This window comes from Hemiscyllium ocellatum, chromosome 13, assembly GCF_020745735.1.
Source record: "Hemiscyllium ocellatum isolate sHemOce1 chromosome 13, sHemOce1.pat.X.cur, whole genome shotgun sequence".
Classification (NCBI taxonomy): domain Eukaryota; kingdom Metazoa; phylum Chordata; class Chondrichthyes; order Orectolobiformes; family Hemiscylliidae; genus Hemiscyllium; species Hemiscyllium ocellatum.
Window position 1 is genome coordinate 19153740 of NC_083413.1, and position 72089 is coordinate 19225828.

The 72089-nt window shown below is 40.5% G+C and overlaps 1 protein-coding gene and 1 pseudogene across 1 annotated transcript; both read left to right on the top strand.

Moving 5' to 3' along the window:
- Positions 1-434: 434 nt before the first annotated feature.
- Positions 435-25093, top strand: LOC132821686 (extracellular calcium-sensing receptor-like; annotated as a pseudogene).
- Positions 25094-56434: 31341 nt separating this feature from the next.
- Positions 56435-63704, top strand: LOC132821687 (extracellular calcium-sensing receptor-like). The gene is made up of 6 exons (XM_060834393.1): positions 56435-56556; positions 56950-57241; positions 59804-60637; positions 60762-60989; positions 62543-62666; positions 62773-63704. The coding sequence occupies exons 1-6, from the start codon at positions 56486-56488 to the stop codon at positions 63702-63704; spliced, it is 2481 nt and encodes an 826-aa protein (XP_060690376.1). The 5' UTR covers positions 56435-56485.
- Positions 63705-72089: the final 8385 nt, after the last annotated feature.

Below are 72089 nucleotides of genomic sequence, written 5' to 3' on the forward strand. Positions count from 1 at the left end.
ATCAAAAATTAGGTGGCCACATAAATGGTAACACTTGCATGCTTAATAGAGAAGTGGCATGCAATGGAAAGAACTAAGAGAGCCAGATGAAAGATATTCAGTGGTGTTACATACCAAGTGGACAATTAACAATTAAAGGGTGGGGAAGACTCCACAAGAATCCAGCGCATCAATTTCCAAATGTCACTCCAAACGTGTATTGCCAGCAAAGGGATGGAAAGCGTTGTCGATTCTATTATCAACTGACATTTACTTAGCAATAACCTACTCATGAAAGCTCAGTTTGGTGACTAAGCTCCTGGCTTCAGTAAAGCCTTGGTCCAAATATGGACACAATAGCTAAATTCCAGAGGTAGGATGAATGTAATTGACCTTAATGTGAGACCAGCAATATCCATATGTGACAACAAGGAGTTCTATTGAAATTAGGATCAATGGGTGGAAAAGGTTCCATGATTGAAGTCTTACGCAGTATAAAGAAAGATGATTTCAGTGTTGGATATCAATCATCTCAATGCCATGATATCACTGCAGAAATCATACTGGATATTGTCCTCAGGCCAACTATCTTCATCTACTTTATCACTAACGTTTGCTCAGTCACAAGTCCAGAAGGGGGAGTGCTCTGCGATGAGTCCACAATACGTGGCATCATTCACAGCTAGTTAGACATTGAAATAGCTGAAGTTGAATTGCAGCAATAACTGGAAATATGAAGGCTTGGGCTGATAAGTGTCAGTAACATTTCTGCCATAACAGCTGTCTCGAACGTGAAAGAATTGAATTAACTTCCCTGACATTCAATGGCTTTACCATTGCTGAATCTATCCTCCACTATCAATACCCTGTGGCAGCCCATTGACAAGAAACTGGAATGAGGTTGGCATGTCAGTATTGTGACCATGCAAGCAGGTGTCAGGCTGAGAATTCTACATTAAGTAACCCACCTAGGTGGCACGGTGGCTCAGTGGTTAGCACTGCTGTCTCACAGCACCAGGGATCCAGATTCAATTCCTGCCTCGGGCGACTGTGTGGAGTTTGCACATTCTCCCCATGTCTGTGTGGATTTCCTCTGGGTGCTCCTGTTTCCTCCCACAGTCAAAAGATGGGCAGGTCAGGTGAATTGGCCATGCTCAATTGCGTATAGTGTTAGGTGCATTAGTCAGAGGGAAATGGGCCTGGGTGGGTTACTCTTCGGTGGGTCGGTGTGGACTTGTTAGACTGAAAGGCCTGTTTCCACAATGTAGGGGAATCTAATAAAAAAAAACCCTCTTCTGAACACCAACTGTCAGGTATCTACAAGTCACACATCAGGAATGTAATGTCATGTTTTTCACTTGCTTGGGTGATTGCAGCTCCGGGAAAACGTAAAAGTATTGACACTATCCAGGACAAAGCACCCTGTTTGAACTGAGTTGATAAGAATACAGCTGGAACCATTTGGGGATATTTTCTACAACTGAAGTACCTATTTACAAGCTAAAATAAGAGTTGCAATTAATTACAATGGGTTAGAGACAATAAAAACTTCAGTCCTGGTTGTTTTTGATGCAACAATACTTTGCTTAACAGTTGCACATTGCTTACTTTTGTAGTGCAACAATACTGTGGATGTAAAAGGTATGTTTTCTCCTGGATTCTTTCAGAGAGACTTTGACAGACAGGTGGCGAGCAGTCCATGCTAAGATAAACAATGTGTGGGACCTCTTTTTTTAAGTTGAAATGATGGAAGCAACCTGTGTGAGTGTGATCAAGTTCTCACCGGTCCAGGATTTTCAGTTAGTTTTCAACAGTTATTGCTGGGTTCTCAGCAGGATTGGAAGGCAGTGAATCTCTCCCAGCTGCTACACTCTCTCTCTGTATTGTCTTTTGATGCTCTTTCCTCTTGGATTGGAGAACTGCGTGTAAGACAATCTGTTTCTGACTTTTCCTTTTTACCAAAGGTGTCCTTGTATGATATTATTATACTGGAACAGTTACTCTTTAGCAGAAAAATATCCTATTATATTCTGTTAAGTTTTCCAATTGAGTGAAGTTATTCTAAGTTCCTCTTTCTTCTGTTGTATTTTAACCATGGTGCTTGAAAAACTGAGTGCTGCTTTATGTCAAGCAGTTTGATCAATCAAATTGCCTCTGGAACACAGTACCTCATATTTACTTCTGAAATAACAAAACGTTTGTAACTAGGCTACTTTCTTCATATATGTTTGGGAATGGGGAGAGGGTGTGGGGGGGTGTGTGGTCTGGTCTGTTCCATAACAATAAAATCTGAATGAAAGGAGCAAGGATGAGAACTGCAGACACCAGGATTTGATTCTCTATCAGGACATCTCAAATGATTTCTCATCTCGCTCTTTAACCACTCAGCTCTTACCATAGATCAGCAGCCCATTTGATTGGACACCACACCCACCACTTTAGTTCACTCCTAATGCACAGTAGCAACAGGGAGCACTATTTCCAGAATGCACAGTAGCACCATTGCTCCTTCGACAACATTTCACAATCTCTACAGCCTTAGAAGGGCAAGGACAGTTGATGCATTGAAATGCCCACATGTTTCCTTTTACTTGTGCAGTTTGGTTGGCCAATAATTTCTGATTGATGGATTGTCAGCATAAGGGGAACTATGGATGGTCATTTCAAGCAAGGTGCAAGACACCAATTTATTTCCTTTGCTTACTGCCTCTCACATGGTCATATGAATCTTTTGGCGAGCAGCAATAAACACTTCGCAATGGCTCTTGTGGTGAGTTGGTAGATCCCTACCTCTGAGCAAAAAGATCTCCACTCAGATTCCACCTACCCCAGAGATGTGTAGCAACATCTCTGATTATGTTTATTACAAAATATCTAAGAGATCACTTAAGCAGCTCAAGTAATTATCATAAATTGCTTGTTAGGACACACTCAGGATTGTGCAGTGATTGCTGCCAAATGAAAATCAAATCACAGCTTATAGTGGTCTTTGGGTATGAGATTGTGCTGTATTCAGGAGGTATTTTTGGGATGAAACTGCATCCTCTCAGTGAAACATAACACTCATAAAGCCACTGCATAGCCACACCATTAAACAGTTTGCTTGACCTATCATGTACAAGTTTGAGATATTTTTTCCTTCTGAATCATTTGCAATAGACCGGGCTTTTTTTTAAAATCACAAGTAGTGCCTTTGGTATAATTGCAAATTTGTGTGATGGCCAATGAACAATGTTTCGAACAGATTTAACATTCTTCCACACAATGTGGTGACACCTAAATTTGGATGATAAACTATTCTCATTGCCAGCAAATCCAGATCCTGGACCTCTGATAACTCCAGATCTTGTAATCCTAAACATCCACTCTAAAGTTTCTACTGGAAGACAATTTCAGAAGTTCTGAGGATCAATTGACATGAAAGATTAATGATGTTTCTCTGTGCACAGATGCTGCCTGGTTTCCCACATGTTTCCAGCACTTTCTGACTGTAATTGGATTGATTGTACACAGGTGACAACATTTGCAATTATTTCCTCATGAGTCCCATGTTGACAAAAGTGGTGATATGTTCTCTTAAGGGACTAGCCAAGTAACATATTGATGTTCAACAGGGATTGAAATCAATTGGGCACACATGAATGAAATTATAAAATACAGTCATCGTATTGTCAGCCAAGGACAATTACTTGCCCTGTCAATGATGTATTGTTGGTTTCCTTTCATGGTAATTTCTCATGTTGCCCTAGCATGGTCCAGTAATGAGCAGGCTTGCAAACATTGGAGTAGGTTCGATTTACTGGGCTTTTCAAAGGATGGAGATATCATGCTGGGAGGAATTTTTCCATTGCATTACCACGTTGAGTATCCAGATCTCTCCTTCAGTCATCAGCCAGAGCCAGCAGAATGCCTCACATTAGTGTGTGCTAGTAGAAGGTCTATATTAGAATGAGGGATAAATATTGGATAAGGCCTTGTGATAACTCTACTGCTTTCCTTTGAAATGCTTCCATTGGGTCTGAGAAGGAAGGTCAGCAATCCTCTAAGTATTTTATTTGACATCGGGCAAATAGTCAGGTCTTTGCTTAATATCAATTAAGATTTTTTGTTCAGGGCTTTGCATTAGGATATAGATCCATCAACTTCCAGCTTAGAGAAATTTGGTAGCACTGAATTATCCCTAATAATAGCTATGCTGTGATCCACTCTGATATAATTGTATGTTTTTTTTACCTCAATCTTGTTTGTTCACCTTCTTTGCAGCTTTCAGCTTAGACCATTCCATTTTGCACTGGCAATGATTTTTGCCATAGAGGAAATAAACAACGATACAGCTCTGCTTCCTGGGGTTACTCTGGGATACCGCATATACGATTCTTGTCATTTGCCCCAGTTATCATTAAAAGCAGCTTTGGAGTTTCTAAACTGTCCTGTGGCAAACATGTCCACTGATAACTATAAAAACTCCTCCATTATTTCTGCGATTGTTGCTGATTCTGGATCCACACAATCTTTAGCAATATCACCTTTGAATAGTACTTTCAGAATTCCTATGGTAAGATATGGCGTTAAATAACTCACTTATGCAAAGTATACAAATTTGTGTCAACTGTATATGATGTATATGCAGCATTTAATCCATCTGTGCAAGAGCCATAACTTTTTTTGATAATCATCCCAAACAGACCAGCATCTTAATTTACATTCGCATTAGAATTTCATTCAGGATAGTCAGACTGTCCAGAACAATTACTGTTGACTGGTCTTTGGTTCAACATAATTATAGTTTTATAAACAGATTATTATTGTTCTTCAAAGGTAAGCTTTGAGAATCACTTTTCAGAAACTGGATAGTAAAAATATGATAAGGGAAACTTACACAAATGATTACAAGAAAATGGGCACATTTAGTTCAATTTTATTGTTTCCTGAGATGCGGTCAGTGCTGAAAAAGTAATTTATGTTGCGCATCTCCAGTAACCCTGGAGCTGAATACCTTCCTAGATCATCTGCGAGCGAATTAAGGGTGAAATATGCACAAAGCCTGCCCAGCAGCAAACAACACGATCAATAGAATGCTAAAGTACAGAATGTAAACATTACATAATGAAATGAAATAAACTTAATTGAAACAATAAAATGTTTCAGCGTCGGCTCACTGGGGCAGGTATCATTCATAATTGAGGGACAGTGAGCTTAATGTTGGTTCCAGAAGTTGGATAAAAATCAATAAAGTTCTACTTCGCAATTAAGCACCAGATAATGTTGACTATGAGCAAAAGATATAAGGATGAAGAGGGAATTTAAGTTTGGGCATTGTCATGTAGAATTAGTTACATATCCTGCACCTTCTTTTCCTTTCCCCCTCTTGACTTCTATGGGAAGGGACAAAAGGCGAGGTTGACTGTGGATCCTCAATGCAATGTTGCACAAAGTTTGAATTATCTGCAATTAAGCTGCAGAAAGAGAGAAAGAGAGAATGTTCAATGATGTTCTTCATGTTAAATTGTGAGAACAGAACATTGTGCATAGTTGTAGTGAGGACAAGTTGACTCAAGAAAGAGCAATACTCGGAATGAACACTAAGAGAAAATATTTGAAGGGAACATTTGGAGAGTATTAAATAAATGGTTTATTATGCATTTAAGATGGGCCACTGCTGTAACCATGACCCAAGTTGGAATCTTTTCTCTTCTCAACCAAAATTAATGTGTTAGTATCATGAACAACTGCACATTTTCATTGATTGACAAATTATTTTGCTTTATTTCTGACAGGTTAGTTATTTTTCTACCTGTGCGTGCCTGAGCAACAGAAAGGAATATCCGTCATTTTTTCGATCAATATTGAGCGACTACTATCAGGCGAGAGCATTAGCCCTGCTGGTGAAGCATTTTGGATGGACCTGGATTGGGACAGTTAAAGGCAACGATGACTATGGAAACTTTGGAATGCAAGCATTTGAAGAGGCAGTCAAAAAATTAAGTGTTTGTAGAGTCTTTTCTGAGTTGTTTTATAAAACATACACTCAAGATAAGTTACTGAAAACAATTCACACCATACAAAACTCATCTACAAAAGTTGTTGTTGCTTTTGTGGGAGAAGCAAGTATGGGTGTTCTTCTAAAGGAAATGATTAGACAAAATATCAATGGCTTATAATGGATTGGAAGTGAATCATGGGTTTTCACATTACTTCTTCCTCCAGATGAAAGTAAAAAGATTTCTTCTGGTGCAATTGGCATCGCAATTCACAAAGTCAGCATACCAGGGTTAAGGGAGTTCCTAATGAAAGTTCATTCATCCTTGTATCCAGGGAGCCTCTTGGTGAAATCGTTTTGGGAAAATCATTTCAACTGCACTATAAGCAATGGAATCAAAACAGATTCTCGAACAACTAAATCGCAGTTTAAGGAATGCACAGGGAGAGAACATTTACAGAATGTCCGAAACAAATTTACTGATGTCTTACGATACCGAGTCACTTACAAGGTGTACAAAGCAACTTATGCTCTAGCTCATGCACTTCACAACATGGCGTCATGTAAAACTGGGCAAGGACCTTGCTCCAATTGGAGCTGTCCAAATGTTTCAAATTTTCAACCATGGCAGGTAAGGAACATGTAATATGGCTTGCTGACTACATTTATATGGATACTCAATGTGACAGAATTCAGGGTTGAAAAATTGCAATTAATGTAAATGAGTTCCCATTTTGTTTTATTCAAAGTTGTTATATTACATGAGAACACTGAATTTTGTAACTAAGATCAGAGACAAGACTTATTTTGATGAAAATGGAGACCCTGTCGCAACATGTGACATTGTAAACTGGCGACCAAATGCCCTCGGTGACATTGACATTGTTAATATTGGGCACTATGATGGATCAGCTCATTCTGGAGAAGAATTTTCAATAACAGAAAAGGCAATTCTTTGGAGTGGTGGTGGGAAGTCGGTAAGATTGGTGGTGAACCTTTTTAAGCACTGTCTGCTTTCTAATTTCAATTTAGGTTCCTTTAAATGGTCATTGCTTCAAATAGGCAGCCAACCACTACTGACCATCTCCTGATGTTGAGTAAAATTGCAACATATCTGGCATTGTAAAATAGAAAATTTCTGCTCACCAATTCTAGGATCAATTAGCTTGACCAACCCAGAATGTAAGGTCTAATAAATTTTTTATTTGCAACCACTTCAACAGTAAAATGCCTTTACACATAACTGATATATTTAAAATGGCAAAAAAGTAAGAGACAGTGCAGTTTAAGAAGATTTTTAAATGTCATTATATATTAAATGTCACTGAATTAACAAATGAATATTATGAACAAAAATGTAACAAATTAAACACACTGAATAGTCATTTAATAGGTTTGAAAAATGTTCAGAGGGCAATGGATCCATTAGATTGATTTAAAGGAACAGTATGGTTCATATTCATCTTTGTTGCAAGGACATTTGTGCTTCATAAATGCCAAGCAATGACTATCGCCAACAAGAGAAGATTTAAAAGTTTTCATAGTATATGGGGTAGCATCAGCAACACTAAAACCCCCACTTTCAACACCCAAGGGGTTACCATTGACTAGAACCTGAACTGGGCTAGTCATATAAGTTCTGTGGCTACCTGAGCAGGTCAGAGGTTAGGAAATATGCAATAGGATAGCTCATCTCCACAACCTACAGAGCACAGGACTTTTATGATATACTCCCACTTGCCTAGATGTGTATACCTTAACAAATCTCAATAAGCTTGACGCCATCCAAGCATTAATTCCCCAACACTTGATTGGCACCACATCCACAAGCATTAGTTCCCCGACAAAGAATGCACAGTGGCAGTATCTACAAGGTACAGTGCAGAAATTCAACAATGCTTCTTAGCCTGTACAATCCATTCCCATTATCACTTCCTTCCAGAAGAACATTGGCAGCAAATATATTGGAACGTCATCATCTGCATGTTACCCTGGCAGCCACTCTCCATCATGACTTGGAAACATACGTCGAGTCCTTCTGTGTCGCTGGGGCCACCAAAGTCCTGTCGCTTACTCCCTTATTACATTATGGGTCTGACTACAGCAAACAGATTAAGACAGTTCAAGATGGCAGCACAAAGGCAATTGGAGTGGGCAAAAAACTGTCGCCTGGCCTGTGATGCCCACATCACATGAATCAATTAACAAAATCATTTTCACTTATAAATTCATTTTCATTTGAGCCATTAAGTGATGTCCTTACAAAATACATTTATTTTATTACTTTGCCTGTTTCCTTTTTAAATAATAGGTTAAGCAACTCTGTCATGAATGCTATCATGCAAATCTGAATTTACTAAAAATGTTCTGCTTCTGCAAATGCAAATCTATCCCAAACACTTTAAAGCAGCTTTAAATTGGATATGATCAGGTCACAGACTGTAAGATTATTTGAAAACAGGACAGTTCTAATAAATGTAATACAAATAGATTTTGCTCTTTACTCCAGACTGAATGCTATAAATTTGCCATAGAATTATAGTATTTCTTCACAATTGTATTCATCTCCATAATCAGGTTCCTAAAGCTGTTTGTTCCAAACGTTGCCATAAAGGAACAAGGAAGAAAAGGACAGCCCATTTGCTGTTTTGATTGCATACCATGTGCACAAGGAGAAATTAGTAACATGACTGGTAAGAAAACATCATTACCTGTACCAAAGGCATAGCATTATAAAGTTGATGTCAGCAGTGTAACAATGTTGTTAGGATACCTCTATAATGACTAAGTCTTGTGCTGCTTTTTCAGATTCAGTTCATTGTATAAAATGTCCATTGGAATTCAAATCTAATGAAAGACAGGATCAGTGCATCCCAAAAAATATTGAGTTTCTTTCCTTTTTTGAGACAATGGAAATCATTCTGGTGACACTGGCATTGTTTGGAGCCTGTGCCACTGCAACGAAGGCGAAGGAATTGGGAATATGGGATAGACCTCTCCATTTCTATCTCGGATGACCGACTCAACAAGGACGTTTACTATAAACTGACTGACTCCCACAGCTACCTAGATTACACCTCCTCCCACCCTGCCCCCTGTAAAAACGCAATCACATATTCCCAATTCCTTCGCCTTCGTTGCATCTGCTCCCAGGAGGACCAATTCCAATACCGAACGACCCAGATGGCCTCCTTCTTCAAAGACCGCAATTTCTCCTCAGACATGGTTGACGATACTCTCTACTGCATCTCCTCCACTTCCCACTCCTCTGCCCTTGAACTCCACCACTCCAATCACCACCAGGACAGAACCTCACTGGTCCTCAACTACCACCCCACCAACCTGCAGATACATCGTATCATCCTTCATCATTTCCGCCACCTCCAAACAGACCCCACCACCAAGGATATATTTCTCTCCCCACCCCTATCAGCATTCTGGAAAGACCACTCCCTCCGTGACTCGCTCGTCAGATTCACATCCCCCACCAACCCAACCTCCACTCCCGACACCTTCTCTGCAATCGCAAGTAATGAAGAACTTGCGCCCACACCTCCCCCCCTCACTTACCTCCAAGGCCCCAAGGGATCCTTCCATATTCGTCAGAAGTTCACCTGCACCTCCACACATCATTTACTGCATCCGCTGCACCCAATGTGGCCTCCTATACATTGGGGAGACAGGCCGCCTACTTGCAGAACATTTCAGAGAACAACTCTGGGACACCCGCACCAACCAATCCAACCGCCCCGTGGCTGAACACTTTAACTCCGCCTCCCACTTCGCCAAGGATATTAGGTCCTTTGCCTCCTCCATCGCCAGACCATGGCAACACGATGCCTGGAGGAAGAGCGCCTCATTTTCCGCCTAGAAACCCTCCAACCACAAGGGATGAATGCAGATTTCTCCAGCTTTCTCATTTCCCCTTCCCCCACCTTTTCTCAGTCCCAACCCTCAGACTCAGCACCGCCTTCTTGACCTGCAATTGTCTTTCCAACCTCTCCGCCCCCACCCCCTCTCCGGCCTATCACCCTCACCTTAACCTCCTTCCACCTATCGTATTCCCAGCGCCCCTCCCCCAAGTCCCTCCTCCCTACCTTTTATCTTAGCCTGCTTGGCACACCCTCCTCATTCCTGAAGAAGAGCTTATGCCCGAAACGCCGATTCTCCTGCTCCTTTGATACTGCCTGACCTGATGCGCTTTTCCAGCAACACATTTTTAAGCTCTGATCTTCAACATCTGCAGTCGTCACTTTCTCCTAGAGGCAGAAAGTGTCCTGGTATCTTAAAAGTATTTAGATGTTCAGTTACAATGCCAAGGACTACAAGCCTATGAGCAAAGTGCTGGAAACAAATTCTGGAATACTTTGTGCACATTTTTGATTGGTGCAGCTGTGGCCTTTTCCTGTGTTGCCGACATCTATGAATATAACACCATATATGTACTTTGGCTGTAAGAGCATGACAAATTCTAAGAATATGACAGGGTGTAGTTCACCTCCTGACTCCCCAAAGCCCTTTTACCATAAACAAGGCACAAGTCAGAAATGCAATGGAATTCTCACCATTTCTTTGGATGATTGCACCTCCAACAATACTCAAGAAGTGTGACACCATCCACAACAAAGAAGCCAGCTTTATTTACATCACAAATATTTATTACCTCCTACAGGACTGCACAGAAGCATAAATGTGTGCCATCTACAACACGTGATACTCAAATTCACCACAGCTGCTTCGAAAGCACCTTCCAAAATCACGACCATTATTATCTAGAAGGCCAAGGGCAGCAGATATGTAAAAGCATTATTCTTGCAAGCTCCTCTCGAAAACACTCAGCATTCACACATAGAAATATAATGACATTTATTCAGTTGCTGCATCAAAATCATGGAAAGTTCTCCCTGACAGTATTGCGGGGGTATCTAATCTAAATGGATTATGGTGGTTTAAGACAGCAGTTCAACAGTACCTTCTGAAGGACAATGTGCATTAGCAATAAATAGTTGCCCTGCCATTGAAATCTCTGTTCCGTGAATTAAAGAAATAAAGACTTGAAATCCCAAAGACACACGAGTAGCTGCTCTGCTGGAGCATGACTCGGCTGTTATTGTCATTTTCTGAGATGGCAGATCTTTTGTGAGATCTTTGTGCTGAGATTCTTTCTTGATTCCTCCTTGACTGCCAAATCTGTGTGATAGATAAGAGTGATATTAGTGCATTATACCGTCCTGAATTAGCGCTGCTTGTTGTTGATTTGGCTGGTTCTGTGCCCGCAAGGGTGTGACAATTATTACTTACCAGAAGGATTAGCATTTACAAACGTTGTTTTACTCACCTGCGTTGCATAATCAAACAGTTCACCCTGACCCTTGTGCTTCCCATCCTGTTTTCGTTGCCTCCTCTTACTTTGAAGTATGACAGCCATGAGTTTCACACCAGAATCAGCTCTTCTCCACTTCCCTGGAACAAGAGATGTACACAATGTCACACATCCCTCAGATAATGTCAACATTATATCAGCTTGTGCCACTTTCCATGACAAACAATACACTTCCATGCCAGCTTTAACAGACCATTCATTCATTGCAATGCACAATTATCACTGACACATGGTCCTCCTTGTGTAGCAGCTGCACATCTGTGTCAGAATCTGTCTAATCCATGAGTTTTCCACAAGGATATCCGCGATATGATTCCCATTTATGAACTACAGTATTGCAAATTTCTTGAAATTAATAATAACCACCTTGACAGATCAAAGTCAGCAACTGAATTACTTGTGATATTCAGTCCAGGTTTGGCGATTATCCTATAGCTACTGATATTGGCAGTCAACTCCATCCAAGCCTTCTCCCTTTGTCCATTATAAAGATAACTCTCTCTTTTGGATTGCCATCTGAAAGAGGACCTACTGTGATATTGTGATGACTGGGCTAGATATTGGAAAATATAGCATGAAATTATGCAAATTTAAGTTCGCAGTCGATCAGAATTACAATGATAAAATTACAGAATCATTGCATTATACAGGACAGATGGAGGCCATTCCATCCATTGTAATTGAACTGACCCTTGGAAGATCTAGCCAGCTAGTTTCATTCTCCAGCTCTATCTCAGTAATGCTCTAAATTTATTACTTTCAAAAATATATATTTAACTTTCCTGGAATTTGCCTCCTCCACTCTCCCAGGCAGTGTATTCCAAATGCTAACAACTTTCAGAGGAAGACGTTTCTCCTCATCACATGCCTAAATGTCCTGCATACAATCCTGAAAATGTGTCTTTTTGTTGTTTCGTGGATTGTGGGGCGTGCCTGACTAGGATTTGTTGCCAATCCCTAATTCCCTGTGAGTTGCATGTACTTGTGATTCCATCTCAGAGGGCAGGTGTGAACAACTTTGCTGTGGATCTGGAGTTGCATGTAAACTATACAGGGGAAAGATAGTAGATTTCCTTCCCGAATGAACATTACTGAACCTGCTCAGTATTTAGGACAACCAGCAATGGTTTAAATGAAAAAAAATAGACTGGCATTTAATTCCAGTTTGTTTTTATTGAATTCAAATTTCACCATCAACTATGATGAAAGTTGAACTCGGAAACTCAGAACATTAAATTGATTTCGCAGGTGCACATAAATAGAGAAGTGTGGTATGGTTGATCAATGTGTTCATTTCAATTTAAGATTGGGTTTCCAGAGTTGAGAAAAATTTGTCTTGTATCAAATATTAAAGAGTTTGTCAGAGGCATTTGACAGCTCAAAAGATTATAATAGGACATGCCTTTTATCCCTTTAGTCTAAGGGTTAAAGGTATTGTTTTACTTTGAAATCTTGGTTGACATTCAGCATGATTACAATCATTTGGACAAGCATCTGATAAAAAAAAACTTATTATGATTTTATTTCTGTAACTGTGTACTATTTTGTTTTATCAGTCCTAACTTGTATATAGTTCAGATCTTTGTTCTGAATTCATTTGGAATTATTGATATTAACTTCTCGATTTTTTTTAATTTCTCATCTACAGTAAGTCTTATTGAGTGCTGAAATCTGTGTCAAATGCAATAAGCAAGTTGGGGACTCAAATAAAAGCAAACTACTGCCAATGATGGACTTCAAAAATAAAAACAGAAACTTCTGGATAAACTGAGCATGTTTGGTCGTTGCTGTGGCAAGAGAAACAAAGTTAATGTTTCGAGTGCAGTATGACTCTTTTTAGAACTTCAGTTTGCAAACTCATGACCTGGCATTTCTCCATTCGACCACTGCAACCAAGGCAGACATAAACCATATTTCAAAGAAAAATGTAATAGGTCCTGTCCGAAGCTGTAAACAAATTGATCTAAAAATGAGGTACCAACCTACAGACATCCACTTGCATGCCAAGCAGTAGATGTAGCATGCAATCAAAAGAACCAAGTGAGCCACATCCAATTGATTAAACACAAGATATTCAGTGTTGCCACATTATCAGTAGGCAATTAAACAACCAGAGGTGTGGAGAATTCCCATCTGCAATAATGAAGTATCCATCATAACAATGTGGAAGATAGCTAATTTGCTAGCTTCCTCAAACTGTCCAATTATCATTCCATTAGTGTAGTCTTTATCATCAGCAAAGGGATTGAAAGTGTTGTTGATAGTGTTACGGTGGCACAGTGGTTAGCACTGCTGCTTCACAGCGCCAGAGACCCGGGTTCAATTCCCGTCTCAGGACAGTCAATTGACTGTGTGGAGTTTGCACATTCTCCCCGTGTCTGCATAGGTTTCCTCCCACAGTCCAAAGATGTGCAGGTCAGGTGAATTGGCCATGTTAAATTGCCCGTAGTGTTAGGTAAGGGGTAAATGTAGGGGTATGGCTGGATTGCGCTTCGGCGGGTCGGTGTGGACTTGTTGGGCCGAAGGGCCTGTTTCCACACTGTAATGTAATCTAATCTAAAACTGGTATTTACTCACCAATAATCTCCCCAGGGATGCTCAGTTTGGATTTCACCAGAGTCATTGAGTTCCTGACTTGATGAAACCTTGGTCCCAGCATGGGCACAAGAGATGTACTCCAGAAGTGAAGTGTATGTGAGTTCGCTTGATATGAAGGCAGTGCGGTGGCTCAGTGTTCAGCACAGTTGCCTCACAATGCCCAGAACTCTACAATTTGACCCTCGGGCAACTGAACTTGCGAAGTTTGCACTTTCTCCCTATGTCTGTGTGCACTTCCTTTGGGTCCTTTAGTTTACTCCCAAAGTCCCATGATGTGTAGATTTAGTGGTTTGGCCATGGTAAATTGTCCAGAGTGTTCAAGGATTAATGATAGAAAATGGAGAAACAGGGTAGGTGGCATCCAGAAGCCCCTAACAAAGTTACAATCAATGTGAATAGGGAAGAAAACTCTGCAGGGTTGAACTCTTATGAAAAATAGATGATTGTAGTGTTGGCTATCAATAATTTTAATACAATGATCAAGGCAGCAATTACATAAGGTAGTTTCCAGATCTAATCATCTTCATCAACTTTATCGTTGACATTCATTCATCAGGAGCTCAGAAATGGTACTGTTCTCTGATGATTGCACAATGCAGAGCACCATCCACAACTTGTCAGACACTGAGACACCTCAAGTTGAAAAAACAAAACTTGTACAACAACAGGATTTCAGCTGATAAGTAGCAGGTAACAATGGTTACTTGTCCAAGACAACTGCTGTCTCGGGCTTATGCTCGAAACGTCGAATTCTCTATTCCTGAGATGCTGCCTAACCTGCTGTGCTTTGACCAGCAACACATTTGCAACTGCTGTCTCCATCAAGAAATAATCCAATTAGTTCTCTTTGACAGGCAATGACTTTGCCAAAGCTGAATATATCCTCCACAGTCAATCACCAGAGGCATACCATTGACCAGACACCAAGGAGAGGCTGACAGGTCAGTTAAATGACCACATGGATAATTTGTAATTTTGTACAAATTAACTCACCTCTGTGCAACAGCCATCCACTATCTGCAAGTCACCAATCGGGAGTGTTATGTCATATTCTTCACTTATCTGGATGATTGCAGCTCCAGGAACACATAAACATTTTGACACTACCCAGGACAGAACAACTTGCTGTTGTGGTTCTGTTCGCCGAGCTGGGAATTTGTGTTGCAGACATTTCATCCCCTGTCTAGGTGACATCGTCAGTGCTTGGAAGCCTCCTGAGAAGCACTTCTGTGATGTTTCCTCCAGCATTTATAGTGTATCTGCCGCTTCCGGTTGTCAGTCCCAGCTGTCCGCTGCAGTGGCCGGTATATTGGGTCCAGGTCGATGTGCTTATTGATTGAATCTGTCGATCAGTACCATGCCTCTAGGAATTCCCTGACTGTTCTCTGTTTGGCTTGTTCTATAATAGTAGTGTTGTCCCAGTCGAACTCATGTTGCTTGTCATCTGAGTGTGCGACTATTAAGGATAGCTGGTCATGTCGTTTCGTGGCTAGTTGGTGTTCATGGATGCGGATCTTTAGCTGTCTTCCTATTTGTCTTATGTAGTGTTTTGTGCAGTCCTTGCATGGGATTTTATACACTACATTGGTTTTGCTCATGCTGGGTATCAGGTCCTTTGTCCTGGTGAGTTGTTGTCTGAGAGTGGCTGTTGGTCTGTGTGCTGTTATGAGTCCTAGTGGTCGCAGTAGTCTGGCTGTCAGTTCAGAAATGTTTTTGATGTATGGTAGTGTGGCTAGTCCTTTCAGTTGTGGCATGTCCTCATTCCATTGTATTTCCCTTAGGCATCTGTTGATGAAGTTGTGGGGGTATCCGTTTTTGGCGAATACATTGTATAGGTGTTCTTCTTCCTCTTTTTGCAGTTCTGGTGTACTGCAGTGTGTTGTGGCCCTTTTGAACAGTGTCTTGATGTAACTTCTTTTGTGTGTGTTGGGTGGTTGCTTTGTGTGTGTGGCTTTCCTGTATACCTTTGTGGTGAATTCTCTGTTCGGTGTTCTCTGTACCATCACGTCTAGGAATGGAAGTTGGTTGTCCTTTTCTTCCTCTCTAGTGAATCGGATTCCTGTGAGTGTGGCGTTGATGATCCGGTGTGTGTTGTCTATTTCTGTGTTTTTAACTCACAGCAACAAGTATCCGAGCTACAAATCTTCTCCCAAACTTTAAACAGCTTGCTTGAACTCAATTGATAAGAATAAAGCTGGAACAATTTGGCGATGTTCTCTAGCAGATTAATTACCAATTGACAAGCCAGAACTCGAATTATAGTTAATTACAGTGGGTTGGAGTCAATGAAGACTTTAGCCCTGGTTGTTTTTGACACAATAATATGTTGGGTAACAGCTAAACATTGCTCACTTTTATAGTGTGATGATGCTGTGGATTTAAGAAATCTGTTTTGTCCTGGATTCATTTAGAGAGGTATTGGTTCACAGCTGGTGAGCAGTCTCTGAGTACATGAACAACATGACCGTCCTCATTTTTTTAACAGTTGGAACAATAGAAGTAGCATGAGTGGGTGTGCTGAAGTTCTCACAGATCCTGTATTTTTCCTTGGCTTTCAGCAGTTGTTTCTTGGGTGTCAGCGGATTTGGAAGGCAGTGAATCTCTCCTGGTTGGTACTCTTACTCTCCGATTTATCTTTTGATGTTCTTTCCTCCTCGTTTGGAGAAAAGCACATGAGACAATCTGTTTCTGAATTTGCCTTTTTAACAAAGGTGTGCTCATGTGATGTAACCATATTAGAAAAGCTAATCTGTAGAAGCAAAGTATTTTATCATTTCATTAAGTTTTCCAATAGAATTAAGCTATTCCAACTTCCTCTTTCTGTTGTTGTATTTGACTGTCATGCTTGAATAAATTATGTTTTGAGTAGTTCGACCAATCGAATGGTATCTGGAATACAGTACCTTCCATTTGCCTATAAGAAAACATTAGGGACAAGGCTATTTTCTTACTATATTTTGAGGCTGTCGGGTCTGTTCCTTAACAATAGAAACTGATTAAAAAGAGCAATAATGAGAACAGCAGACAGCATGATTTGATTATATATAGGGACATCCCAAATGATTCCTCCTCCATTACTTTAACCACCTAGCCTTCACCAGAGATCAAGACTCCACTTGAATGCCACTCCACCCACCACTTTCAAAATGCACTCCGTTTGCTCCTAATGCAGATTAGCAACAGAGAACACAATGTACAAGATGCACAGTAGCGCCATTGCTCCTTCAACCACATCTCACATACTGTACTTAGAAGGCCAAGGACAGCAAATGCACTGAAATACACACAAGATTCCTTTCACAAGTGTTGACTGGCTGGCCAATTATTTCTGACTGATGGGAGCTGTCAGCATTATGGGAAGTATGGATGGCCAATTCCAAAAAAGTGCCAGTCACAAATTTATTTCCTTTGCTTACAGCCCTTCAAATGGTCATGTGTTTTTAGTCAGCAGCAAAAAACACTTTCCAATGGCTGTTGTGGTGTATTGGTAGTGTCCCTGTGTTGTGTCCATGTGGTGTTTTTGGGCTGAAATTGCATCCCATTAGTGTAACATACTATTCACAAAGCCACTGCATATTCGCACATGAAACAGCTTGCTGAACTTGTCATGCACTTGTTTGAGTTCTTCTGACCTTCTGACTCATTTACAACTTTGGGCACTTCATAAACTCAGAAATGGTGACCTTTGGCACATTCAGTGGCAAATTTTGTGCAATGCACAATGAGCAATGATCTGACCACATTTAGCAATGTCATACTCAAGGTGGGGACACTGGAAGTTAGATGGTGATAATATTTTCGTTGCTAGAAATTTTGGGTCCTGGACTTCTGGTAACTCCACATATACTAGTCCTGAATATCCACTCTAAGTTTTTGACTAGAAGATGAAAATTCAGAAGTTCTAATGATCCATCGATGTGAAAGATTAATGGTGCTTCTCTGTGCAGATGTTGCTTGGTTTTCCAAATGTTTTCAGCAATTTCTTGCTGTAATTATATTTGCAATTATTTCCTTCATGATTCTCATTGTTGACTAAAGTGGTGATATCGAGAGTGTGGTGCTGGAAAATCACAGCAGGTCAGGCAGCATCCAAGGAGCAGGAAAATCAATGTTTTGGGCAAAAGCTCTTCATCAGGAATGAGGCTGGGAGCCTCAGAGGTGGAGAGATAAATGGGAGGGGGGTGGGGCTGGGAGGAATGTAGCTGAGAGTGCAATAGCTGGATGGAGGGGGAGGTAATGGTGACTGGTCGGAGATGAAGGTGGAGCAGATAGATGGGAAGGAAGATAGACAGGTAGGTCGGATCATGAGGGTGGTGCTGAGCTGGAAGGTTGGAACTGGGATCAGGTGGGGGGAGGGGAAATAACGAAACTAGTGAAATCCACGTTGATGTCATAGGGTTGGAGGGTCCTGTGATGGAAGATGAAGCATTCTTCCTCCAGGCATCAGCTGGTTAGGGAGTAGCGATGGAGGAAGCCCAGGACTTGCATGTCCTTGGCAGAGTGGGAGGAGGAGTTGAAGTGTTCAACCACAGGGCAGTTGGGTTGGTTGGTGCGGGTGTCCCAGAAATGTTCTCGGGAGCGCTCTTCGAGTTGGCATCCTGTCTTCCTGATCCAGAGGAAACCGCATCAGGAGCAACAGAAGCATTAAATGACATGCTTGGAAGTGCAGGTGAAACTTTGATGGATGTGAAAGCCTCCTTTGGGGCCTTGGACAGAAGTGAGCACGGAAGTGTGGGCACAGGTTTTGCAATTCTTGCAGTGGCAGGGGAAGGTGTTGGGAGGGGAGGGTAGGTTGTTGGGGGGCATGGACGTGATGAGGTAGTTATAGAGGGAATGGTCTTTATGGAAAGTGGATGGGGTGGGGAGAGAAATATATCTCTGGGGTTGGGGTCCATTTTTAGATAGCAGAAATGGTGGAGGATGATGTGATGTATACAGAGGTTAGTAGAGTGGAAGGTGAGGACCGGGGAGTTCTGTCCTTGTTGCGGTTGAAGGGGTGGGGTTCGAGGGCAGAGGTGCAGGAAGTGGATGAGATGCACTGGAGGGCATCTTCAACCACGTGGAAGGGGAAATTGTGGTCTTTAAAGAAGGAGGTCATTTGGTGTGTTCTGTGGTAGGACCGGTAATCCTGGGAGCAGATGCGGTGGAGGTGGAGGAATTAGAAATAAGGGACAGCATTTTTACAGGAGGCAGGTTGGGAGGAGTTGTAATCTATGTAGCTGTGGGAGTTCATGGTTTGTAGAAGATGTCAATGTTGAGTCGGTCACCATTGATGGAAATGGAGAAGTCCAGGAAGGGGAGGGAGGTATCTGAGATGGTCCAGATGAATTTAAGATCAGGGTGGAATGTGTTGGTGAAGATGATGAACTGTTCAACCTCCTCATGGGAGCATGAGTTGGCACCGATACAGTCATCAATGTAGCAAGGAAAAGGTGGGGCATGGTGATTGTGTAACTATGGAAGATCGACTGTTCCATGTGTGGACAAAGAGACTGGCAGAGCTAGGGTCCGTGCAGATGCCCATGGCTACCCCTTTCATCTGGAGGAAGTGGGAGGATTCAAAGGAGAAATTATTGAGGGTGAGGACCTTTCAGCCAAACAAATTAGAGACAACAGTGGTACTACTGAATAATGCTAATAATAGCTATGCTGTGCGGATATAATTGGATCATTGCTTTCTGTGTTTTGTGTTAACCTTGTTTCTCCGCTTTCTGTAGCTTTTGGTTCCGTCCTTTCCGCTTTGCACTGGCAATGATTTTTGCAATAGAAGAAATAAACAATGACACAGCTTTGCTTCCCGGTATCACTCTGGGATACCGCATATATGATTCTTGTGATTTGCCCCAGTTATCATTAAAAGCAGCTTTGTAGTTTACAAACAGTCCTGAGGCAAGCACACCGCCTGATAACTGTGAAAACTCTTCCATTGTTTCTGCGATTGTTGCTGATTCTGGATCCACGAGGTCTTTAGCAATAGCACCTTCCATTGGTGCCTTCAGAATCCCTATGGTAAGAGATAGTGTTTAATAACTCAGTCATACAAAGCGAACAAATTTATGTCAACTGTATATGATGTGATGTTATATGTGCCATTTAATCCATCTTTGCAAGATTCATAACATTTTTGATGATCCAAAACAGAGTCTTTATTTACATTCGCATTAGACTTTCATTCAGGTTAGTCAAACTGACCAGAACAATTATTAATTATAGCGTTTGGTTTGGCATAGTTATAGCTTTATAATCAGGTTATTATTATTTTTATTCGAAGATATTGCTTGGGGAGTCTTATTTCACAAATCTGGCGATAAAAAGTAAAATATGATAAACGAACCTTTCAAAAATGATTACAAATAAATTGGCAAATTTCGTTCATTTTTGTTCTTTCACAAGATACGAGCAGATCTGACAAAATCGATATTTGTTTCCCGTCCTCAGTAAAACTTGAACTGAAAAAGCTTCCTCCATCATCAGCCTGTGAGGTTGCAGGTCAAATATGAACAAAGCCTGCTCAGCAATAAACAACACAGTCAACAGAATGCTAAACTACAGCTCACAAACATTATGTAACCACTGAAATAAGTTTAATTTAAAAAGTAAAGTATTTCAGCATCAGCTCACTGGGGCATCTGTAACTCATGGCTGCAAATGTGTTGCTGGTCAAAGCACAGCAGGCCAGGCAGCATCTCAGGAATAGAGAATTCGACGTTTCGAGCATGAGCCCTTCATCAGGAATAGGAGAGAGAGAGACAGTGACCTTAATGTTGGTTCCAGAAACCAGATGAAATTCTTCAAAGTTCAAGTTCGCCGCCCTGAATTAAAAAACAGACTCTTGTTGAACATGTTGTTAAAGATCTGATGTGTTGGATGAAGAGGTATTCCAAGTTTAGGCAATGGTGTAAGGGAGGTCAAGAAATATTAGTCATACACCCTGTACGTTGCTTAGCTTTTCCTTTCTTTCCCTTCAAAGGGAAGGGACAAAAGATGGAGGCGACTGGGGACCATCAATGCAGTGTATACAGAGGTTGGTAGGGTGGAAGGTGAAGACCAGGGAGTTCTGTCCTTGCTGCGGTTAAAGGGGTGGGGTTCGAAGGCAGAGGTGCGGGAAGTGGATGACTTGCAATGGAGGGTATCTTCAACCACATGGGAGGAGAAATTGTGCATGACTCACCAGTAATCTGTAGAAAGAGAGAGAAAGATACTATTGGTGAAGTTCTTCATGTTAAATTGTGAGAACAGGATATACAGTCAGGACAAGGTGAATCATGAAAGAACAGTTGTTGTAATGAACACTGAGAGAAAATATTTGAATGGGACATTTAGAAATTATTAAATAAATAGTTTACTATGCTCTTAAGATGGGCCATTGTTGTCAGCATGATGTGAGTTGGTATATTTGCTCTTCTCAACCAATATCTATGTGTGATATCATGAACAACCACAAACTTTAATGGAAACACAAATGTTTTTGCTTTATTTGTGACAGGTTAGCTACTTTTCTACCTGTGCATGCCTGAGCAATAGAAAGGAATATCCATCCTTTTTTTGAACAATACCAGGTGATTACTATCAGGCTAAAGCATTAGCCCAGCTGGTGAAACATTTTGGATGGACCTGGATCGGGACAGTTAAGAGCGACAGTGACTATGGAAACTTTGGAATGCAAGCATTTGAAGAGGCATCCCAACAATTAGGTATTTGTATAGCCTTTTTTGAGTCATTTCATATAACATACGCTCGAGAGAAGTTACTGAAAACAATTGACACCATAAAAACCTCTTCTACAAAAGTTGTCATTGCATTTGTGAGTGAACCAAGCATGTGTGCTCTACTAAAATGATTAGACAAAATGTCAGCGGTGTACAATGGATAGGAAGCGAATCATGGGTTTCCACATTACTTCTTCCTCCAGAGGAAAGTAAAACAATTGCTGCTGGTACAATCAGAGTTGCAATTCGCAAAGTCAGCATACCAGGGTTGAGGGAGTTCCTAATGAAAGTCCATCCGTCCCTGTATCCAGGGAACCTCTTGGTGAAAAAGCTTTGGGAAAGTTGTTTTGCTGCACTCTCAGTGATAGAAATAAAACAGATTCACGAAAAGCTGGACCAGAGCTTAAGGAATGCACAGGAAGAGAAAATTTACAGAATGTCCAAAATGAGTTTACTGATGTGTTACAATACAGAATCACTTACAACATGTACAAAGCAACTTATGCTATAGCTCATGCACTTCACAATTTGGCGTCATGTAAAACTGGGGAAGGATCTTTCTCTATTGGGAGTTGTGCAAGTGTTTCAAGTTTTCAGGCTTGGCAGGTGAGGAACATTTAGCATAGTTTAATGACTGTATTTACATATGTACCCAATGTGATCGAATGCATCTTGGGTATTTGCAATTAATGTAAAACTTTTCGATTTTGACTTTTTTTAAAGTTAATGTATTACATGACAACAGCAAAATTCACAAGCAAGATCAGAGAGAAAGTTTACTTTGATGAAAATGGAGACCCTGTCGCAACATATGACATTGTAAACTGGCAACCAAATGCCCTTGGTGACTTTGACATTGTAAATGTTGGGCACTATGATGGATCAGCTCGTTCTGGAGAAGAATTTTCCATAATAGAAGAGGCAATTGTTTGGAGTGGCCATCAGAAGTCAGTAAGATTTGTGGACAACCATCCCTTTTCAAAAACTGCCCGATTTTTTATTTCAATTTCCTTACTCTGAAAAGAAAAAAAGTGAACTGGTGGTTGTTGTATTAAATACAATGTGCTACTGTTTATTTCTTGATATTGAATGAAACTGCAAATTATCAATCATTTTTAAATTGAAAATTTCTATTTGCCATATTGCAAGTGGCTTCGTTGAATCAGCCCAGAAAGAAAGATCAGTGAGATATTTTATTTCCATCCGTTTCAGCAACAGAATGCTTTTACACACAACTGATGTAGTTAGAAATGACAAAAGCTAAGGCATTGCAGTTAAACAATAAAGTCAAAACTAGAACAAAATATTAAGTGACAAGTATTGAACGAAAGAATGTATGAACAAAGCCGTAAAAATCTACAAGTACTGAAATGTGGTTAATAGGAAAAAAATCGTTTGGAGGGCAATGGATCAATTAGTTTGTTATCAAGGACATTATGGTTCATATCCAGCTTGGTTGCAAACACATTTGTGCCACACAAGTGCCAGACAATGACTGTCTCCGACGAGAGAGAGGATCTAATCATGTCCTTCTTGTTGTTCAATAGCATCAGCATCACCGAATCCCACACTATTAACATATCAGGGGATATGTTTTATGAGAAATTGATCTGGTCTAATCATATAGGTTCTGTGACTGTAAGAGCTAGGAAACCTGCAATAAATAACTCACTTCTGCTCTCTGCAAACATAACCACCACCTGCAGGGCACAGGTCAGGTCTGTGAAAGAATGCTCTCATTTGCCGGGGTACGTGTACATCCAATAACTCTGAAGAAACTAGACATCATCTAGGAAAAAGCAGTCCACTTGATTGGCACCACATCCACAAACATTCACTTCCTCTACCACAGATACTCAGTAGCAGCAACCACAAAATAGACTGCGGAAATTTCCAATCCCATGCCCACATTGCTAAGAAATGCATGGGAACGCCACCAGTGGCAAGTTCCCCTGGCAACAGTCACCCTCTCCACTTGGAAATACCTCTCAGTTCCTCTGTTATGATATGATAGGTCAACCAATAGGAAATAGATTGCAACTGTTTGGGAAAGAAGCTCAAAGACAATCTGGAATGAGCAATAAATGATGGCCTCGCAAGGACCATTCACATCACATAATTCTTTCATTCTCAATCTGGTTTTCATTTCAGCCTTGATCCGGCATTACTGTAAAGTACGTTTAATTTTATTTAGTTCATTCCCTATTTCCTTTTTCAGTAATAAATGAATCAATTCGAAGGTCACATTATGAATGTTAATACGAAAATTTGGAAAAATGTCCTGGTTCTGCAACAGCAAATGCACTTTATAGTGGCTTTCAACTGTGATACAACCAGGTGAAAATGTGTAACATTAGTTCAAAAAGGATAGTCCCAATAATGTAACAGAAATAGCCATTACACTGTAATTCCAACTGAATGTTGTAGATTTGCCATATGGAGTTATGAGTGTTTCTCAACCATTGTATTCATCTTCGTAATTAGGTTCTGAAGGCTGTTTGCTTTGAAAGCTGCCAAAAAGGTACAAGAAAAGCACAAAGAAAAGGACAATCTATTTGCCGTTTTGATTGCATAAAATGTACACAGGGTGAAATTAGTAACACGACTGGCAAGCAAATATCATAGCCAAGGGCATTGTGCTTAAACTTCATGCCTACATTTCATACGCATTAAGATTCCTGCTATCATCGTGAAGGCTTGTGTTACTTTTTAGATTCCATTCATTGTATAAAATGTTCTTTGGAATTCAAATCTAATGAAAGACAGGATCGAGTTTCTTTCCTTTTTCAAGACAATGGGAATCATTCTGGCGACAGTGGTGTTGTTAGGAGCCTGCACCACTGTTGGTGTATTCATAATATTCTACATCTACAGACACACTCCAATTGTTAAAGCTAATAATTCTGAGTTAAGTTTCCTTCTTCTTTTTGGCCTGATGCTTTGTTTTCTGTCTTCAATTACATTCATTGGTGAACCCTTAATCTGGTCTTGTATGCTCTGCAATGTAGCATTTGGTATTAGTTTTGTTCTTTGCATTTCTTGTGTATTGAGTAAAACAATTGTCAAGGTGATGGCATTCAAAGCAACATTTCCCAGCAATAATATGATGATGTGGTTTGGACCAAGACAACAACAGCTGATGGTTTACATCCTTACACTGGTACAATGTGTAATATGTACTGCCTGGTTAGTTGCATTTCCACCTTATCCTTTGAAAAACACTAGTCACTCTAATGAGATAATTGTGTTTGAATGTAATTTAGAATCTTCATTAACTTCTACAGTGTACTTGGTTATATTGGATTTCTATCCTGCGTGTGTTTTATTGTAGCTTTTCTAGCTTATTTGTATTTTTACTCCAAAATGTTATATTATTCTGTTGAAGGAAGCAAACAATACAAAGAGGAACATGATGGGCTCAGTGACATCAAAATAAAGTTTTGAAAACTTTCGTGAATGCGGCACTGATATTTTAGTAATAATTATTTCCCCTAAAGATGGTGAATAGGAATTCTATGTGGAGAGCTGTGAAATTGAATATTTTAACAGCACCTATTTTACAGATTTAAAGAAAGTGACAATAACTAACAGGAAGAGCAATTTTGACGTTGGGTTGATAACTTGGACCATTTTGTGCATCTCTGCTGATTTTCATTAATTATGGATCAAATTCACTTTTATTTACTTCCCGTTCTTTGAATTTCTTAATTGAATGAAGTTTTGATTTAAACCTTGCTTTATCAAACAAAAGGAAACAGTGCTGAAAGTTGGTGCATTCAAATTTGTAAAGTCAATTCCTCAAATTGATTTCACAAAATACGTTGACAAAAATATACTCACTCAACATTGGTGGGGGGCAGGGTCTGGGGAGGGGAGTGGTGTGATGGTAGTAATGGGAATAGGGGAGGGTTTGGAATGTTTGAGTGCACTGGTTTGGCAACAATATCGTAAAGTAGATCATTGGCCTATTTCAGAATTAGTTTTACATTCATCTTCAGCGAAAGCACACAAATAATTTGTTTTTTTTCTTCATGACATCTCTATCACGTGTAGTCGCTAACCAGCAGGTTTTAAATGGTTTCGCTAAAATGTATTGCATGTCTTCTCACTGTGGTGTGGCAATTCACAACATTAAGTTACTCAATTCAATCACCTAATTTACCAATTCATTCCTGATTTTTTTTTTGCACAGAACTCGGATATTCTGCACTCATAGTTTTCTATCTTGATTGCAATTAATAGAGATTACAATTTGGGGTTTCAACACGTTTAGCCATTATTTGTGCACATTAGCGACATGATGTCCATTGATCTGAACTCTATTCTTCCTAAATAAAGGTGCAAGCAGGGTGTTCATTGTGGACAAAATTCCAGAAACCGTTATTAAACATAAGATGATTTAATATCTCCATCATGAATAGAAATTTTCATGAAGCAAATTTGCTTTATTTTGGAAGGCATATTTCTCAAACTTTGAACTAAGTTCTCTGGGTTGGAGAAGCCAACAGGCCTGGATGAAAGGCATATTTGTTATCTTGGGGGAGGTGAGTGATCGAGGAGGAGATTTTATCAGTCCCTGGATCATTGCCGATCCAAGGATGGAGGAATGTTCCCTTAGGGACTGGGCTGTGGGATAGTAATTTTGCTACAAAGGTGTACTCCAGTTTCTTATGATCCATAAGCATTGCTGCTACTAAGTGTCAATGGTGGAGGGAATGGATACTTGTGGATGCAGTGCCAAACAAGTGGTCTGGTTTGTCCAGGATGGTGTCAAGCTTCTTGAGTGTTGTTGGGGCTGCATTCAACCAGGCAATTGGGGACTTTTCCATGTCCCTCCTGGCTTGTGCTTTGTAGATGTTGGACAGATTCTGAGGAGTCAGGAGATGACTTACTGACTACAGTATTCCTAGCTTCGGACCTGCTCTTGTAGCCAGAGTTTATGTGTTCCGTCCAGTTGAGTTTCTGATTAATGATAACCCCCAGGAGGTTGATGGTAGGGGAGTCAGTGATCATAACACCATTGAATATCAAGGGGCTGTGATTAGATTGTGTCTTATTAGTGATGGTTTTAGCCTGGCATTTGTGTGGTGCAAACCTTACTTGTCACTTAGCAGACCAAACCTGGACATTGTCCAGATCTTGTTGCATTTGAACGTGGACTGCTTCAGTATCTGGGGAGTCATGAATGGTGCTGATCACTGTATAATCATTAGTGAACATCCACACTTTGGAACATATGTTGGAGGGAAGGTCGTTCATGAAGCAGCTGGAGATGCTTGGGCCTTGGACACTACCCTGCGGAAGTCCTGCAGAGATGTCCTGGAGCTGAGATGATTGACCTCCAACAATCACACCATCTTCCTATGTATCAGGTATGACTCCAACCATCAGAGAGTTTGCCCCCGATACCGATTGATTCCAGTTCTGCTAGGGAACTTTGATGCCACGCTTGGCATTTTAATATCAAGGAGTCACTCTCACATCACTTCTGGAATTCAACTCTTTCGTGCATGTATGAGCCAAAGCTGTAATGAAGTCAGGGGCTGAGTGGTCCTCACAGAATCCAAACTGGGCATCACTGAACAGGTTATTGCTGAGCAAGTGCTGCTTGATATCCCTGTTGATTACATCTTTGATCACTTCACTGATGATTGAGAGCAGATTGATGGGTCATAATTGACCAGGTTGGATTTGTCCTGTGTTTTATGTACAGAACTTACTCAGGTAACCTTCCACATTGTCAGGTAGATACCAATGTTGTAATTGTGCTGGAAAGTTTGGTTCAGGGAACGGCAAGTTCTGAGCACAAGTCTTCAGTACTATTTCCAGAATGTTGTCAAGGTCTGTAGCCTTTGCAGTATCCAATGTCTCCAAATGTTTCTTGATATCATGTGCAGGGAATCGAATTGGCTGAAGACATGCATTTGTAATGCTGGGCACCACTGGGGGAGGCCAAGATGCATCATCCACTCAGGACATCTGGCTGAACATTGCTGCAAAAGCTGCATACTTACCTTTTGCACTGATGTGCTGGTCTCTTGCACCATTGGGGATGGGATAGTTGTGGAGTCTCCTCCTCCAATGAGTTTGTTTAATTGTCCAGTGCCATTCATGATATGGCAGAAATGCAGAGTTTGGATTGGATCCTTTGATTGTTGGAGCGCTTAGCTCTGTCTATCACTTATTGCTTATGTTGTTTGGAATGCAAGTAGTCCTGTTTGGTTTCACCATTTTGACACCTCATCTTCAGGTATACCTGGTGCTGCTCATGGCATGCCTTCCTGCACTCACCATTGAACCAGGGTTGATCCTCTAGTTTGATCATAATGGTTGAGTGAGGGGTATGCAGAGGGCTATGAGATCATTGAATGTTCTAGAGTACAATTCTGCTGCTGTTGATGGTCCACAGCACACAATAGATGCTATATCTCTTTGAAGTCTGTCCCATTTAGCACGTTGATAGTACCATACAATACGATGAACGTTGTTCTTAATGTGATGGCGGGACCTCATCTCCACAAAGACTGTACACTGATCCTCTTACTGATACTGTCATGGACAAATGCCCCTGTGGCTGGCAGAATGGTAAGGATGAGACCAATCATGTTTTTCCCTCTTGTTGATTCCCTCACTACCTGTTGCAGATCCAATCTAGCAGCAATGTCCTTTGGACCCAATCGGCTCAATTAGCAATACTGCTGCCAAGCCACTCTTGGTGGTGGATATTGAAATTCCCCACCCAGAGTATATTTTGTGTCCTTGCCATCCTTATTGCTTCCTCTACATGCCGTTCAACATGAAGGAGCACCAATTCATCAACTGAGGAAGGACGGTACACAGCAATTAGCAGGCAGTTTCCTTGCGCATATTTAACCTGAAGCCAAGAGACTTCATGGGGTCCAGAATCAATGCTCAGGATGCCCAGGGCAACTCCATCCCAACTGTATACCACTGTGCTGCCACCTCTGCCTGATCTGTCCTGCCAGTGGGACAGGACATATCAAGGGATGGTAGGCAGAGGTAGGGACTGCAGATGCTGGAGATTAGAGTCAAGATTAGAGTAGTGCTGAAAAAGCACAGCAGATCAGACAGCATCCGAGGAGCAGGAAAATTGACATTTCAGGCAAAAGCCCTTCATCAGGAATGGTGATGGTGGTGTCTGGAACATTGTCTGTGAGGTATGAATTCATGGGCATGGCTATGTCAGGCTGCTGCTAAGCTAGTCTGTGACACAGTTCTCCCAATGTTGGCATTAGCCCTCAGGTGTTAGTAAGGAGGGTTCTGCAGGCTCACTGGGGTGGTTTCTGCTATTGTCTTTCCCAGAGCCTAAGTCAATGACAGATGATGGTTTGGTTGTATTTCTTTGAGACTTTGTAGTGATTAGTCCAACTGAATGGCTTGCTAGGCCATTTCAGAGGTCAATTCAGAGTCAATGACATTGCTATGAGCCTTGAGTCACATGTCAGCCAGACCAGGTGAAGATGGTAGATTTCCTTCCATTAACCAGAAGGTTATTCCAACAATTGACATTAGTTTCATGGTCATCAGCAGATTATCAATCCCAGATTTTTTAAACTGAATTCAAATTCCACTATCAGCCATGACGGAATTCGAACCCAGCTCACCAGAACATCAGCTGAGTTTTCTGGATTAATATTTTAGTGATTACACCTCCAGGCCATCGCCAGCCCTTAATGCAACATTTCATGGTGAGCAGCCTTAAAAATCCAAAATGTAATGGAAAGCATGGAAAAACTATCCATTGGCTAGAGCTGTACTTAGTACAAAGTTCTTGAAGTCATAATACAGTAGCACAGATCTCAGTCCAACAATGTTCAGCAGTTTGACAATGAAATTTTACCATCAGAAGACTAGAGGTGGAATGATCACACAGCGATCAGTCCCATTTGGAACTACACAAGAACTGGAGCAGTTCATGCCATGTACAAATAAACCCTTGTTAATTTTTAGGCTTAGGATTGCCAGAAATAGATTTAAGGTGAGGAGTAGAAGGTTTTGACGAGATGTGAGGAAAAAAAAGACTTCTTCATTCAAAGAGTGATAGAAGTCTGGAATTCATTGCCTGTAAGGGTGGTCAGGACAAAAGCCTTAATATTTAATAAATATTTAGATGTGCAGTTGTGATGCCAAGGCATACAAGGCACTGGAAAGAGGAGCTGGAACATAGGATTTGAATATTTGGTGTGGGTGCGATGGCTGAAGGGCTGTTTTCTGTGCTGTTGATCTACATGACTCTGATACTAAATACATACTTTGGTTAAGAGTATGTCAAAAGCTAGGAATACAGGAGGGCATAATTAACACACTGACTCCCAAAGCCTTTTTACCATCAACAATATGCAAGTTAGGAACATGATGGAATTCTCACCATTTCTCTGGATGAATGCAGCTCCAACAATATAAAAGAAGCGTGGTACCATCCAGGAAAAAGCAGCAGACCCGATTTGCATTCCTGATTCCATTGCCTCCTCATTCATTGGGCACATTATAGTCACCAACTTATTATAGGCACCAGCAACAGCTCTTTTCCAGTTCCCTGGAACTGGAGACATACACAGTGCTGCATATCCCTCAGATAATATCAACATTGTATCTGTGAGAGCTTCCATGACAAGTATACGCTTTCAGGTGTGCTTCAAGGGGCCATTCATCATTGGAAATGCAGTGTCTAATTCTCACTGAAATGAGGGCCTCCTGGTACAAGTGCTTTGCATCTGTATTTCAATCTGTCTGGTCCAAGTGTTTCCCACATGGATACCCATGACACGGTTGCCATTTATGAGCTATAGGAATGTTATAGAAATGAACCCCTGAATCAGGAACAAAGACTCAGGAGGTAGGCAGAACTTAGGCTTTATTCAAGCAGTCACCAGATCATGCAGGGGGAGGGTTTGACACCACCCTCAAATCTGGCCTCAGTGTGAGGACTCAATTACCTCCTTAATATTTGGCTCAGATTGAAAGAGAGGTCAATGACGCTCTGATATTCCAATGGGATGCAGGTTTTTATGAATTTTGTGTTACAATAATAACATATAATGTGCTCGCTTTGCCATCCCTCTTATTCTATGCATCCAATCCTGTGAACCAACTAATCAATGGTGAACAGTCCTATTGACAGCCTTAGGTTCGCATGATCTTATGATATTTACCAGACATTATAATCACCAGGACTTCGGATCTCACGGTGCATCTCATTAATTCACATTCTAAAGTTAATGGCCATAAACTCGCTTATCTATAAGGACTATTCAAACTCTGTTATTCATTGTATTAATTTTATCCTTATTAGACACTGTTACTCATTTTATATTTCCCACTGTCCGAATTTACAAGGGATGCAAAGGAAGTTAGTTCTTACTAATTGTTACAAATTTCATAATATTATGTAACTAACTTTACAGTAGAACTAAAGCTTTATGTTTATCCCTACTGTTGGCCATCTTTAACTAATTAACTAAACAATGTGTCTTGTGCTGGGTGTACTCGGCATCCTTATCTTTATCCTCATGTGTCTCAGGCCACATCCCACTGTCTGCTAGTCTTCTGTGCCTTTGGTTCATTCCTTCCCTTTAATGATAAGGGAGCTACTTCACTGTCTGAGACTGGTTAACTTTCATATTTTCATTTGCATGTTTTCGTCAAATGATTTTAGTGATTCTTGTGTGACATATATATGTGTGTGCTTGTATGTGTATAAATACTATAATCTTTGTCTGTGATTATCTGAAGAATCTTTAACTAGAATGTATTTTAATATTATGAACAGTTAAAAATGAGTTATTGTGAAATGACCTTACCTGTTGTTTTGCAGCTGCACCATGACCCAAGCTGATCACATACCAACTTCTGGGATGAGATTTACTGCCCCTACCCTACCTAACTCTTTTCACATTACGAAACAATATCTTTCCCATTGATGAGACTGAAACTCAATCCCTTTCACAGCTCAATGAACTTGCTAGATCTCCGAAATTTTTATGAGTGCTAATCCCATTAATTCGTCTGTTTCTGTTATTGTAGAATCATACTTTTCTCTTTAATGTTTATTACAAATTTCAAGCTGTCTATTCTTAGGTATTTCTTATCAAACTGACTCCAACTGACCTTTTGAAGCTGCTGTTTGTTCAGAACTTCCTTTCACCCTGGGGTAACCCCTTCTTAAATGCACCATTGTGTCTCACTGAAATGCTGGTGAAGGTTTTCAATTCTTTATGACTAATGTCAGCCATTTTCTACAGGGCCAGAAGGAGAGCTAAGCTCTTAACTATTTTGTGTCTCAGGGATGGGCCACCCTAACAAATGCAAACTTGTCATAATTAATAGTAGCCAATTTGACAGATCAAAGTAGGCAATTAAATTGCTTGTGATATTCAAACCAGGTTCGGAAAATTTCCTATGGATATGTGGTCATAGAGTCATAGAGATGTACTCGTTCATGTTGATTAGATATCCTAACCTAATCTAGTCCCATTTTCCAGCACCCAGCCCATATCCCTCAAAACTCTTCTTGCTCATATATCTGTCCAGATGCCTTTAAAATGTTGTAATTGTACCAACCTCCATCACTTCCTCTGGCAGCCCATTCCACACACACACCACCCTTTCCATGAAAAACCTGCCCCTGAGGTCCTTTTTGAACTTTTCCACTCTCACCCTAAACCTATGCCCTCCAATTCTGGACTCCCCCACCCCAAGGAAAATATCTTATCTATTTATTCTATCCATGCCCGTCATGGTTTTATAAATCTATATAGGGTCACCCCTCAGCCTCCATCTGCCACTCCTCAGCCCATTGTACTCTAAGGTAACCTTCTTTGCTGTCCACTACACTTCCAATTTTGTTGTCATCTGCAAACTTACTAACTATACCTCCTATGTTCACATCCAAATCATTTACATAAATGATGAAAGGCAGTGGACCCAGCGCCGATTCTTGTGGCACATGACTGGTCACAGGCCTCCAGTTTGAAAAGCAACCCTCCACCACTACCTTCTACCTTCTACCTTCAGACCAGTTCTATATCCAAATGGCTAGTTCTCCCTGTATTCCATGAGATCTAACTTTGCTAACCAGTCTATCATAAGGAACCTTATCGAATGCCAAACTGAAGTCCATATAGATCATAGCCATCACTCTGCCCCCATCAATCCTCTTCATTACTTCTTCAAAAAATTCAATCAAGTTCGTGAGTCATGATTTCCCACGGACAAAATCATTCTGACTATCTCTAATCAGCACTTGCCTTTCCAAATACATGTAAATCCTGTCCCTCAGGATTCCCTCCAACAACTTGCCCACCTCTGACGTCAGTCTCATCTATCTATTGTTCCCTGACATTTCCTGACCACCTTCCTTAAATTGTGGCACAACGTTAGCCAACCTCCAGTCTCCCGGCACCTCACCTGTGACTATGAATGATACAAATACTTCAGCAAGGGGCTCAGCAATCACTTCTCTAATTTCCCACAGAGTCCCAGGGTACACCCGATCAGGTCCTGGGGATTAATCTTGCATTTCAAGACATCCAGCCCCTCCTCCTCTGTAATATGGGCATTTGTCAAGATGTCACCACCCATTTCCCCACCCACATTCTGCATCTTCCATGTCATGCAAAATACTCATTTAGTATCTCCCCCATCTCCTGCGGCACCATAGGGCTGATCTTTGAGGGGGCCTGTTCTCTCCCTAGTTACACTTTTGTCCTAAATGTATTTATAACATCCCTTTGGATTCACCTTCACCCTACTTGCCAAAGCTATCTCAAATCCCCTTTGTGCCCTTCTGATATTCCTCCCACTGCCTTTGTACTCTTCTAAAGATACACTCAATCTCTTCTGTCTATTCCTGACATAGGGGCAGCACAGTGGCTCAGTGGTTAGCACTGCTGCCTCACAGCGCTAGGGACCTGGGTTTGATCCCAACCTTGTGCGACTGACTGTATGGAGTTTGCACATTTTCCCCATGTCTGCTAGGATACCCTCCCACAGTCCAAAGATGTGCAAGTTAGGTGAATTGGTCAAGCTAAATTGCCCATAATGTTCAGGGATGTGTAGCTTAGGGTATGTAGGGTAATGGGTCTGGGTCAGGCCAAAAGGCCTGTTTCCACACAGTAGGAATTCTAATATGCTTCCTTATTTTTCCAACGAAAACCTCAATTCCTCTGGTCATCCAGCATTCCTTACACCTACTAACCTTTCACCCTAATAGGAATATATTGTTTCTGTACTCTTGTTATCTCATTTCTGAAGGCTTCCCATTTTCCAGCTGTCCCTTTACCTGCGAACATCTGCCCCCAATCAGCTTTTGAAAGTTCATGCCTAATACTGTCAAAATTGGCCCTCCTTCAATTTAGATCCGGTCTATCCTTTTCCATCACTATTTTAAAAGTTATAGAATTATGGTCACGAGCCCCAAAGTTCTCCCCCACTGACGCCTCAGTCACCTGCCCTGCCTTATTTCCCAAGAGTAGGTCAAGTTTTGCACCTTCTCTAGTAGGTACATCCATTTACTGAATCAGGAAAAAGTTCCTTGTACACATTTAATAAATTCCTCTCCATCTAACACCTTAACACAATTGCAGTTCCAATCTATATATGGAAATTTAAAATGTCCTACCAAAATTACCCTATTATTCTTGCAGATAACTGAAATCTCCTTACAAATTTGTTTCTCAACTTCCTGCTGAATATTAGGGGGGGTCTATAATACAATCTTAATAAGGTGATCATCCCTTTCATATTTCTCAGTTCCACCCAGATAACCTCTCAGGATGCATTCCCAGGAATATCCTCCCTAAGTATAGCAGTAATATTATTCCTTATCAAAAACCTCAGTCCCCCACTTCTCTTGCCCTCCTTTCTATCTCTCCTACAGCATTTGTATCCTAGAACATTAAGCTGACAGTTCCATCCTTGAATCAGGTCTCTGTCATTGCTATGATATCCCACTCCCATGTTCCTAACCATGCCCTGAGTACATCTGCCTTCCCTGTTTGACCTCTTACTTTGAAATAAATGCAGTTTAATTTATCAGTCCTACCTTGTTCTCTGCTTTGTTCTTGCCTGCCCTGCATGTTTGGCTCACTCCCTCTTCCCAACTGTACCAATTTAAGATTAATCTCTTTCCTCATTATTTCCCTGGGTCCCACCATCACCCCCACCCCACCGCCACCTTACTATTTTAAAGTCAACTCCACCTGAGCCTTCTTTCTGGCTTAGTCTTCTTTTCCTTTGTAAAGGTAACTCTCTCTATTGTATTTCCTTCTGAAAGAGGACTCCCAAAGTGATATTGTGATTACTGTGGTAGATATTGGGAAATATAAGATTAAATTTAAGAATTTGAGTTCATAGTTGCTCAGAGTTACAACAGGAAAACTACATAATTATGGAACTTTACAGCAAAGAGGAACCCATTCTGTCCATCATGTTTGTACTGATTCCCAGAAGGTCTAACCAAGTAATCTCATCCTCCAGTTCTATTACCATAACATTAAAAATTCATCACAATCAAAAATATATTTCCAGTTTTCCAGGAATCTACTTCTTACACTCTCCTAGGCAGTGCATTTCGAATTCTAACAACTCACTGAGAAAAGATGTTTGTATGCATCACACTCCTTACTGCCTTGCTTAAAATCTTGAATTTGTGATTCTTTCTTGTTTTATTTATTCTTGGAGTGCGCGCATTCCTGGTCAGCATTTGCTGCAAATCCTTATTCCCTGTGAGTAGAATGTACTTGCTTTATCATCTGAGAGGGCAGGTGGGAATTACTTTACTGTGGATTTGGAGTTGCAAACAGCGTAAAGATCATTGACAGACTAGTCAAGCAAAACCCTGACAGTCATATTCACAGAATCATACCTTACAATGTCCCAGATGCCACCATCACCATTCCTGGATATGTCCTCTCCCACGGGAAGGACAGACTTAGCAGAGGTGGCTACACAGTGATAAAAAGTTGGGAGGGAGTTGCCCTGGGTGTCCTCAACATTGACACCTGACCCTTAAAGTCTCATGGCTTCAGCTTAAACATGTGTGAGGAAACCTACTGCTTAATTCCACATACCATCCTCCCTCAGCTGATCAATTCATGCTACTACATGTTGCACAACACTTTGACAAAGCACTTATGGTGGCAAGGGCACAAAATGTATCCCGGGTGGGGGATTTTAATGTCCGCCCTCAAGAGTGGTCTGGCAGCAGTATTGCCAATTGAGCTAGTCGGGTCCTACAGGACATAGCTGCTAAATTTTGTCTGTGACAGGCGATGAGGGAAAAAAACAACAGGAAAATTGCACTTGACCTCATCCTTACCAATCTGCTGGCTGCAGATGCATCTGTCTATGACAGTATTGGTAAGAGTGACCACCTCACAGTTCCTGTGGATTTGAAGTCCCGCCTTCACATTGCAAATAACTTCCATTGAGTTGTGTAGCACTATCACTGTGCTCAATGGAACAGACTTCGAACAAACCTAACAGCTCAAGTCTGAGAATTCATGATGTGCTGTCGACCACCAACAGCAGCAGATTTGTACTCCAGCACAATTTATGACCTCATAACTCTCTGAATATCCTCCACTCAACCGTTACAATCAAGCCAGGGTATCAACTCTGGTTTCAGTGGCGAGTGCAGGAGGGCATGCCAGGAGCAGCACCAGGCATACCTAAAAATGAGGCATCAGTTTGGTGAGGTTACCATACAGGACTACTCACATGCCAAGCAGCATAAGCAGCAAATGATAAAGAGAGCTAAGTGATCCAACAACTGGCGGATTGGATGTTATCTATGCAGTGCTGTCACATCCAGTTGTGAATGGTGGTGGACAATTAAACAACTCACAGGACGAGGAGACTCCACAAATATGCCCACCCTCAATGATGGAAGATCCCAACATATCAGTGCAATAGATAAGGCTGAATGGCTTCCTGGTTACAGATGTTTCAGTAAGATTAGGGAGGGTGATAAAAAAGGAGTGGGGGGGTGGCATTGCTAATTAGAAATGGTATAACGGCTGCAGAAAGGAAGTTTGAGGGGGATCTGCCTTTGGAGGTAGTATGGGCTGAAGTCAGAAATAGGAAAGGTGCAGTCACCTTGTTGGGTGTTTACTATAGGCCCCCCAATAGCAGCAGAGATGTGAAGGAACAGATTGGGAAACAGATTTTGGAAAGGTGCAGAAGCCACAGGGTCGTAGTCATGGGCGACTTCAACTTCCCAAATATTGATTGGAAGCTCTTTAGATCAAGTAGATTGGATGGGGCGGTGTTTGTGCAGTGTGTCCAGGAAGCTTTTCTAACTCAGTATGTAGATTGTCCAACCAGAGGGGAGGCCATATTGGATTTGGTACTCGGTAAGAGCCGGGATAAGTGATGGGCTTGTTAGTGGGTGAACATTTTGGTGATGGTGACCACAATTCTGTGACTTTCACCTTGGTTATGGAGAGAGATAGGTGCGCACAACAGGGTAGATTTTACAGTTGGGGGAAGGGAAATTACGATGCTGTAAGACGGGATTTGAGGAGCATAAGTTGGAAGCATAGGCTGTCAGGGAAGGATGTGGTGGAAATGTGGAACTTTTTCAAGGAGCAGATACGACGCGTCCTTGATATGTATGTACCTATCAGGCAGGAAAGAAATGGTCGTGTGAGGGAGCCTTGGTTGACAAGGGAGGTTGAATGTCTAGTAAAGAGGAAGAAGGAGGCTTACATAAGGTTGAGGAAACAGGGTTCAGACAGAGCAGTGGAGGGATACAGGATAGCCAGAAGGGACCTGAAGAAAGGGATTAGGAGAGCTAAGAGAGGGCATGAAAAATCCTTGGCGGATAGGATCAAGGATAACCCCAAGGCATTTTATGCGTATGTGAGAAACATGAGAATGACGAGAACGAGGGTAGGTCCGATCAAGGACAGTAGTGGGAGATTGTGTATTGAGTCGGAAGAGATAGGAGAGGTCTTGAACAAGTACTTTTCTTCAGTATTTACGAACGAGAGGGACCGTATTGTTGAAGAGGAGAGTGTGAAACGGACTGGTAAGCTAGAAGAGATACTTGTTAGGAAGGAAGATGTGTTGGACATTTTGAACAACTTGAGGATAGACAAGTCCCCCGGGCCTGACGGGATATATCCTAGGATTACGTGGGAAGCAAGAGAGGAAATTGCAGTACCGTTGGCAATGATCTTTTCGTCTTCACTGTCAACGGGGGTGGTACCAGGGGACTGGAGAGTAGCGAATGTTGTGCCCCTGTTCAAAAAAGGGAATAGGGATAACCCCGGGAATTACAGGCCAGTTAGTCTTACTTCTGTGGTAGGCAAAGTAATGGAAAGGGTACTGAGGGATAAGATTTATGAGTATCTGGAAAGACACTGCTTGATTAGGGACAGCCAGCACAGATTTGTGAAGGGTAGGTCTTACCTTACAAGTCTTATTGAATTCTTTGAGGATGTGACCAAGCATGTGGATGAGGGTAGAGCAGTGGATGTAGTGTACATGGATTTTAGTAAGGCATTTGATAAGGTTCCCCATGGTAGGCTTATGCGGAAAGTCAGGAGGCATGGGATAGAGGGAAACTTGACCAATTGGATTGAAAACTGGCTAACCGGTCGAAGTCAGAGAGTGGTGGTAGATGGTAAATATTCAGCCTGGAGCCCAGTTACAAGTGGAGTTCCGCAGGGATCAGTTCTGGGTCCTCTGCTGTTTGTAATTTTTATTAATGACTTGGATGAAGGAGTCGAAGGGTGGGTCAGTAAATTTGCAGATGATACGAAGATTGGTGGAGTTGTGGACAGTGAGGAGGGCTGTTGTCGGCTGCAAAGGGACTTAGATATGATGCAGAGCTGGGCTGAGGAGTGGCAGATGGAGTTCAACCCTGCCAAGTGTGAGGTTGTCCATTTTGGAAGAACAAATAAGAATGCGGAATACAGGGTTAACGGTAAAGTTCTTAGTCAGGTGGAGGAACAGAGGGATCTTGGGGTCTATGTACATAGATCTTTGAAAGTTGCCACTCAGGTGGATAGAGCTTATAAGAAGGCCTATGGTGTATTAGAGTTCATTAGCAGAGGGATTGAATTCAAGAGTCGTGAAGTGATGTTGCAGCTGTACAGGACTTTGTTAAGGCCACATTTGGAGTACTGTGTGCAGTTCTGGTCGCCTCACTTTAGGAAAGATGTGGAAGCTTTGGAGAGGGTGCAGAGAAGATTTACCAGGATGTTGCCTGGAATGGAGAATAGGTCGTACGAGGACAGGTTGAGAGTTCTCGGCCTTTTCTCATTGGAACGGCGAAGGATGAGGGGTGAGTTGATAGAGGTTTATAAGATGATCAGAGGAATAGATAGAGTAGACAGTCAGAAACTTTTTCCCCGGGTACAACAGAGTGTTACAAGGGGACATAAATTTAAGGTGAAGGGCGGAAGGTATAGGGGAGATGTCAGGGGTGGGTTCTTTACCCAGAGAGTGGTGGGGGCATGGAATGCGCTGCCCGTGGGAGTGGCAGAGTCAGAATCATTGACGATCTTTAAGCAGCAATTGGATAGGTACATGGATGGGTGCTTAATCTAGGATAGATGTTCCGCACAACATCGTGGGCCGAAGGGCCTGTTCTGTGCTGTATTGTTCTATGTTCCATGAAGCATTCGCATTAATCTTTAGCCATAAGTGCTGAGTGGATAATTAAACTTGGCCTCCTTCAATGGACCCCAGCATTACAGATGCCAGTATTCAGCCAAGTTGATTCATTCCATATGGTATCAAGAAACATTTGGAGACATTGGATACTGCAAAGGCTGCACCAGTGACAGCATTTTGGCAATAGTACTGAAGACTGTGTTCTAGAACTCGCTAATCCCCTAGCCAAGCTGTTCTGGTATAGTTACAATACTGTCATCTACTGAGCACTGTGATAAATTGCCTGAGTAAGTTCTGTACATAAAAAGCAGACCAAATCCAACCTGGCCAATTACTGCTCCATCAATCTACGCTTGATAATCAGTGGACTGATGGAAGGTGTCAGCAACAGTGCTATTGAGCAGCACTTGCTCAGCAATAACCTGCCCCAGTGATGTTCAGTTTGGGTTCCATGAGGACTATTCAACTCCTGACCTCACTACAACCTTGGTTCAAACATGGACAAAAGAGCTGAATTCCAGAGGTGAGGTGAAAGTGACAGCCATCGGAATCAAGTCTGCATTTCACATGGACCCCAAGCAATACTGGAATCAATGGGAATCCAGGAGAAAACTCTCCAATGGTTAGAGGCATACCTGACACATAGGAAGATGGTCGTGGTTGTTAGAGGTCTACGGTCTTTGTGAGTGTTTCTCAGAAGAATGTCCTAGGCCCAATCATCTCCAGCTGTTTCACCAATGACCATCTCCATCATAAGGTCAGAAGTGGAGATGTTCGCCAATGATTGCACAGTGGTCTGCACCATTTGTGACTCCCCAGATTTTGAAGTAATCCATGTCCAAATGCAACAAGATATGGAAAGTATGCAGGCTTGAGCTGAGAAATGTTGAAAAGAGTGGTGCTAGAAAAGTACAGCCAGTCAGGCAGCATCCGAGGAGCAGGAAAGTCGACATTTCAAGCATAAGCCCTTCACACATTCCTGATGAAGAGCTTATGCTCGAAACATAAATTTTCCTACTCCTCAGATGCTGCCTGACCAGCTGTGTGTTTCCACCAGCACTCTTTTCAACTCTGATCTTCAGCATCTGCAGTCCTCACTTTCTCCTCCTTCAGCTGACAAGTGGCAACTAGTATTCGTGCCAAACAAATGCCGGGCTATAACCATCACCAATAAGCAACAATCCAACCACTTCCCCTTGACATTCAATGTTGTTATCATCACTGAATTGCCCACTATCAATATCCTGGGAGTTATCATTGACCAGAAACTCAACTGGACTCACAACACAAAAACATGGTGGCTACAAGAGGAAATCAGAGATTAGGAATACTGCAGCAAGTAACACACCTCGTGACTCCCCAAAGTTAGTCCATCATCTACAAGGCACTAGCCAGGAGTGTCATGAATACTCCTAAATTGCCTGGAGAAGTGCAGCCACAACAACACTCAGCACGCTTGACACCATCCAGAACAAAGCAGCCCATTTGAGTAGCTCCACATCTGCATTCATCCATTCCCTCCACCCCCAACACTCAGTAGCAGCAATGTGTACTATCTACAAGATGCACTGCAAAAGTTCACCAAAGATCCTCAGATAGCACCTACCGAACCCATGACCACTTTCATTGAGATGATCAAGGGCATCAGATATATTGTGTTAAGAATTTAGGTGTGTACTGTACCTTTAAGAGAGAGTAAAAGATGGCAAGCACCTAGAAGGCACAGAACATGCTGCAAGATTTAAAAATGCAACATTTAGCAGTGAAACAAATAGTTGAGCTGGATTGCTATGTTCCACAACAATTCAAATTTAGCCAATTTGTTTAAATTATGCCCCAAGATACTGTTCTGAAGATGTCGGTGCACTCTACTTTTAAGACAGTTGAAAGCTAGCAGAAATACCTGACAGCGCCAAGTGGTCTGAATAAGATATAATGTAGCCTTTTGGTCCAGCAGCTGGTGTAGCTTCTGGCTCGGAGACAAAAACAAATTTGAATTAGGCCAATCAGTTTAAATGATACCCCAGAAACTACCAAACTCCAATCAGTTTGAATTTAATATATTGACAAGATTAAAAGCCAATGACACCATCCAAAGCTTTGGTCGTGTAAGACCGGGAAAAATTGAACAGTTGAGAGAGAACTGCTGAAAGACCAACAGATGAAGACTGCAAGTCAGAACTGTCTGAGTGAAAAAGTTCAGAGAAAAAGTACATGGTCAGAGAAAAAATTTGTACATAGAAAAACATCAACACTGACCTGGAGAGCAAAACTGCAAAGAGAAAGTTTGAGAGCTGGCTGGTTTTGAAATTTGAATTTTTTCAGTAAACCTTAATCAGGGGGTTGATCGGATGAGCACTATAGAAGGGAAAGTAAAAGATAGGTTAGAGGAAGGAGCTGTAAATAGTTGTTAGTTAATTGTTCTCTGTTATACTTTGAGAAATAAAGTTGTTAATTTGTATTTTAAATAGTTCTTGGCCTCTCGAATTTTCACAGATTACTGCAAAGAGTCAATCTTTTGTTTACCCCATGTCGTAACAATACCAAAACTCAATGGAATATGAATTTTACTATTTTGATTACATTATACCAATGAGACAATCCAATGTTTTAGGGCATAAAAATCAGGCATTTTGAACAGTCAGCCAGAGAGCAAAGAGCACCATACAGACTGCCCACAGATGCTCTCTTTGAAAGGTACCCTTCTCATAAGAAAGATCTGCACAGAAGCAGATAGAAGAAAAGACCTAGGAATCTACAGAGGAGAATTGACAAAGCTGACTGGTTTTAAAACTTGACTTTTTTTCGTAAAGTTAAGCAGGGTTTTATTGGATCAATATATTGTTACAGACTGGGAGGTAGCTAATTCTTAAGACAAAGGAGGCTTACAGTATCGATAGTTATTATTTAATGTTCTCTTTTGGAGTTAAGGAATAAAGTATTAATTCTTTTCTTTAAATAGTGGAATTAGGGTATTTCTCTGTCACTCATACTTTAACAGATTACAAGGCGAGGTGAGCTTTACTGTGTGTTTGGTTGAAATTAGCAGAAGGGTTTACCACGTTTCATAATAATTGGAACACCACCACCTTCAAGTTCCCCTCCAAGCCACTGGCTATCCCTACTTGGAAATATATCATCAGCCTTTAACTGTCACTTGGTCAAAAAGGCAGCTCACCACTATCTTCTTAAGGGCAACTAGGGACAGGCAACAAATGCTGGGGATGCCCACATTCTACAAATGAAAAAAAAGATCCTTTCCCTAAAGGATATTACTGAACCAGCTGAACATTTATGACGATGAGCAATGGCTTTGACTGGCTATTATGTCCAGATTTTCACTTATATTTGAATTCAAATTATACCATCTACTACGATAGAATTCGAACACGTTACTTCAGATCATGAGTCTGACTTCGGAGCTGTACATAAATAGAGAAGTGTGAGTATAATTGTTTAACGTGCTCATTTCAATTTAATATTGTGTTTCCAGAGTTGCAGAGCATTTGCATTGTATAATAAATTAAAGAGTTTGACAGAGGTTTTGACAGATCACAAGATTTTGCAAGCACATATCTCTTACCACACTGCTGTAAATGTTGAAGGTACATTTTACTATGAAATATTAATTGACATTCAGCATTATTACAAATATTTGAAAAAGCATCTGATAAAATAATATTTTTTCTCTGTAAATGTGTACTAGTTTGCCTTGTTTTATCAGTCCCATGTACTGTTATTTTTTTAATTAAATTGAAATTGCTGAGGTTACTCTCACAAGGCTACTTTCTTATTTCTAATATACAGTAATCATTTTTAAGTGGAAAAACATGTGTCTGAAGCGATAACTAAGTTGGTGACTCAAATAAAAGCAAAATAGTACAGATGATGGGTCTCTAAAATCAAACAGAAAGTGCTGGAGAAACTCAGAACGTCTGGCAGTTGCTTTGGTGTGGGAAACAGACTTAATGTTTCCTGTGCAGTATCACTCATTTTAGAACTTAAGTTTGCAAACTCATGGCTTGGCATTTCTCCATTCGAACACTGCAACCACGCCAGGCATCAACCATATTTCAAAGAAAAAAAAGTCATAGATCATGTCAGGAGCAATAACCAGGTCTATCTAAAACTCAGGTGCTAACTGTACTTGCATGCTAAACAATAGATGTAGTATGGAATCAAAAGTACAAAGTGAGCCATTAATAATGGATCATGTACATGATATTTAGAGCTGCCATATAATTAATTAAAGGACGGGGAGGACTCCACAAGTATTCCCATTCACAATGATGGAAGCTTCCAATATAACAATGTGGAAGACAGGCAATTTGCAAGCATCCTCAAACTGTCCAATTGTCAGTGGCTGTCCATTATCTAGACATCAGGAGTATCATACCATATTTTCCACTTGTCTCAATGATTTCAGCTTCACGAACACTCAAAGGTTTTGCTTCTATTAAGGACAAAACAACTTCCTTGAAATCATTTGATAATAACAGAGCTGGAACCATTTGGGGACATAATGTGGCAGCTAAAGTCACTATTTGCAAGCTGGAACAGAGTTTCAATAAATTTTAATGGGTTGGAAACAGTGAAGGCTTCAGTCCTGTTCAATTTTGAAGCAACAACTCTTTGGTTAACAGCTAATTGTTGCTAACTTTTATAGAGACTGAGTAAAAGCAAAAATGATGAAAAATGCAATCAGCAGAATTGCATTCCATGTAAGGACATCCCAAATAATTTCTCATCCATTACCTTAACCACTTGGTCCTGATCATAGATCAGCAGGCCACTTGATTGGCATTCCACCTATTAGTTTCAACATGCACTTCCATAACCACTGATGCACATAAGCAACAGACAACACACTCTTCAAAATGTGTTTTTTGTATGATGATATAGATATGTGTACATCTACAATATACACTTTTTAGATTAGAATTAATCTAAACATCATGGCATAGACAGAGAACACAGGAGTCTAACACCTTCAACATCTGGTCTCGCTAACACCAATTGTTACAGCCAACCTGAGGATGCAACTTTTAAAAAAAGGTTTTGTGATTTACACATGAAAGAAGTGAAACTATCATGGTATTTGAACAGATTAAAGACTCAACAGACGATCAAGGTGTTTTTCAATGTATAATTTCTGATACATCACACTGTAAATTTTTGCTATAAATTTTGTGCCATACAATTGCGTCCTCTACAATCACCTGATGAAGGAGCGGCGCTTTGACAGCTAGTATGCTTCCAATTAAACCTGCTGGACTATAACCTGGTGTTGTGTGATATTTAACTTTGTACACCCCAGTCCAACACCAGCATCTCCAAATTATGACTACAATATGTGCAGTAGCAGCATTGCTCCATTAACAAAATCTCATACTCTTTACAGCCTAGAATGGCAAAGGTAGTCTCACAAAGTTAGTCCCGTTTTTCCTAAAAGCTGTTCTTGGCTCAAGGAGACTTGATGTTTTTCTGAGCAGCAATACACTGGGCCAGGCTTCGATCAGTCTGGCTAGGTACAGAGATGAAAAAGATTTTGTGAGGCCTTTTGTTTATTTCTAAATAAATGAGACTTCAGGCCAAAGTGCTTTAGAAGTGATCTTTATAAAGAGAGGGGAGCGGTTAGCTCTCTTGCTAACTGAGCGGAACAGTTTTAGTTCAGTCTTGTGGAAATTTTCTCTCTTTTCCACCCTTCAACTTCAACCTGTAAGCATGTGTTCCATTTATACTGGGTTAAAGGGAGTTTGCTTATTAGGACTGTTGTGCATATTCGGAACAGCATAATTAAGTCTAACTGGATAGGTTGAGTTCTGTAGGAGTTCTTTATTCTGTTCTTTGCGTTTCGTTGTGTAATTTTGTGAATACATTTTTTGTCTGTTTTAAAATCTAGTAGTCAACCTAGCTATCTTACTTCGGGTAATTTTCACTGTACACTTAGCGTAACAAATTGCAAAGTTAGGTCTAGGGATGCCTGCTTAAGAATGTTTTGAGTGGTCTGGCCTAGTCCATAACAATAGTAGATGCAAGGAAATATCAGCACCCACAAGTTTCTTTCCACCCAGTGCTGATTGTTTGGCCAAACAATTCTGATTGACTGATGCATGGTCATCATATTGGGAACTGTAAATGAACAATTTGAAAGTGGTTCAAGGCTTGAGTATATTTCTTTTTCATGCAGCCCCTGCATATCGTTAGGTAAAGCCTTTTGCAAGCAGAAATAAGCACTTCTTAGCAGATTTTATGGTTCACTGAAGTGAGCCTATCTCTGAGCCAGGAAACTTGTGTTCAGGACCACCCTACTCAGTAGCAACATCTCTGAACAGGATGATTATAAAATGTCAAAGTCAGCACTTTACCAGCTGGATTAATTATCTTACATTAATCAGAATTGTTCAACAATTGCTGCCTAATAACCAAATTACAGCTTACGGTAATCATTGGGTACTGACATTCAAACATACTCAGTGGTTTAGGATAGAAGGCTGAATCCCGTCGGCAAAATGTACTACTCACAAAGCCACTGCATAGAAGCAGTGTTAAAGAACTTGCTTGTCATGCCGTGAAGATGTTTGAGATCTTTTGTTCTTCTAAATAATTTGAAAAAGAATGGGCAGTTTTCAAATCCAGAAATGGTAGCCTTTGACACTTTTGTGAGTTTGCATGATGCACAATGAGCAATGATTTGACCTGAATTAACATTATCCCACAGAATATGTGGAAAGCTGAAGGGAGATGTTGTTAGTATACTCATTCCTGGCAACTACAGGTGCTGAACATCTAGTTTTGAGATCCTGATTCTCACTGTAAAATGCACTTCAAGTTTTCTCTTCAGAGGTTTGAGGTTCCATCGACCTGCAAATTTTACATTGTGGGAAGAAACTGAAGCACTTGGAGGAAGCCCAGTTCGGCACAGGTAGGATGTGCAAACTCTACACAGATTGTCACCCGAGTTTGGAATTGAACCTGGGTCTCTGTTTCCAGTGTTAGCCACCATGCCACCCCAATTGATTGAATGTCCACAGATGACTACATTTGTAATTATTTCCTTCATGAGTCCCACCATGACTGAAATGGTGATTTGTTTTCTGAAGGGACTACCAAGTAATTTGTTAATGTTCAAAAGTGATTGAAATCGATTTGGCAATCATTACGATGATTTTTTTTAACTGAAATAGTTTGAGCTTTTCTAAAATCAGTCATCCACTGTGAACCGATGACAATTATTTGCCCAGTCAATACTGCATCATTGATTCCTTTTAGTGGTGAATTCTGCTCTTGCCTTGGCATGGCCCTGTAAAAAGCAGGCTTGGAACTGTTGTGGTAGGTTTGATTTACTGGGCTTGTCGAAAGATGGAGACGTCATGTTGGTGAAATTTTTGGGATGCATTCTTACCATGTTGAGCATCGGCACCGCTCATTCAACAATTACCAAATGTTTCCGGTTAGTTAGTAAATTGGAAAACATGTGTCTCATGCTGCTTCACAGGTTTATATAATCAGATTCTGAACTAATTTGGGAATTTAAGATTTAAAAATCATTAACTTGTTTTTGTGGACTTGACCAAAATGCTTTATAACCAATCAGATACTTTTGCAATATAGTCAATGTAACGTTGGTAAGATTGCAAACAAATGCTTCCCAGTGTCACAATGGGATACTGCATAATGGTTTTTATATGTTGACACAGTAATCGTTAAAAACATCTTTGGTATTTCTGAACAAACCCAAGGTAAGCGCACCCTCTGTTAACTGTAAAAGCTCCTCCGTTGTTTCTGCAATTGTTGCGGATTTTGGATCCACACAGTATTTAGCAATAGCACCTTCTATCAGTACCTTCAGAATCTCTATGTAAGATATGTCACTTAATAACTCAGGATTGTGAACAAATTTGTACTTGATATGTTATATGCATCATTTAATCCAGTGTTTATGCAAAATTTGGAATGTTTATCAGTGATCCAAACAGACCAATGTCTTCAATTACACCTCCATTAGAATGTTCATTCAGGATTATGGGACCATCCAATAAAGTTACTGTTGATTGCTCTTTGGCTTGATCTAGCCAGAGCTTTACAATCAGGCTATTATTCATTTTCATTGAAGATACTGCTTCATTTTGTCATGACGCACTGGTGCACCACTCTGTTAATTAAACCAAACACCCAGAAAAGCTCATCTCATCTCGTAATCTGTTAAAATATGAGTGACAGACCTTCCAAGATCCTCTAAAGAAAATAAAGAAAATTTATTTTTAACTCTAAAACTGAATATTAAACAACAACTATTCACAACTCTAAGCCTCTTCATTGCTTATTATTTGCCTTCAATTCTATAACAATATGCTGTTCAATAAGACACTTACTGGAATTATATCAACTTAATTTCAAACCCTCATTGCTGCTGTCATCTTTGGTGTTTTTCTACTTCCAGCTGAAACTCTACCTGGGTCGCCCTATTTCTCTTTACTGCGAATATGGTTCTTATGAAAAGGTACAGTTGATAGAGAGTGTTTCCCAATTTCTAGCGTCACTCTCAATGGCAGCTGTTCTCTCTCCAATTTTCAAAACGTCCACATCTTTTATATCCACAACATCAGATTGTCGCATTGTTTCGAAGTTGGCATAACAATAAATTCAAACTCAATTTGGTTTTAGTATCTTTGGGCATAATTTAAATTGATTGGTTAAATTCAAATTGTTGTCAAAACAGCTACCAATTCAGGTATTCATTTCACAGCCAAATGTTACATATTTTAAATTTTCTGGTACACTCTAGTACTGCCATCTAGTCATATACCCAGGTGATTGTAATCTCTCAGTTGAGAACAACATTCACTCTCTCTTAAAAGTACAGTACATGCCTTCAACTTCATAGCAATTTAAAGTCTCATTTCAGAAACTTAGTGATAAATAGAAGGAAACTGTGAAAAGAAAATGTTCAAACATGATTCCAAAAATTGGCAATTTTAGTTCACTTTACTCTGTCCTGAGTTGCAAGCAGTGCTGGCAAAATCAATATTTGTTTCCAGTCCCCAATTACACTTGAGATGAATGGCTTCCTCGATCATCTGTGAATGAGGATAAGAATGAATCACATTATGTGGAACAAAAACAGAAATTACTGGACAATCTTAGCAGATCTGGCAGCATTTGTGGAGAGAAATCACAGTAAACATTTTGGGTCCTGTGACCTTTCTTCAGAACAATACATGGAATCACATGTAGATTAAACATTTGTGAAGAAGATGGGAATTTTTGCTTTCCCGCAATCATAGCTTCATGGTTACTGTTACAGGAGCCATCTTTATATTCCACATGTAACGGTGGGCGGCACGGTGGCACAGTGGTTAGCACTGCTGCCTCACAGCGCCTGTAGACCCGGGTTCAATTCCCGACTCAGGTGACTGACTGTGTGGAGTTTGCACGTTCTCCCCGTGTCTGCGTGGGTTTCCTCCGGGTGCTCCGGTTTCCTCCCACAGTCCAAAGATGTGCGGGTCAGGTGAATTGGCCATGCTAAATTGCCCATAGTGTTAGGTAAGGGGTAAATGTAGGGGTATGGGTGGGTTGCGCTTCGGCGGGTCGGTGTGGACTTGTTGGGCCGAAGGGCCTGTTTCCACACTGTAAGTCTAATCTAGTAAGTCTAATCTAATAATCTAACCTTTGAAGTTAATTTGTACTGGTCACATGCCAATGACATCTGTACCTTCACCCTTTGCTCATACTAAGATATTCCACATGTGGAAAAATGAGCCATATCTTAAATAATTAAACTAACTACTTTATCAGAGTTCTACTTAATTTTTTTAATCAAACAATCATTGATCACAATCTCTGGGTAAGATAAGTTGGCATTTAATCCACACATCAGGGCACTACAACAGCCCTACAGTATTTTATTTTACGGCATCTGTCTGTCAATATTTTGAAATATTCTTATCATGAACCATGTTAACTTAGTTTCCAAGTGATCAATCCAGACATTAATGAAGCTTCCTAAACTGCAAAATCACTAGCTTTTCAAAACTTTGTGCATTACCACATTTGTCCATCTCATGCTTTAACTGAGACTCTAACTCTTTTATTGGAAACAATTAATGGTGAAACGAACACCATGGTTTATTTTTTGTTTATTTGCTCTCGGCATTGAATCGGGATTTTAAAAAAATACAGATAATGTTGAATCTGTGGAGAGAGAAACTGCATGAAAGGTTGAGCTCCACAGCATTCCATCAGTAAATTTAATGCCAGCCTTTGAAAAAGAAGTGAATACAACTTGAGCCAGTCCTTAAATGTAGTAAGTGATTCTGGGAACAGGTATACTCAGCCTTGTAGTAGTTTCAGGAAGGTTTTGCTCAGTAACTTCAAAAATTAGTTAATGCCGTTTTGAATTCAGCATTGTATGGAAGTTGCGAAGTCAAGTTGAGATTGGACAGGACATTAATGAGCCCTTTCCGGGAGTGTCCATCTTTGGTCGCCCCGTTATGGTAGGGTGATGATTAAATGACAGAGGGTTCAGAAGAGGTTAACCAGAATGCTGCGGGAAGGTTTCAGTTATGAGGAATGGCTGGATAGGCTAGAACATTTTTTCACTGGAGCACAGGTTTTCAGAGGTGATCTTATGGAAGTTTACAAAATTATGAGGAGTGTAGATAATGTTAATGACAGGTAGGTAGCTTTTCCATAAGGGAGGGGATTTCATGGCAAGGGAGCATATTTTTAAGATGAGAGGAGAGAAATTTTCAAAAAGACATGAGGGGCACTTTGTTTTATTCCACAGAAGGTGCTTCATGTGTGGAATGAATTTCTTGATTGATTTATTGTCATGTGTAGCAAAGTACAGATAAAAGCTTTGTTAACGGGCTGTAGAGGCAGATCACAGTAAGCAAGGGTGTACAGAGCAAAAAGACTTAGACAGAGGGACACATTGCATGAGTGTGCACTGAGCGACATCAACATTTGCAAGATCCAGTATTATTTATGGCTAGTGAATACATTCATCAATCTAATAATGGCTGGGAGGAAGTTGTTCCTGAACCTGCTGTTGCGTGTGCTCAGGCCTCTGTATCTTCTGCATGATGGAATACATTGTAGAAAAACGTTACAGGGGTACGAAGAGTCTTTGATGACGTTGGCACCCTTTCTACAGCAGCCAGTCATGTAACTGGAGTCCATGATGGAAAGTTGGCTTCCATGATGGTTTGGATTGTGCACACAACATTTGCAGTTTCTTACAGTCCTGGGTAGAGTAGTTGCAGTATCGGCAGTTGTGCACCTGGACAGCATGCTTTCTATTGTGCAGTTAATGAGGGTCCTTAAGGACATGCCAAATTTCCTGAGTAGCTTCAGGAAGAAGAGCCATTGTTGTGCCTTCTTGACCATCACATCCAATTGGGAAGTCTCAGTCAGGTTGTTAGCTATTGTCACTCCGAGGAACTTGAGGGAGTGGTGGAAGTGGACATAATTAGTCATTTAAAAGACATTTGGATAAGTCCATGAATATGAAATGTTTGGAGTGATATGGGCCAGGAGCAAGCAGTTGGAACCAGTTTAGTTTGGGATTATGTTTGGCATGGACTGATTGAACAGTAGGATCTGTTGCTGTGCTGTATTACTCTATGACTATGACTCTATGACTGTGACTAAGACAACTTTTGTTTGAGTAAGGGCAGAAAAATATTCTTCAGAAGGCAACAACTGAGAAAAATAACCTACTATCAACTCCATTGGTAAAATTCAATGAACAAATGGTAGCCAGGTAGCTGTTTCCTGAAATTCTAAATGAAGAAATTGTAAAATAGAAAGGGAAACAACTTTGCATATGAATGAAATATACAGAAAGCCTGCCCAGCAACATTCAACGCGATGAACAGAATGGTAAATTATACAACACAGGCAGTTTATTATCAGTGAAAATAATTCTAACTTAAAATAAGCAATGTTTCAGTTTCAGCTCACTAGAGCATATATAATTCATGCCACAGAGACAGTGGGCTTAATTTTGGTGCCAGAGGCCAGATGAAGTTCAGCAAAGTTGCACTTCACTACATTGAATTAAAAACAACGTTGAACATGCTGTTAAGGATTAAGGGGTTTGATGAAGAGTAATTTTATGCTTGGGCAACAGTATAAAGCAGGTCGTGTAGAATTTATGACACATCCTACCCCTTGCTTTTCTTTTCCTTCCATTGACTTCATTGGGAGGGGATAAAAGGTGAGACCAACAATAGCCCCACAATACATTATCATAAAAAGATAGAATTATCTACAAGAAACTTATACAGAGAGACAGCAAGGAAATATTCAATGATTCTCTTCATGTTAAATTGTGAGGATTGGTGCCATTTGTGGTTGCAGCTAAGATAAGGTGAATCAAGAAAAATCAATGCTTCAAATGGATGTTGGGAGACAATATTTGAATGGTACATTTTGAAATTATGAAATAAATAGATTGAGATGTATTTAAGAGTGGCCATTCCTCTCAGCACGGCACAGGTTGGAATCTTTGCTGTTTTTAACCATTACCTAAGCCTTCATTTCATGAACAACCACAAATTATAATGTAAAGGCAAACTTTGTAACCTATGCGTGCCGGAGCAACAGAAAAGAATATCTGTCATTTTTTTTCAAACAATACCAAGTGATTATTATCAGGCTAGAGCATTAGCCCACCTGGTGAAGCATTTCAGATGGACCTGGATCAGGACAATTAAGAGCGACAGTGACTATGGAAACTTTGGGATGTGAGCATTTGAAGAGGCAGTCAAACAATTAGGCATTTGTATAGCCTTTTCCAAGTAGTTTCATAAAACTTTCACATGGAATAAGTTACTGAAAACCATTGACACCATAAAAACCTGTTCTACAGAAGTTGTTGCTGCATTTGTGATTGGACTGAGCATGCGTCCCCTACTCAAAGAAATGATTTAACAAAATATCACCGGTACACAAGGGATTGGAACTAAATCTTCTTTTTCCGGAGGAAATCTTCTTCCAGAGGAAAGTCAAAAGATTGTTTCTGGTGTAATTTGGGTTGATATTTGACAAGTCAGTGGGTTGAGAGAATTCCTCATAAAAGTTCATCCATCCTTGGAACCAGGGAACCACTTGGTGAAAACATTTTGGGAAAGTTGTTTTGGCTGCACTCTAAGCGGTAAAAACAAAAGGTTCTCAAAAAACTGAATCAGATCTTAAGGAGTGCACGGAAGAGAATATTTACAGAATGTCTAAAACAAATTTACTGATATGTTGCAATACAGAGTCTCTTACAATGTGTCCAAAGCAATGTATGCTATAGCTCTTGCACTTCCCAATATGGCATCATGTGAAACTGGGAAAGGTCCTTTCTCTAATGGGAGTTGTGCAAATATTTGAAATTTTCAACTATAGTAGGTAAGGAACATCAAACATGAATTGATTACTGCATTTATATATGTATGCAATGTGGTTGAATTCACAGTTATATATTAGCAATTAACATAAATGTGTTCCAATTTTGTTTGTTTCAAATGATATAAAGATATTCCATCAGAACAGTGAGTTTCATAACCAAGATCAGAGAAAAAGGTTTATTTTGATGAAAACAGTGAACTGGTTGCAACACATGACATTGTAAATTGGCAAAAACTGCCTACAGTTACATTAGCATTGCAAATGTTGGGCACTGTGAAAGGTCAGCTCCTTCTGCAGAAGATGTTTCAATAACAGAAGAGGCAATTGTTTGGAGTAGTAGTCAGAAGTTGGTAAGCTTTGTGGAGAACTATCCCTTTCTAAATATTTTCTGATTTTCAGATTCTATTTCCTTTCTCTGAAAGGTAACAGCAAACTGGTGGTTGTTGAGCCAATAGGCATCATACACCTACTGCCTATTTCCTGATGTTGAATAAAATTACAACTTATCAAGCATTTTTAAATGGAAATCTTCCAATCACCAATTTCAAAGTGGTTTAACTTAATCAACCTAGAATGTAATACCAGAGAGATGTTTTATCTCCACCCATTTCAACAGGAGAATGTCTTCACACATAACTGATGTATTTAGAAATGGTAAAAAGTAAGATGTTAAAGTTGACACCTGACTTCATTAAAATTTTAGTCCAAGCATGGACACAAGAGTTGAACTCCAGAAGTGGGGTGAATGTGACTGCTCTTGGTGTCAAAGCATATGTGGCATCCAAGAGTCCTAACAAAATTACAATCATTGTAAATTGGGAGGAAAAATTTCCATGTTTGAAGTTTAATATAATACATATGAAGATGCTTGTAGTGTTGGATATTAATCATCTCAATGCCAGGAGATCAGTGCAGGAATTGCATATGGTAGTGTCCTCGGCCCAATCATCTTCATCTACTTTATCATTGACCATCTTTTCATGAGAAGTCCAGAAGTGGGAATGTTCTCTGGTGATTGCACAATGCACAGCAACACCCATAGTTCATCAGGTGCTGAATAACCTCAATAAACCCTGGACAACATGAAGGCTTGGGTTAAAAAAGGGCAAGTAAAACTGATGCCACATAAGTGCAAGACAACAGCCATCTCCATTCAATCATTTCTCTTTGACAGTCAGTGCTGAATCTATCCCCACAATCAATAGCCTCACCAGAAACCAAAATGAGTCAGATATGTCAGTAACATGACTATATGAGCAGGTCAGTGGCTTGTAATTCTGTAGTAAGTAACTCACCTACTCTGTACAGCAACTGTTATAGTGGCGCAGAGTCACAACTTGGGAGTGTCAAGTCATATTCTCCACATGCCTGGATAATTGCAGCTCTAGGAACACTCAAATGCTTTGACACTATCATTGATAAGAATAAAGCTGAAACAATTTATGAATAATTTCTGGAAGCTGAAGTCCCTTTTTCAAGCTTGAACAGAATTGAATGAATTATAGTGGTTTGGAAACAATGAAGAATTCACCCCTCTGTTTTGGACGCAACAATAGCAGCAAATTATTGCTAAATGTTATGAAGACTGAGTAAAGCAGGAAGGATGAGAAATGCAGTCAACAAGATTTCATTCCATATAGAGACATCCCAAATGATTTCTCCATCCATCACATTTACTACTCGGACTTTTACCATAGATTAGAAGCCAACTTGATTGACACCCCATCCAACACATCCAGCATGCACTGCCTTTACCACTAGTGCACAACAGCAACCCAAAACATCCTCTGCATAATGCACGGGGGGACCGTTGCTCCTTTGACAACATTTCCCGCTCTCTGCAAGGGCAAAGACAGCAGATGCATAGAAAAACCAGCACCCACAAGATTCCTTTCACCAATATTGATTAGTTGGCCGATCAATTCCTATTGACTATGCATTGTCACCATAATGGAAAGTATGAATGGGCAATTTGAAAAAGGTGCAATGCTCGAATATAATCCTTGTCCATGCTGTCTCACATATTATTAGATAATGATTCAGCAAGCAGCAGTAAGCACTTTTCAGTGGAACCTGTAAATGGGTATTGAAGCGTCATTATCTCTGAGCCAGTAGGCCTGAGTTCAATTCCCAGCTATCTGTATTAACATCACTGACCAGGATGACAAGAAAATATCTAAGTGAGCACTATATTAGATCAACTAATGGTCTTAAAGTAGTCAGGATTGTTCAGCAACTGCTGCCTTATGACCAAATCATATTGTATAGTGGTAATTGCGCATTGACATTTAAATGTATTAAGCATTTTCAGGCTGAAGCCTGAATTCTGTCAGTGAAGCATGCTATTTGCAGCCACAACATAATAGCAGCATTAAACAGCTTTCTTAACCTGCCATACAGATGTTTGATAAACCATAGCACTGGAATAGGCACAGCAGGTCAGGCAGCATCCGAGGAGCAAGAGAGTTGACCTTGGGTGGCACGGTGGCACAGTGGCTAGCACTGCTGCCTCACAGCGCCAGAAACCCAAGTTCAATTCACGTCTCAGGCAAATGTCAGTGTGGAGTTTGCACATTCTCCCTGGGTCTGCGTGAGGTTTCCTCTGGGTGCTGCAGTTTCCTCCCACAGTCCAAAAATGTGCAGGTTAGGTGAATTGTCCATACCAAATTGCCTGTAGTGTTAGGTAAATGTTGGGGAATGGGTGTGGGTGGGTTGCTCTTCAGAGGGCCTGTTTCCACACTGTAAGTAATCTAATCTAATCTTTCAGGAAGGACCATTCTTCTGGACTGGGGAGGGGGAAGAGGGTTAATAGATGATTCTCAACCCTCTTCCTCTTACCCACTCCTGAAGAAGGGTCCTGCCTAAAACATCGAATCTCTTGCTCCACGGAGCTGCTGCCTGTTCAAGTGCCATGCTATTTCAACTCTGCATCTGCAGCATCTGCAATCCTCAGTCTCCTACATCGCTGCACATGTTGAAGATATTTTGCCCTTCTAAATAATTTGAAATAGATCGGATAGTTTCCAAATCCAGAAGTGGCAGCCTTTGGCACATTTGTGAGTTTGCATGAGGCACAACTAACAATGGTTTGACCAGAGTTAGCGTTGCCCAGCAGAATATGAGAACATCTGAAGGGTGATGATGATAGTCTTCCCGGTGCTTGCTGGACTTCTAATTTTGAGGTGCACAATCCTACTGGAAAATACACTTCAGACTTTTGCCTGGAAGATAACTTCAGAGTTCTAAGAATCCATTGACCTGCACATCTTACACTGTGGGAGGAAACCGAAGCACCTGGAGTAAACTCATGCAGGTATGGGGAGAATGTGCAAACTCCACAGACAGTCGCCCAAGGCTAGAATCGGACCCGGGTCCCTGGTAGCAGTGCTAACCACTGTGCCATCCCAATTGGATTGAAGCTACGCAGGTGACTGTGTTTGCAATTACAGGTATTGTATTCATGAATCTCATGTTGATTAAAGTGGTGATGTGTTTTCTTCAGGGATCAGCCAAGTAATTTTTTTGATGGTCATTAGAGATTGAAGTCAATTTGGTGCTCATTATGGAGTGTTTTAATGAAATAGCTACAGCTTATATTAAATCAGTTATCCTACTGTAAATCGAGGACAAATATTTGCCCTGCCAAAGATGCATTATTCGGTCCTTTTAGTGATGAATTCTGCTCTTGCCTTGGCATGGACCAGTAATGAGCAGACTTGCAAACGTTGGGGTAGGTCTGATTTACTGGGTCTATCCAAGGATGGAGATGTCATATTAGGTGGAATTTTTGGGATGCATTCTTACCACTTTGAGCACCGACAACTCACGTTCAGCCATCACCCGGAGCCAACAAAATGTATCAGGTCGGTTCATCTGCCGTCATGCTGCTTCACGGGTTTCTACGACTACATTCTGAAATAATTTGTGTATTTAAGATAAAATAATTGGTTCGCTTTACTTTCGCAGTGTTGTCCCAACTTGCTTTTTACTGAAGCAGGAACTTCAGCAATTTATTCAAGGTTGTCACGTGGTAATACAGCAATGTATGCACCTCAAGCTCCCACAATTGGTCTTGTGATCAAAACTCAAAGCCCACTTTTAGCGTTTTGAAATGAAGGATAAGTGTAAGTTACGACATTGCGAGAGGTCTCCTGCTGTTCTTTGAAATAATTCTATTGGAGCTGAGAAGGAAGGTCGTGGACACGCTGAAAGTCTTGTTTGAAATTGAGGCATTTGTTTTTTCACCTTCTCTGCAGCTTTCAATTCAGACCTTTCCGTTTTGCACTGGCGATGATTTTTGCAATCGAGGAAATAAATAACGATACAGCTCTACTTCCCGGTGTCACACTGGGATACCGCCTGTACGATTCTTGCCAGTTGACTCAGTTATCGCTGAAAGCAGCTATGGCGTTTCTGAATAAACCCGAGGCAAACACGCCCTCTGTTAATTGTAAAAACTCCTCCGTTGTTTCTGCGATTGTCGCTGATTCTGGATCCACGAAGTCTTTAACAATAGCACCTTCCATGGGTATCTTCAGAATCCCTATGGTAAGATACGATGTTTACTAACTCGGTTATGCAATGTGAATAAATTTAGAACAACAAATATGATATGATGTTGTGTGGGTCATTTAATCTATTATCAGTGCAAAATTTGGAATTTGTTAATCCAAAGGAGACCAAGGTCTGCAGTTACATCGCCTTCAGAATGTTTATTCAGAATGGTGAGACTGTCCAGTACAATGACTGTTGATTGCTCTTTGGCTCGGTTTAGCTACAGTTTTATAACGAAGCTATTATTCCTCTTCATCTAAGATAGTGCTTCGAAAGTCTCATTTCAAAAACTTGATGATGAATAGAAGTAACCTATGATAAAGCAAACATTCAAAAATTTTTCAACAATTGGCAATTTTAGTTCATTTTTATTCAATCATGAGATGAATTGTACTGGCAAAACCAACATTTGTTTCCAGTCCCAAGTTATCCTTGAACTGAATGGCTTCAAGCAACATCTGCGAGCCAGGTTTACAGTGAATTATATTACATGGATCAAAAACAGAAATTGCTGGAAAGTCTCAGCAGGTCTGGCAACATCTGTGGAGATAAATCAGTGTTGATGTTTCGGTCCTGTGATCGTTCTTCAGAAGATCATATGGAGTAGTATCAGGATAAGAATCAGTAAACAAGATAGGAACATTTGTTTTACTGCAATCATAGTTTAATGCCCACCGTTATGGGGCTATCTTTATATTCCACACGCCTTGGATTTAATCGCTACTGGTTACCATGGTGATATGCCGATGATATTTGCACACTGCACTTTCACCCTTTGCTCACACGAAGAGATTCAACAAGTGCTAAATGAACATCATCCTAAGTATTTAAACTAATTATTATATCAGAGCTTCACTCAACTTTTAAACAACTTGTCCCATGCTGATATTGCTCTCTAAGGAAAAGCTGAGATGATATTTGGTCCACGGGTCAGGACGTTACCACAGCACCACAAAAGCCCTAAACCATTTTTCTTTGCATCCGTTTGTCAATACTTTGATGTGTTCTTATCATGAACCATGGTAACTTAATTTACGAGTGATTAATTCATCTGTTACTAATCTTCCTTAAGTGTAAAGTCGATCGCTTTTCAAAACCATGTGTTACCACGTTTGTCCGTCTTACTTTTTAACTGAAACCTTGATCCACTTATTGGGAACAGCCCACTGGCGAAATGAATTTACGGTCAGGGATGTTATATTTCATCATATGCTTTTGTTTTTGATGCATGATTTAAAATAAAAAAGAATGACGGTTACAATAATGGGCAGGTCAAGCACATGTTTCAAGAGAGAAATTGTAGCTTCAAAAGTGAGCTAATGTCATGTTGAATTCAGTATCGTGATGCAAGACCACATAAGACAATTTTTCATCGAGTCAGAGCAGAAAAACATTCTACAAGAGATAAACTGAGAAAAAAAGAAATTTAATTTCGTTAAATACGCTTCTGCTATCAACTCTAATGTAAAGATCAAGGTACAAAATATTAACCCAGAACACTGTTCCTTGAACTTTCAAAATTAAGGAGTCGTGACATTGAAAGGGGAGCAACATAGCATATTAATGTATTGTCTACAAAGCCTACCTTACAGCAAACCACAGCATAAATAGAATGCCAAACGATAGAAAGCAACATTATGTTAGCAATTGATATATTTCTAAATTAAACTAAATGTACAGTTACTGGTTTACTATGAATACGTAATTATGCCTGAGAGACAGTAAGCTTAATTTTCCTGCCAAAAGTTGGATTCTGGCAGGAAAATTCTTCAATATTGTACCTCACAAACTTGAATTTGAAAACCAGTAATGTTGAAAATGTTGTTAAAGATATCAGGGGTTGATTGGAGAGTAATTTAAGTTTTGGTAATGGTCATGCAGAATTATTCATTGTTGTGGCTCTGTTCGCCGAGCTGGGAATTTGTGTTGCAGATGTTTCGTCCCCTGTCTAGGTGACATCCTCAGTGTTTGGGGGCCTCCTGTGAAGCGCTTCTGTGATCTTTCCTCTGGCATTTGTAGTGGTTTGAATCTGCCACTTCCAGTTGTCAATTCCAGCTGGAACTGTCAACCGGAAGGAGCAGATTCAAACCACTACAAATGCCGGAGGAAGGATCACAGAAGCGCTTCACTAGAGGCTCCCAAACGCTGAGAATGTCACCTAGACAGGGGATGAAACGTCTGCAACACAAATTCCCAGCTCGGCGGACATAACCACAACAACGAGCACCCGAGCTACAAATCTTCTCACAAACTTTGAAGAATTATTCATATCCTGCACTTTTTTTTTTCTTTTTCCTCCATTGACTTCCATGTGAAGGCACATAAGATGATATCAACAGTGGATGTTATGAGATAAAATTAGAAATCGCCCCAGGTCACCTGTAGAGAGAGAGAGAGGGTGTGAATCACAGAAAGTTCATAGGTGTTCTTCATGTTTAATCCTGAGGATTTATTTGAAATATTTGCACTTCTCCACTGATATTTTTGATTTGATGTCATGAACAACCACAAATTATAATTGAAATACAAAGGGTTTTTTTGCTTTATTCATGGCAGGTTAGTTACTTCGCAACCTGTGCATGCCTGAGCAATAGAAAGGAATATCCATCATTTTTTCGAACAATACCAAGTGATTACTATCAGGCGAGAGCATTAGCCCAGCTGGTGAAACATTTTGGATGGACCTGGATTGGTACAGTTAAGAGTGACGATGACTATGGAAACTTTGGAATGCAAGCATTTGAAGACACAGTCCAACAATTTGGTGTTTGCATAGCCTTTTCTGAGTCATTTCATATAACATACGCGCAAGAGAAGTTACTGAAAACAATTGACACTATAAAAACCTCTTCTGCAAAAGTTGTCGTTGCCTTTGTGGGAAAATCAAACATGCACATTCTACTAAAAGAAATGATTAGACAAAATGTCAGTGGCATACAATGGATTGGAACTGAATCATGGGTTTCTGCATTGCTTCTTCCTCCGGAGGAAACCAAAAAGATTGCTTTTGGTACAATTGGAGTTGCAATTCGCAAAGTCCATATACCAGGATTGAGAGAGTTCCTAATGAAAGTTCATCCATCCTTGTATCCAGAGAACCTTTTGGTCAAACTGTTTTGGGAAAGTTGTTTTGGCTGTACTCTAACTGATGGAAACAAAACAGATTCACGAAAAACTGAATCGGAGCTGAAGAAATGCACAGGAAGAGAAAATTTACAAAATATCCAAAATGAATTTACTGATGTCTTGCAATACAGAGTCACTTACAACGTGTACAAAGCAACTTATGCAATAGCTCATGCACTTCACAATATGGCGTCATGTAAAACTGGGTCAGGGCCTTTCACCAATGGGAGTTGTGCCAATATTTCAAATTTTCAACCATGGCAGGTGAGGAACATTTAACATGGTTTGATCTCAGCATTTACATATATGTCAAAAGTGGTCAAATTCACAGTTGAAATATTGCAATTAATGTAAATAAGTTCTCATTTTGTTTTTTTTTTGTTTAAAGTTACTATATTATATGAAAACAGTGAAATTCACAACCAAGATCGGAGAAAAAGTTTATTTTGATGAAAATGGAGACCCTGTTGCAACCTATGATATTGTAAACTGGCAACCAAATGCCCTCGGTAACATCGACATTGTAAATGTTGGGCTCTATAATGGATCAGCTCGTTTTGGAAAAGAGCTTTCAATAACAGAAGGAGCGATTGTTTGGAGTGGTGGTCAGAAGTCGGTAAGATTTGTGGAAAACCATCCCTTTTAACCAGCCTTAACATTAAGTTCAATTTCTTTTCTCTGAACCGGAACAGCAAACTGATGGTTGTTGTATCAAACAGGCGCACTGCCAGCAACTGCCCATTTCCCAACTTGGAATAAAATTGCAACTGATCAAGCACTTTTAAACAGAGAATATCTGCTCACCAACCTGAAAATTGTTTAACTTGATCAATCCAGGATGTAAGATCAGAGAGATATTATATTTCCACTCACTTCAACAGCAGAATTTCTTTGCTCATAACTGATGTAATTAAAAATATGAAAGAAAAATGTGCAAATGAAGAACGAGTTATTCTCATATCTATATGTTAAAATAGCACTGCATGAACAAATGAATGTAGGAACAAAGACATGAAATCTAAACATACTGAAAAGTGGTTGCATAGGTTTGCAAAAAAAAAAGAGGGAGCAATGAATACATTAGTTGTATGTCAAAGACCATGATGGTTCATATTCATCTAGACCACAAACACATTTCTGCTGCAATAATGTCAAACAATGACAGAATGCTGACCAGCCCAATATATATTGTCCCTCATCATCTCCCCTTGATATTCAATTGCATCAGCAACATTGAATCCAACGCTATCTGGGCATAATATTTACAAAAAGCTCAATTGGAATAATCAATTCCAATCTGTAGCTTCTAGAGCATACCAGATGCTCGGAAAGCTGCAATAGGCAACTCACCTCAGGAATCTCCAAACATAACCACCACCTACAGGACACAGTTCAGGACAGTGATCAAATCCTCCCACTTGCCTCGATGGGTGTAGGTCCAACAGCACTGAAGAAGCTTGATAAACACAGGAAAAAGCAGCACAATTCATTGGTACCAAGTCCACAAACGTTCCTCTACCACAGATGTTCAGTGGCATCACCTCCAAGATACATTACAGAAATTCTACAATGTTATTTGGGAAGCACCTTCCAAACTCATGCTTATTTCCACCAAGAACATTGGTAACAAATCCATGTATCACCACCACCTCAATTTCCTTTGATAGCCTCTCACAATCCTGACTTTGAAATATGTCTCAGTTCCCCCTTATAACAATATAGCAACAATATCAACAGCAAATGAATTTCAATGGTTCAGAAAGGGAGGTCAAAGCCAATTCAAGATGGACAATATATATTGGGCTAGTCAGCAATGACCACATTGCATGAATAAATGGAGAAAAAACAGTTTTATTTCTGAAACTGGTTTTCATTTTAGCCATTAAATGGTATTATTGCAAATTGCATCAGATTTTATTTAGATATTTCCCTATTTCCTTTTTCAAATCCTGGTACACATGCGGAATGTTACGTGAATAGTCTGTGCAAATGTATTTCAAGCACTTTACTGCAACAAGATGAGGTTACAAATGCTGATAGTACTTCAAAAATAACTGTCCTAACAAGGGTCACATAAGTAGGTCTTTTCTGTTACCAGAGTAAATGTTGTACATTTGCCAAATGGAATTACTAACATTTCTTCACCATTGTATTCATATTCCTAATGAGGTACCTAAAGCTGTTTGTTCTGAAAGCTGCAATCAAGGAACAAGAAAAGCAAGAAGAAAAGGACAACCCATTTGCTGTTTTGATTGTATACAATGTGCAGAAGGTGAAATTAGTAACACAACTGGTAAGGATACACCATTGCTAAAGGTATTGTTTCTTAAACTAGATGCTTGCATTGCTCAGGTTTCAAGATTCCTCATGTACTGACGAAGTCTTGTGTTGATTTCTAGATTCAATTCATTGTATAAAATGTCCATTGGAATTCAAATCTAATGAAAGACGGGATCAGTGCGTTCCAAAGGAAATTATGTTTCTTTCCTTTTTCGAGACAATGGGAATCAGTTTGGTGACACTGGCGCTGTTTGGAGCCTGCACCACTGTCAGTGTATTCACAATATTCTACATCTACAGACACACTCCAATTGTAAAAGCTAATAACTCTGAGTTAAGCTTCCTTCTACTTTTTGCCCTGACACTCTGTTTTTTGTGTTCAATTACATTCATTGGGGAGCCTTCAGTTTGGTCTTGTATGCTCTGCCACGTAGCGTTTGGTATTAGTTTTGTTCTTTGCATTTCTTGTGTATTGAGTAAAACAATTGTTGTGGTGATGGCGTTCAAAGCAACATTTCCCAGCAATAATATGATGCAGTGGTTTGGACCAAGACAGCAACGGCTGATGGTTTACATCCTCACACTGGTACAATGTGTAATATGTACAGCCTGGTTAATTGTATTTCCACCTTATCCATTGAAAAACACTAGTCACTCTCACGAGATAATCGTGTTTGAATGTAATGTAGGGTCTTCATTAGCCTTTTGTTGTGTACTTGGTTATATTGGATTTCTGTCCTGCGTGTGTTTTGTGGTAGCTTTTCTGGCTCGACAACTTCCAGATAACTTCAATGAAGCGAAACACATAACGTTTAGCATGCTTATCTTTTGTGCAGTTTGGATAACTTTCATTCCAGCGTACATAAGTTCGCCAGGGAAATATGCTGTGGCAGTTGAAGTATTTGCTATTTTGGCTTCCAGCTTTGGTCTGCTTATTTGCATTTTTGTTCCAAAATGTTATATTATTCTGTTGAAGAAAGAAAATAATACAAAGAGGAACATGATGGGCTCAGTGGCTTCCAATAAAAGCTTTGAGAATGTTCAGAAATGAAACACAGAACACAGATTTTTGTCATAATGAGAGTGCGTGGCCATTGCGTGTGAAGAGCCATAAAGCAGAATAGTACACCAGGGCTCATTTCACATAATCGAACAAAGCCACAATGACCTGCAATACCTGTAATTTTGAACTTCAGCTGATAATTTTGACTGTTTCATACATCTGCCCCACGTTTCACTTACATGAAACCTCAGGGCAGAGTAACCTTAATTATCCAACATTCAATTATCCAAACAATATTGTAAGGTCCTGATTCTTGGCTAAACTGTTTTATCTGACATTCGATTATCTGGCATTAGTTTATCCAAACAAAGTAGTCCCCACCCATGTCCTTCAGATAATCAATGTTCCTCTAGTAATCAGAATAGAAAGTGGTGTGTAACCTATATTTATTGAAAGATGGATCAAAGTTACTTTTTGTTTCTTCATTGTGACTTGAATTTCTTTATTGCATGGAGATTCTATTTGAAACTAGCTTTACCCTTGAATAAAAATTCAGTTCTGAAACTTGGCCGATTCAATGTCCAAATAGATTGCTCACATTGTTTTCACAAAGCACTTTAATAAAAATTCCATCACTGTGCTAAGTTGACTTTGAAGTGGGTCACTGGTGGGAGGGGTGAGATGATGATGGTGGAATGGGAAGGTTTTGGAAACTTTGAGTTTACCATATTGGCGGTAATGTGGAAAACTCAATATTTGGCCTTTTGCAGAATTAGTTTTCTATTCATATTCCAAAGGAGTCACAAATAATAATCTTCTCCCATTCTTAATGAGAGCATATCTGTAATATGCACTCACTAACCAGCAGGCTTTTTACACTTATTTAAATGATATGTACCACATGTTTACTCTTAACATATTTGAGTATCTTCTTGCTGAGATGCTGTAATTCACTGCTGTATTGTACATTATTTACCAATCATTCCTGAAATTGTTTTTTTATATATGGATCATCACACATAGCACACATAGTCTTCTACCTTGATTGAAACCGATAGAAATTGGTGTTTTCAACCTATTTATTGACTTTTTTGTGCACATTATTGACCATATATCCATGGATATGAATCCTTTCTTGCTAAATAACCATGTCAGACATATTGGTGTTCATCATGAGCAAAATTACAGAAACCATTATGGATGATTAAATATTTGATGAGGAGTAAAATTTTTAATGGTGAATGGAGGTGTCTAATTAACTTACTCAGTTCAAATGAACTGAATTCTGAATGTGGGAGAAGTCAACAATCCTGGATGAGATAGCTGCAGACCTGACTTATATCACACTTTTGGAAGAGGTGACTGGTCCAGGGGGAGAGGTGACCTGTCCTTGAAGGATTGCCAGCCCTTGGATTGAGGGACGGTATATTGGGAACTGGTCTGTGGGAATGTTTCTGTGTTTTATGATCCATTCAGCGTGAAATTAAATTGACCTCTTCCATGTAGCCGCCATTGCCTCACTTTGGCTGTCAGTTTTCTAGGCAGCACAGAAAGCCTGCCATTCATACCTGGAATTGGTAGACAGGGAATAATAGCAACTAAACCTTATTATTATATTTGAATCTCACGCTGCTTCCTAGGCAGTTTGGCTACCAGACTTCTGCAAATCATGTTTCATAAATTTATCAGACATCTGAAAGAATGGAACGAGTAGGGCAAAAAAAAGAGGAAATACTCAATGTGCTGCATGTGAATTCACAAAATGTATTAAGTGGGTTGACATAAAAAAAGGTTACTACACAAAATATGAGCTCATTATGTTTGAACTCATATGTTAATATGAATATACGATTGGATAACTAACAGGAGTCATGAAGGTTGGTATTCTCCAGATTAGAAAATTGTAACGAATACGATGCAGCAGAGCTGGTGCTACAGAGTCATGGAGTCATAGAGATGTACAGCATGGAAACAGATTGTTCAGTCCAACCAGCTCATGCCGACCAGATATCCCAACCCAACCTAGTCCCACCTGCCAGCACCCGGCCCATATCCCTCCAAACCCTTCCTATTCATATACCCATCTAAATGCCTCTTAAATGTTGCAATTGTACCCGCCTCTGCCACTTCCTCTGGCAGCTCATTCCATACACGTACCACCCTCTGCGTGAAAAAGTTGCCCCGTAGGTCTCTTTTATATCTTTCCTCTCTCATCCTAAGCCTATGCCCTCTAGTTCTGGACTCGCCGACCCCAGGGAAAAGACTTTCCCTATTTACCCGATCTATGCCCCTCATAATTTTGTAAACCTCTATAAGGTAATCCCTCAGCCACCGATGCTCCAGGGAAAACAGCCCCAGCCTGTTCAGCCTCTCCCTATAGCTCAAATTCTCCAACCTTCTAAATCTTTTCTGAACCCTTTCAAGTTTCACAACATCTTTCCGATAGGAAGGAGACCAGAATTGCACACAATATTCCAACAGTGACCTAACCAATGTCCTATACAGCCGCAACATGACCTCCCCACTCCTGTACTCAATAACCTGACCAATAAAGGAAAGCATACCAAATGCCTTCTTCACTATACTATCTGCCTGTGACTCCACTTTCAAGGAGCTATGAACCTGCACTCCAAGGTATCTTTGTTCAGCAACACTCCCTAGGACCTTACCATTAAGTGTTTAAGTCCTGCTAAGATTTGCTTTCCCAAAATGCAGTACCTCGCATTTATCTGAATTAAACTCCATCTGCCACTTCTTGGCTCATTGGCCCATCTGGTCAAGATCCTGTTGTAATCGGAGGTAATCTTCTTCGCTGTCCACTAAACCTCCAATTTTGGTGTCATCTGCAAACTTACTGTACCTCTTATGCTCACATCTAAACCATTTATGTAAATGACAAAAAGTAGAGGACCCAGCACCAATCCTTCTGACACTCCACTGGTCACAGACCTCCAGTCTGAAAAACAACCCTCCACCACCTTTGAGCCAGTTCTGTATACAATTGGCTAGTTCTCCCTGTATTCCGTGAGCTCTAGCCTTGCTAATCAATCTCCCATGGGGAACCTTGTCGAATGCCTTAATGAAGTCCATACAGATCACATCTACTGTTCTGCCCTCATTAATCTTCTTTGTTACTTCCTCAAAAAACTCAATCAAGTTTGTGAGACATGATTTCCCACGCACAAAGCCATGTTGCCTTTCCCTAGTCAGTCCTTGCCTTTCTAAGTACATGTACATCCTGCCCCTCAGGATGCCCTCCAACAACTTGCCCACCATCGACATCAGGCTCACTGGTCTATTGTTCCCTGGCTTGTCCTTACCACCCTTCTTAAACAGTGGCACCACATTAGCCAAACTCCAGTCATCTGGCACCTCACCTGTGTCTATCGATGATACAAGTATCTCAGCAAAGAGGCCCAGCAATCACTTCTCTAGCTTCCCACAGAGTTCTAAGGTACACCTGATCAGGTCCTGGGATTTATCCACTTTTATGCATTTCAAGACATCCAGCACTTCCTCCTTGTAATATGGACATTTTGCAAGATGTCACCATCTATTTCCCTGCAGTCTATGTCTTCCATTTCCTTTTCCACGGAAATACTGATAAAAAATTCTCATTCAGTATCTCCCCCATTTTCTGTGGCTCCACACAAAGGCCGCCTTGCTGATCTTTGAGGGGCCCTATTCTCTCCTTAGTTACCCTTTTGTCCTTGATATATTTGTAAAACCTCTTTGGATTCTCCTTAACTCTATTTGCCAAAGTTATCTTAGGTCCCCTTTTTGCCCTCCTGATGTCCCTCTTAAGTATACTCCTACTTTCTTTATACTCTTATAAGGATTCATTCGATTTATCCTCTCTATACCTTACATATTCTTCCTTCTTTTTCTTAACCAAACCCTCAATTTATTTAGTCATCCCTATACCTACCAGCCTTTCCTTTCATCCCAACAGGAATATACTTTCTCTGGATTCTTGTTATCTCATTTCTGAAGGCTTCCCATTTTCTAGCCGTCCTTTTACCTGTGAACATCTGCCCCCAATCAGCTTTCACAAGTACTTGCCTAATAACTTTAAAATTGGCCTTTCTTCAGTTTAGAACTTCAACTTTTAGATCTGGTCTATCCTTTTCCATCATTCTTTTAAATCTAATAGAATTATGGTCGTTGGCCCCAAAGTGATCCCCCCCCCGACACCTCAGTCACCTGCCCTGCCTTATTTCCCAAGAGTAGGTCAAGTTTTGCACCTTCTTTAGTTGGGACATCCACATACCGAGTCAGAAATTTGTCTTGTTCACACTTAACAAATTCCTCTCGATCTAAATTGTTAACACTATGGCAGTCCCAATCTATGTTTGGAAGGTTAAAATCCCCTACCATAGCCACCCTATTTTACTTACAGATAGCTGAGATCTCCTTACAAGTTTGTTTTTCAATTTCCCTCTGACTATTAGGGGGTCTACAATACAATCCCAATAAGGTTATCATCCCTTTCTTATTTCTCAGTTCCACCCAAATATCATCCCTGGATGTATTTCCAGGAATATCCTCCCTCAGCACAGATGTAGTGCCATCCCTTATCAAAAATGCCATCATCCCCTCCTCTCTTACCTCCCTTTCTATCCTTCCTGTAACATTTGTATCCTGGAACATTAAGCTGCCAGTCCTGCCCATTCCTGAGCCATGTTTCTGTAATTGCTATGATATCCCAGTCCCATGTTCCTAAACATGCCCTGAATTCATGTGCCTTCCCTGTTAGGTCCCTTGCCTTGAAATAAATGCAGTTTAATTTATTAGTCCTACCTTGTCCCTGTCTCTCCTGACTGTTTGACTCGCTTCTGTACCAGTCTCTGCCTTTCCTCACTATCTCCCAGGGTCCCAACTCCCCCTCCCCCCTCAACACACCCCCTCCCCCACACCGACCAGCTTACTAGTTTAAATCCTCCTGAGCAGCTCGAGCAATTTTCCCTGTCAGTATATTAGTTCCCTTCCAATTTAACTGCAATCAGTCCTTTTTGTAGAGTTTACTTCTACCCCAAAAGAGATTCCAATGATCCAAAAATGTGAATCCTTCCCCCACACACCCGCCCCTCAGCCATGCATTCATCTGCTCTATCCTCCTATTCCCGCCTTCACTAGATCGTAGCATTGGGAGTAATCCAGATATTTCTACTCTCAAGAACCTCCTTTTTAAATTCTGCCTAGCTCTCTGTAATCTCCCTTCATTCTACTTATAATATGCATTATATCTCACTTGAAGGGACAGAGTATTTTGTGGACACATTTTCTGATGATAGATGGACAAGAAAACACTTTTGATGCATATAATATTTGGAGAAAATATCTACAAAGGGATATATGTAGGTTAAGTGAATGGACAAAAATGTCAGGTAGAGTCTATTTATCAGATGGATAAAATAATACTATATTAGTTCAAAAATAACATGGTTCTTATTTTAGGGGAAGTTGAGGAAGAACATCTTCCTCTAAGGACCATTATCTTTAGAATTCTCTTTCTGAGGCAGCAGTACAAGTTGAATCATTGAATATATTCAAGAGCATGTTAAATATATTTTCAATCCACAAATAAATCAAGGATTATGAGGAGAAAGGAGGGAAGTGCTGTGTAGAGTCTATAGTCTGATCATCCATTATCTTACTAAATGATGGAGTAGGATCATGGTGGCCTGTAAAAGAGAAGACAACAACATGAGCAACAGAGTTGAAGGGAAGATAGTCAGCAATTAATGGAATGGGACTAACTGCACTTGAGGCAAGGCTGAAGAGTTTACGGTTGGATGTTGTACCTTCCACACCCAGTTGAGTGCCTAGCTTCTACATCATCAGGAAAACCAGGCCACAGCATTTTTTTCAAATTGACCAACCAAAGCATTTACATCAAATTTCATGTGGAATTTGGCAAAAACATTTAACTACACAATACATATAATGGCAAGATTCTTTCTCCCATTTTTGGATCCAACAAATTTTAATGTATCTTTGTTTGCTGTCTGCACTCAACACCAGCCCTCATTGCTACTTTAGTCAAAAGATGGCCAATTGTTTCAATTCTAGAAATGTGTTAAGATTGAGGAAGGTGGCATTTGATGGAGGGCAGCCTTGAGAAACTCAAATAAAATTGAAACCATGGAAAACCTGTCCAGTGCCGAGAGCTATACTCAGCACAAAGATCTTGGAGGCAAAATACAGTATCACTAGTTCTACAGAACGCTGATTGCAGTCCCACAATCTTAAGCCGTTTTAACAAAGAAAAGTCTTCATCAGAAAATCAGAAGTGAAATGATGACACTGTGTTCAGCCTCATTTTCAGTGACTCAGATAATACAGCAATTCCTGCCCAGATGCAGAAAAGCCATGGATTGCTTTCAGGCTTGGGATGGTTAAGAGGTAATGAACGTGCAAGTTACACAAGTACCAAACAGTAATCATCTTCAACAAAACAAAACTTAATCATCACCCTTTATCTTTAATTTATGTTATTATTAAGAAATTCTCCACTTCCAACATCCTGCGTGATTCCATTGGCCTGGAGATGTCATAGAAATATTATGCTTGCAAAGGCTTGATTTTCTCAGTGGAAGAATATGCTTCTCGGTTTCTCCAAGTCTTTTCACCAGCTGTGGGACACAATTGAGTAGGCTGCTGAGCCAAGCTCACTTTGCTGGGCAGTGCAACTCCAACAGCATGTCAACAAAATCGTGGAACAAAGCAGCTCACTTGGTCAAAATATGAATCACATTAAACCTGAACTTCATTTTCAGTAGTGCACCATGCCAGCAGTGTATAATCTACAAGATTACAGAGAAGGGATGAACTCAGATTTCTCCAGTTTCCTCATTTCCCCTCCCCCCACCTTGTCTCAGTCGAATCCCTCGAACTCAGCACCGCCTTCCTAACCTACAATCTTCTTCCTGACCTCTCCGTCCCCACCCCACTCCGGTCTATCACCCTCACTTTGACCTCCTTCCACCTATCACATCTCCATCGCCCCTCCCCCAAGTCCCTCCTCCCTACCTTTTATCTTAGCCTGCTGGACACACTTTCCTCATTCCTGATGAAGGGCTTATGCCCGAAACGTCGAATTTCCTGTTCCTTGGATGCTGCCTGACCTGCTGCGCTTTTCCAGCAACACATTTTCAGCTCTGATCTCCAGCATCTGCAGACCTCACTTTCTCCTCCTACAGAGAATGGTTATCACAAAGAAAGAGGCCATTCAACCTGCTGAATCTGTACCTGCCCATTAAAGGAGAAAATGTGCTTGCTTACTTCTTCACCCATGTCCCTTAACAATATACACATTAATCTTGAGGAGCTTATCCAATTTCGTTTGAAAGCCACAAATGTATTTGCTGCCATGACTGTATTACTGACTCCATTCCAGATTATAACTACTCACACCATAAGCATTTACTTTCCTGATGCACCATTCAGTATCTTGGAAACATTGTTCTTACTTTGCTGTTGATAATTCACAAATGTAGGGGTTTGTCTGACAGTGCAGGGTGTCTGTGTCTACACCATAAGGAGCACAGTGTTTTGTTTAGAGGAAATATAGAAATATTTAGAAATATAATGTTTAGAGGATGCTCCAGTCCAGAATTGCTTTGTGGAAATTTCAGTGCAGCTCAATGCAAGTGGAAGCATTTAAAAGGCTATTTAGGTTAGTTCAGAAATCAAAGCAGACATTCAAATCAGAAAGACATGAAATAAAAGTCAGTAAATATGCGAAAGAGAAATATGGTCTCAATTTATGTGTGTAAGGCAATTAACTACATTTTTGAGTAGATGGCTACAAGACACAAGGTGAAGACATAGTGAAAGGTCAAAAACAGTTGGAAGACTGTGCTGTCCATCCAATCTCTAGAGTGTGAAAGCTGGTCTTTCAGTCCATACCAAGTCTCTGAATACACTTTCACCCTGACCCATACTCGGTATCTTATACCTGTAACTGTACATTTCCTGTGGCATTTCAACCTAGCTTGCACATCCCTGCAGTTCCAAGGACGCAAGGCTTGCCTGAAACTTTAACTCTACTTTCTCTCTACAGTTGCTGCAAGATCTGTTGTGCTTTTCCAACAATTTGTTTTCATGGATATTGAGTGATTAGATTAGATTAGATTACTTACAGTGTGGAAACAGGCCCTTCGGCACAAGTCCACACCGACCCGCCGAAGCGCAACCCACCCATGCCCCTACATTTACCCCTTACCTAACACTGCGGGCAGTTTAGCATGGCCAATTCACCTGACCCGCACATCTTTGGACTGTGGGAGGAAACCGGAGCACCCGGAGGAAACCCACGCAAACATGAGGAGAACGTGCAAACTCCACACAGTCAGTCGCCTGAGTCGGGAATTGAACCCGGGTCTCGGGCGCTGTGAGGCAGCAGTGCTAACCACTGTGCCACCGTGCCAC

What these genes read in the sequence shown, in the direction of transcription:
- LOC132821687 (XM_060834393.1), top strand. Translation starts at nt 56,486, where the DNA reads ATGCATTCTTACCACTTTGAGCACCGACAACTCACGTTCAGCCATCAC. An exon ending in GAGCCAACAAAATGTATCAG is followed by an intron (nt 56,557 to 56,949) that starts GTCGGTTCATCT and finishes CCTTCTCTGCAG; the next exon opens with CTTTCAATTCAGACCTTTCC. An exon ending in GTATCTTCAGAATCCCTATG is followed by an intron (nt 57,242 to 59,803) that starts GTAAGATACGAT and finishes TATTCATGGCAG; the next exon opens with GTTAGTTACTTCGCAACCTG.